This window comes from Candoia aspera, chromosome 4 (genome assembly GCF_035149785.1).
Source record: "Candoia aspera isolate rCanAsp1 chromosome 4, rCanAsp1.hap2, whole genome shotgun sequence".
NCBI lineage: Eukaryota > Metazoa > Chordata > Lepidosauria > Squamata > Boidae > Candoia > Candoia aspera.
In genome coordinates, this window is record NC_086156.1 from 28588454 (window position 1) to 28660542 (window position 72089).

Below are 72089 nucleotides of genomic sequence, written 5' to 3' on the forward strand. Positions count from 1 at the left end.
CTTGCTCTTTAATTACCCCATGGAGCCTCTCCTTTTATAAGATTATAGATATGCTGGACCTTAAATGGCTGGGAAAGCTGTCATCCTGTCAGGAGACCTGCATAAGCTGGTACCCCAGGAGTAACCCGAAAGGCAGCACAGTAATATACACTCCCCCGATTGGCTTACCTGTCTTCCACAAATACACCGAAGTTTCCAGCTCACTTTGTGCCGTAGCGACCCAGATCCCGAACCAGAGGAGCGCAAGAACCTCCAGGCGCTTGCTGGGATGAGCTGAGACCACCGGCCTGCCAGAGAAAGCTGTGCACTGCTCTCCCATCCCCATGCCTTCCGAGAGCCTGCTCACTCTCCAAACCAGCAACACAATGGAGAGCCCTTGCCCAAAGGGATTCTCCCACCCGCCCCTCCAGTCAGGATCTCTTCACAGGGCAGGCCGGCTAGAAATGGCTTTCCAGCTATTGTGCATTCCAGTTGGAAAGGAAGAGAACTGTTTAAGACTTGGGAACAATAGAGCTCTTGCTTGCTGCTGCTGTTGCTGCTGCTGCTGCTGCTGCTGTGGCCGCTGGAGCGGCAGCTGCTGGTCCTGTGGTTTTACTTCACTCTCCCCCATTCAGTGGTTACTGGCAGTTTCCATCAGCTGAGAGCAGGGAGAGACAGCTGTCCACAGGGGGCTTCAGCTGACTGAGCAGGTTCTCTTGGTCTTGGAGGCCACAGCAGTCATTTACACCAGCTGGAGAGAGAAAGGGGATGGGGAGGGGAGGAGAGGAGAGGAGAGGAAGGGAAAGGAGGAGGAGAACAAACACCAATAACCAAAAGCTGCAATCACAAGGATCCAACCCTCTCTAGTGCATCCCTCTGAAGAACAATCCATCACCAGGATGTATAATTGAGCAAGTGTGAGCGACTGATAAACCCCAGTGATTTCCCTGCTCTTTTAAAGCAAGTTGCCAGCAGGTTAACTCCCACTTAGTTCCGTTGTCAACACCAGCGCAGTCAAAATGTAGCACCGAAGAGACACATCATTTTAGAAAAAGCCAACCTGGCCTGTGAAAACTGCTTGTGGATCATTTTAATCTCTGATGCACAGTAAAGATTAATGGAGCTACTTGGGCATGCAGCTCCTCTGATGTCTCTTTATTATTTGAGCAAGTAGATAAATGCCGCTAACAACTGAAAAAACACAACCTTCTGCCTAATATTTTACAGTGACATGCCTTTTCTTCTCATGTTTGGATGCCGAGAAGGAATGGCTGAAATAATCTTGCTGCCCGGGGAAGGGGGGGAATGGGGAACAGTGGGGGGGAATTACAGGCATTTTAAGTCATCTTGTAAGTACGTATCTTTGACAGGCAGCAGATCTAACATTATCACTTGTCAAAAGTGCTTTCCTGACAATGTGTGTGAGCGCATGTTGGATTCTCATCTCTACTGCCAGCCTGAATAATTTATTTGTTCACAAAATATAAACTGCTAGTCAAGTCACACTGATTTTGAGGTGCAATCCCCATGGAAAGGGTGTTTGCAAAGCATCAAATTAAGGGGCACTGAAGATGTTCCTGATCTCAGGAGACAATACTGGGCTGACAAAGAATGCAGGAGGGGCAAAAAGACAGCAACGGTTGGACTTTATGTTAAGCAGAAGGCATTATTTTAAATTCACCCCAATGAACTGGAACAAAAGGCAGTGCCACCCGATGTTCCTACAGAACCAGAAATGAAAAGGCACAGAAGTGCTCTGAGAAAAGCTATTGTAAGACTTAAAAAAAAAAAATCTAATGGAAAGGACCCATTCTAGTAGCAGAGCAACCAAAGAGATTTTAAAAAATGAGGAAGCAATTGTTGAAAAAGAAAACCTTCAGCAAATATCTCTTGAGAAAGCTGTCAATTTTCAGAAGCTTCCGAGCCTCAACCATTTTCCCAAGTGCTGGACTTAAAAACAGCCCTGATCAAATAATTCCCAGGCCCTCATCAGTTTAAATATTCTGACATCAGAGCAAATTAGCAATGTTGAAGGCTGCAAATTTGTCTTTGTTTACTTTCTACTCTGTTCTGTCTCTAAGAGGGAATTAAAGGCTCAGGATGGCCCAGTGCAGTGAGGCTGTGATTAAGAGAGGTAAGCAAGTGTGGATTACTGCTCCTCAGCTGTGGAAAAAAGCAGCAGCAGTCAGGAGATTATCAGATCTACAGAAAACCCGAGTTCTACAAATGTATGGCATTCTGATGGAGGTCACAAAGCATCAGAGAGAGTCTAACAGAGCTACCATATATGTGCTGCAGTAATCCAGATGACCACCAGGTGGCAACAGCTACAGAAACTTCTAGCTACTGCTCTCTTGTGCTTGTCTGGATTTCAGCAGCCCCAGACATAGTAGCCCTAGGATACGATCAAAACAAGAAGATATTATTTCATATCATGCTTGATCATTTCACAGCCAGAAAATTTAGCCCTCCCCACACTCAAGGAAGCTTTTCACATCCAGGGACTGATGGGCAAATACTCATTTGTATATTTGGGGCCATCTGAAATAATAAACTCGCTAAATGAAAAGAACATTCTTTTGACCATATAAATAGTTTCCACTTAACTAAAGGTTCTTTTGAATCCACAAATCAAATTTGAACTCTGCATTTCATGAATACGAGAATCTGCGGCTTGTTCTGTGACTGTTCTGCCCTTATGCTGCTTTGAATCAGAAAGAGCTCTTGAATGTAAGAGCAAAGATGTGTCTCAGCAGGGAACTTCAAATTAGAGCCCTGCTGTCAGTGTTCAAGGACTTGTATGGGGTAGAGAAGCAGAGGTGGGAAAGATTTGAATAACCAAAGGCAATAGATAACCATTTTTAGCTCCATGCTGCCGTGGCTCTGATCCAAAGGGATCAATTCCATTGAAGTCTGAGTCTCTCTTTTCCTGAAAAAGCAATTCACTATACAAACAACAGCTTCCAAAACTGGGGTAATCTTTAGAGTACTAATAAAATGTGAGAAAGTGGGGGGAGGGATTTGTCAGGATGGGCACAGAAACATTTAAATGAGCCAAATTGGCCCAACAAGAACCAGTCCTGTGTCCCCAGTGATTTGGGCTACAACATCCAGTCAACATGGCTGGAACACTGGGGATCTGTAGTCCAACATATCTGGAGGCACCAATATATCAAGAGTAGACTAATGGAGCAACTTCGGAAAAAAAGCTAATTCCATTATTAAAATAGCACTCATATGCATAATTCTAAATTTCAAAAAAAGAAATAGGAACCATAATAATGTTTTGCTAAAAATACTAACTGGGAGCTCTTTTAATGCACAAATACTATCTGCAAATATATACATATACATACATATGCAACATGTGCATATCACTGAGTGAACAGGGCAAGCCACAAAGCTGATATAGATATTTTGGTAACCAGTCAAATAGAATGCAAATGATTTCCCTAAGTTTTACCCACAAAATGGCTAAACTAGAATAATAGTTCTAAGTACATAAAGATAAATATTGGTTATATTGCTGCTAATGTCCCAATTGGTTTTCTCACCAGACTAGAATGCATCACTTGAATGGAAAGGTTTTATGCATATTGACTAATCCAATAATAAAATGTAAGCAACAGTAACAGAACAACACCTGCCCTTATTACTGCTGAGCTGATTATATACGGTATGAAAACAATTTTGTAGGTCTTACTCTACATCAAAAGCTTTGGATCATATGGAATGAATCTATGAAATATTTTTTTTCTTCTTCCCAACATTTATCCAGTACTTAACATTCTGAAAAAGTTGGTGCTACTAAGGGAAGGAGCCCCATGTTGCCCATTGGCCCATATAACAGAAAAGTTCTAGCATTTGTAGAGTGACAGTACAAAGGATACATATTGTATTGACTACCACATTGAAAAGAAATATCAATAACTGTTCTTATTGCAATACCAGTAGTAGCAGAAGCAGCAGCAGCAGCAGCAGCAGCAGGAATAATTATACAAATTTAATCCTTTTCATCCTCTCAGTATTTATTAACTAGATCACTGTCATGATTACCTGATATGGGAATGGTATGAGGAAGCAACCTTTAATCAGTTCAGAGCTGAGCAAATAATTGATCACAAGTAGTTTGTATGACTCTTCACTGGGCCTATCATACTGATTTAAATTTTCTTTTTTCTTTTTAGCTTTTGTCATGGCTTAGAGTTTAAGTGCCACAAGATTCTGTTGGTCTTGCTGCAACCATCTAACATATTTACCCTGCTGAAAACATTCACAGTATGCTTCTCCTGGGAACTTCTACTCTTCAGCCACCATCTTAAATATGTGAGCTAAAAATATTGCTTGTTCTGCTCTCCATGACAAATCAAGCATGGGAAATCAGAGTTCCAACGTATAGAGCTTATGGAGAAGTATCTTAGGAGTATATTGATCCTTGGAAGCATGAAAAGCCTCCTTCCCTACTTTATAATCTGACTGCAACCCACCTAGTATTTGTCAAAAGTGAGAAACAAAATTAGTGCCTTCTTATGTTCTTTGTTAATTATAGCTAGAATTGCTGCTGAAATTGGTGAAAAAGTTTGTATTACATGAGAATTGTAATACAATAATTCTAACAAAATCTGCTGTACTCTCAACAATTCTGTTTACAAGTCATGCCTAGATGACCACATATTACAGTAAGTATTCTCACATTATGTGATGCAGACAAAATTGTTTATAGAGTCCTGTGGTATAAAGCCATACAGTTTAAATGTAAGATGCTTTAAAAACACAAGTTATAGGTTATGAGGAAGGATTGACATGTAATGTGAATGTCCCAATATTAAATAATCTACTGTTCAAGATCAGCAAATAGGCTGATTTCTAAAATACTGTACCCGTCCCCTTTTTACAGTATAAAATTGAATTTTAAAAGCTTACCCTTTCCATGATTCTTCAATCATTTGAATTAAGATCAACATATCTCCATATTTGCCCTATTGCTTCCAGTTGGCTAATGAGTTTCCTTTCTTTGAATTACACACACAAATTAGGACAGCTCATACTAGGAGTGGTGATGGATGCAATCTTGACCAGTTTAACATTTTATTGTGACATCACAGTGTCTTTTTGCCTCATTGGTTACTTGTCTGCCAACATTCTTCTAGTTCTATGAGCTTTATATGCTTGACTAAATCTGTTGGATTATATAAAGTTGTGACAACCTCACATTTATTATGTGAAAATCCACATCCTGATCAGCTCAGATTACCTACAGGACTATCTAGAACATATTGCTCTTTCTCTGAATTAGCCTAGTTTCTCAGTGATGTTATCATACACAATATTATTTTAAAAAATGAATCCAGAAATAACCAAAAGAATAAATACATTGAAATTAAGCCATTATGATTAATTTAATTCCTGTTTTATACTCAATATGATTAATCTGGGTTCAGTCAAGTCCCAAGATATCATTTAACTCAGTAATCTCAGTTTTCTGAGATTCACAGGACTAATGTAGAAGATGCAGTAACTTGAAAGGAGGCATTGGTGCATCAAATAGGATTTTACAAATAAATATTCTCACAGTGCAAGTTTTTTTCCAGAACAGTTTTTCTAAATAAGCACTATGTTCAGTCCCCCCAATAAAATAGCAATACAGAGTGCTGCTGCAAACTGACTCTTTTTCCCAACTGAATTTAGTCTTACTTGATCAGTGTAATGTTAATCTCTTGGTTCAGCTATAGATTTTCATCTTTCCCTGAATTACTAAAGGGAGCATCCAATGCACACTTATTTAGCTTGTTTGGAGTTAGTCCTCTCCCATCTGTAGTTGGAGACACATCTAAAGTACATGCACCAGATCAGGCTGTGAGATCAGGCTGTGAGACTCATAAAAGCATTGTATTTAAGTTTGTTCCTCAATATGTTTACATAGAAACCCCAGTGAGTTCTTTGGTTCAAAGTATATATAGGGCTGTAACTTTGCTTCCTCCAATTGGAATACCAGCTTGGGCCCCATTAAATTTTCAAGCAGTATTTCCAAGTGATGCCTTGGAATATCACCATTATTACACAGAAGTAATTTATGGCGAGGGAAAGAAAAAAATATATGATGTTCTCATTATATATTTTAAACTGGAAAATAGTCTCTTATGAAATCTTCAATCAATATGCTAAACCCACTAAATCGTCCCGTAAAATAACCAAACTGGTAAGTATTAGCCAAACCAATAATAAAAGGCATGTTTGCAGAGATGCAGAATATGTGGCCTCTAGGTGTCATACTTGACCACATTCAGGTCAGAATAGGTATCATTCGATAGGTTCTGTGGTTATTTTGTGTCCAGTAGAAGATTACTGATTGAAGATGTCAAACATTTTGTTTTAATTTTATCTCCATCTGCTAGAGGAAAAGGGTTTTTTTTCCTGCAGAGTTAGAATAATCATAATAAATTTTATCCAGTGGTTAAGGTGCTGGGCTAGAAACCAGGAATCTATGAGTTCTAGTCCCGCCTTAGGTGTGAAAGCCAGCTGGGTGACCTTGGGCCAGTCCCTCTCTCTCAGCCCAGCCCACCTCACAGGGTTGCTGTTGTGGGGAAAACAGGAGGAGGAAGGAGTATGAGGTATGTTCATCGCCTTGAGTTATTTATAAAAAAAAATAAAGGCAGGATATAAATAAATAAATAAATAAATATTAAAAGTAGATGGTGGCTTTCCCCCAACCCTTTCTTCCCTTGAGCAAAGAACAGACTAAACCAAAGATCACAAAATATTCGCAAGAAAATGCAATTATTTATATGTGGCCCACATAAACAGGATACCCTTGGAGCTCTCTTGAGATTGCATTTTGGAGAAACAGCTAAGTCCAACAAGTAAATCTTTTAAGAGGTCATGTCATTGTCCTCTTCATTGGTTCAAATGAGATTCTGGAATGCAACCTCACATTGTTTGCTATTAAATGGCATCTGATTAGACACTTGGAATTAAAAATCTCTTATCCATCTTCTTCAAGTGCCATTCTCCATATGTGCTAGTCCATATTTCTCATCATCCCCTGCAACCATCAGAATAATGGGATCTGTAGTCAAAGATAAATGAAATGCATTTGATTGGAGAAAGCAAATTTGCTACTGGAGATAATCATAATCATTTCTATCACAGCCTTGTCCCTTGACAATCCTTGACACACTGTGCCCCATTCTCAGGCATTCCAGCCTCCTTTCTGCATTCCCCACTGCCAGCACCCCCAAACTCTCTCTGCCCTTCCTGCCCTGCATTCTCATTTCCTACCTCAAAATCCTCTTTTGATTTTTCATCCTTCGCTTTAAAAAAATACATTCCCTTAATATTGCAATAACAATTTAGGAGAATGGAATACATTTCAGTTCTTTTCCACTATCTAGATCAGTGTTTCTCAACCTTGGCCACTTGAAGGTGCGTGGACTTCAACTCCCAGAATTCCCCAGCCAGCATGCTGGGAGTTGAAGTCCCCATATCTTAAAGTGGCCAAGGTTGAGAAACACTGATCTATATACTATAAATGCAATATTTATCAAACCAACTGAAACCAGGTTTATTTACATTTTTTTCTAAAAAATATGCAAGATTTTGGCATTTCTTTAGGGAAGGCAGGGGAAAGAAAGGCTATCCTGATACTGAGTTCAAGAACTGTTGGGTCTTACTGCTTCTGTATGGTAGTCTCTTTAAGTTATACAAACAAGAGTTCTGCAAATCCTTTGAAACAAGTCCTTTGGAACATAACACAAAACATCTCTTTTCAAACTGTTACAGCAGACACATCTTTTTTCATTTCCCCCCCAGCAAAGTAAAGCAGCTCTACATGCACACACATGTGGAGAAAGCCAAGAGCAGCTTACAAAATTCTCATACTTTACCAAAGACCTATTTAGAAGGATTTGTACAACTCCAAACTACATATTGCATTTTCCCTTTTTTCCCCACTTCATCAGAACAATGCCTTTCCCTTTTATTTTTCTCCCTCCTACAGGAAGGAGAAGAACACATGGCCTAACTACAGTGCGTGCGTGTGTGCGTGTGGTGTGCATTCACTATAATATACTGAATACTGATATCAGCACAGGTAGTCCTCATTGAATGACCACTCATTCAGCGACTGTTCAAAGTTATGACAGAGCTGAATAAGGAGTACGTACGACGGGTCCTCATAGTTGCAGCTGTTCCAGCATCTCTGTAGTCACATGATAGCAATTCAGGTGCTTGGCAACCAGCAAACAATTACGAGGTCACAGTATCCCATGGTCACGTGATCACCATTTGCGACCTTCACTGCTGGCTTCCAACAAGCAAAGTCAATGGGGAAGCAGGTAGGAGGTCGCAAATGGTGATTATGTGACTCCAGGATGCTGCAATTGCACAGGATTTGCCTAACAATGGCAACTGGGACTGCCGCAACTGCCATTGTAAGTTGGCATGGTCACGTGCTTTACGACCATGTTGCTTAGCAACAGAGTTGCCAGTCCCAATTACTATAGTTAAGTGAAGACTACCTGTAATCTAAAAAGAAAAGTCTGAAGCAAAGTTTTGGAACATTATATTGGCCCCAGCACAAATCGAATAAACCTTAAGAAGATCTGATACTTGAAATGATGCAAATTATCTTGGATTCCTATAACAATGGCAGACATCATTACTTTGCTTCTTTTGCTGAAAACAGAGCTTTCTCATGGATTGGTAGTGGCAGCTTTGGCACTGTAGGAAGTTCACCCTTTCAAATATGGAAGGTAACCTTGGTTGGGACATATCACCAATGCTTTTGACTGTTTTCTGGAGATCACAAGTTCATTTCCTGTGGTGCCATTTAATGATGTGAGGAAGCTTCTCCATTACAGAGGTGATATGAGTGAAAGGATGATGAATGTTCTTTTTGATCATAGCACCACTCAAATAATACTTGAATGTGCTAAGTAGCAACCACAGATGGTGCTGGCCTCAACATCACCATCTAGCCAAGGAAATGAATGGCAAATATAAATATGAGTGGTTATACTGACAACTGGTCATGGGCATTGATGTACATGTAACGTGGGAAATATCAGAGAAAATTTCATATTTATATCAAGGCACATCTATCAATCAGCATTAAAGCTAACTTATTTTGGGAACTTGGACAGGAATACTACCCCTGCCCTTTGCCCTTTTGTGAAACATTTTTTTTTTAGATTTAGTTAGGATATTAGGTCTGAATATTCTGACTAAAAAGAAGTATCACTTTTCTGCTTAATCTGTTCCATGTTACATATCCACCGCTTGGTTGCTTGATCACCTCAGAACTGTGTTCCTACTTCCCTTGTATCCTGAAATATATCCTCTTTCACACAAAATCTTTTTCTAGAAGGGAGGGACTACACAAATGACGTCCCTCAAGTGGAACAAGACAGTTCTTAAAAAACAATTGGATGAATAACTTTTCTTCTGCTTCTCTCATTTACATATCTATTCACATGTAATACAATGACATGCAATAGGTTGAGGATGGATAGTCACTTATTATAAGTAAATTTTGTATATGTGAGTATGTGTATATTACATATATTAACTGAATAACTATAAGAAGCAAACAATGCACATCAATACAAAACAAGTGTATTGTTCTTCCCCAGCACATTATAATTTATTGTAATCTTTGCTGAAGAATGCACTTGTAACCTATGGGTCCTAGAACAACATGCCAAGGGTCACAGGATCATTGGATTTATTTTTATTTATGTAAAAACAATTATGCTCTCCTTCAGGTAGTTATGCATCTCTCAGGCTTGGAGCATGAAATCCAACATTGGTTCCCAAATACCAGCCCTGTAGAATCACATATAGCTCTACTCTTCCTAACTTACTCAACGGTAAAAGGTGGGAAAGGAAAAAAATCAGGATGCAGCATAGGTGTTGGGGATCCAGCATAGGTAGACTGGGATAGAAATTGGATCCAAAAGATACCAAAATCTCCCAACTCTCTACTATGCTCTTTATCCAGCCCATCATCTAACAACAGGAATAAAACCGGGAAGACCAAAACAGGAAAAGAGGTAGAAGGAAGGCAGCAAATTACCACTTCTTCCTGCAGTCCACTCTTCCGATTTCTTCAGGCACTGCAAATGTCAAAGACTCCAAGGTCAGAACTCTCCTGCAGGATAAATAAGACTGCAGGGTCATAGATTATCACATTAAAAAGCAAACTTACATTCATGGTACATACTTCGTTGTATAGCTCATGGTAGCTGAATTCCTGACATATACAGCTATTTTTGTTTTCCTTGTTCTTGTTGTTACGTTGTAATTTGATACTGCCAGTGCAAACTAAGAATAATTAGCATTGCTAGGCGCTCATACAGACACGCACACGCAAACACCTGCTCTGCAAAAGATATTAGGCAACCTCCAGAATCTTGAATATTTATGCAATAATGATGCCCATTTTAATTATTGTTTTGTACGTTGATTTTCCTAATGATTATAACCACCTATGTACTATCTAATGAGGACGTTGCCCTTGCCCCCGTTCTCCTTGTCCTTTGCCTTACAAAGTGGTTATGCATGAGCAAAAGTGAGAAGGTGGAAGCACAGTTTCCTGCTTCTGCTAACGCATTTTCTTTCCTGCATGCCTGCTCCTACACTTGACAAAGGAAGAAAAGCCATAGGAGGAGGGTGTAGCAAAATAGAGTCTGATGCTTCCAGGCTGGGGAGCCTCTGGTCCTGTTCCTTACCAGCATCTGCTGAAGGAACAAGGTAAAAGAGAAGAGATTTCACTGTCTTTCCTCACCCAATCAACAATTGCTCCTTCAAAATAAGAGTGGCCATGTTAAGCGGGTTTTTTCAGATGCCTTCACATCTCACGATGTGTTATTTTTTATCTCTCAGACTTCAATGAGATGGATTTTTAAAACATGTAAGAAAAGAGAATACAGGAGGAACAAAAACAGCCTCCTTTTATCTTGCCTGCTTATACATTTGTAGCTTCATGACAAATCTTTCTATCAGGTCTGCTTAGAAACTAAGTGCAAGTATCTTAGCTTGGAGCCAACTAAATTTACCAAGTATTTCATGAACTTCCAACAGTAAAGGAAATGCAAACAGCATGGAGGTGTAAAGCATTTTGTGATTAGTAAAATTAAAGCAAATTTGTCTATGAATCAGTTTCAAATCTGGTTTAAAATACCAGTTCTTCATGAGAAAGATTCAATACCTAGCAATAAAGTATTAGTATAGTGAAATTCTGCCCAATCTTTCGTTATCATACACACATGCAATTTTCAATGAATTTTGAATTTTTCATGTCTATTGTACATGATTTTAATTTGACTAAGTAAGTTAGATTTTTCTCCTTGCCTTATAAAAGTTCAAGTGGGTATGACACAGTTGGAAAATCACTCTTCCAGAAAAACATAACATTCTATTCCTATTCAAGAATCAGCACCATTAACAGCTGCCATTTTTTAAAAAAATGTTCATTTAAATTGTGCTATTGCTTAAGCTACATGTGTGGGTCTTTAAAAGTGTCTAAACCAGGACATTATACTAATGACATGCCTTACTTTTTCAGGGTCCTGCACCCTTTAACAGAAACTCTGAATGTGACTAAATGGGAATCAAACTTTTTCCTACTGCCATATTGAAAATGCCATTGTGCTACCCTTCTAACAAGACAACCTTGTTTTGTTCAGAAGCACTTACCAAAGGCACTATATTAAAAAGTAACCAGTGTCAAATCACCACCTATCTCTCTGTCGCTGAGACATTTTCCACATGTCAATTATTCCAAACGTATTTCTGAGTCTCCTTGGTGTGCTAATTATCCCTGCCTTCTCACTTCCTTTGAATCTTTCTACCTTGTTCTCTGTATTCACTGAGTTTCCTTTTCTATTCAGATGTATTTTTGTAGGCCCCACCACATAAATCTCCAGTGAGTTCCTGATCTGAGGGGCTGAGGTTAGATATCTTGTCTTTGTACGGCCTGAAGCTACATAATGCTACAGTCAGAGTGAAGTTAAGCAAATCTAAATCTGGAAAGCACTTACATGAGAAATTTAGGAATGCAATACAGTTCAGTTGCATATGAGAAATTCGGGAAATTATAAAAGTAATATATAAAAGAAGAGACTGACATAGCACCTAATTAACGATCTATTTTTTTTCCCTAATTTACTCAATTTTATACCCAAATTCAAGTTTTTCCTCCCTCTCTCTTACTGCTTAGTAGATCATAATTTTTCTCAAGCTTCGGAACATGCTGAGCTACATAAATCACTGATAGCATGGGTGTACAACAACTTCACCAGCATTATTTATGTTGTCGAGAACTGCACTCCTAAAGTAGGGGGTATCAAGATCTTTTGGGGGAGGCGTCAGAATGGTTTAAAGGGTGAAGATGATACCATAAGCCCCTGTGAGTCTTTGGACACCCATTTTGCCTGTTTACAAATACTAAAATCTGTTCCCTCTCCAAAAAAACCTCTGTCCTGCCCACTCTATGGACACAAAAATGAACTTTCTGCACCCCTGAGTTATAAGAAAAGAAAAAAGGATAGAAGGGACCAAAGAAAAATAAAAGCCAGCATTTTTTGTCATTCCTAGCCTGTGAAGATAGCTAGCAGAGATGAGCAATGGTTTTGTTTAGAATTTTACTATCTATAGAACCTCTAGACACCCTAGGTAGACAAACAGATGATAACTGATGTTCAGCTCCAGCAGCACACAGAAGTCAGATATAACTCATATCACTTGTGTTTAACACCTTAGGAATGAATTCCATTAATGGTTGTTCGGGAGGTTACATGAATTTTCAAAGAAAAGAAGTAAAGGAAAACCTTGTTTTATTTATTGTATTTTCACCATCCCTTTGCTCCAAAAATAGTGCTTGTCTAATATTTTCCATAGTCAGCCATTTCATCTTCACAAGAATCTTACAACACAGGTTAGGCTATGTGTTACTGACATGTTCACAGTCACCTAATGAGTTTTATGGCTGAATGTACCATGAACTTGGATCTCTTTGGCCATAATCCATTGATCTAAATATTAATTACATCATGATTAGCATAATTCTATCCTTCTGAGATAAAGAGAGGTGAAATTTAAAAAAAAAAAATCTCTAACGTGTTTTTTAAAAACAAAGGGCTACATTAATTTAGTTGAAATTGTTTTCCCCGGAACAATTGAAAATGAGTGAAAACTATTTACATCCGCAATTCAAATTAGCTTTCAGGGTGGTGTATGTAAAAATATTTTTGTTGACGTTTACTTCATAGAATCAATATGAAGTTACTATAATTATTTCCCAGAGTAAGACTTTTGAGAATGGACTTGAAATCACTGTTTGGATCCACCTGCGGGCCTTTTCAGTCTGGCTGCAGCTGAGAAGATGAAACAGCAGGGAAACCTATTCAGGCTGATCCAATTTAGATATGTAAATTTTATCTTATGTGCTTGAAAGAAACATCATGGCACAGCATAATTTGCACCTTGAGTTCTAAGAAATAATATTTCTAATCTAATAAAAACATGCCTCTATTGTTCATTTTCACACTCACTAGCTTTAATCTAACCTACTGCTTACTTGCAAACTTCATCCCTCAGACTCTGTCGTAAAAAATTGAGAGACCTTTTCAGAACTACAGCTGACCACTAGAAAGGCAAATTATAACTAAAGTATTCACAACTGTTTAACAAATACATGATCATCTGTCAAAGATCAGAAGAACAGCTGCATCTGTAGTTCCTTGGAAAGCAACTGTATGAAATCATAATGAGGCTGGTAGAATAAACCAGGAGTGGAGTACAATGCTATTGATCTATCTCTCAGTGGCTTTTGATACCACCAAAACTGGTTTCCTACTGAGATGACTATCTGGGAATGGAGTAGAAAGCCCTGATTTTTAGTGGTTCCTCTCCTACCCCCAAAGTCAGCTCCAGACCATGGAATCTTGCTCAGCCCCAAATGTCAAGCTGTGGGGTCCCACAGTGGTGTATTCTGTCACACCTGTGATACGAACACATTGAGGGAATTCATCAGAGGAGTTTGAGTTTGGTATTATCAGTATGCAGATGACATCCAGTTTTATTATTTCCTCTCATGCAAATAAAGGATGAATGGGACTGAAGTCCTTCTGAAGGAGCAGGTACACAGCATTGGTGTTCTCCTGAATTCATGTATATTACTCAAGGCCAAAATGGTCTCTGCAACCAAGAGCACATTTAACAAGCTACTGTTGGTATATCAGCTGCAGACAGGAATGGCAATATTATATGGACAGTAGTCCATGTTCTAATAACCTTCCAGTTAAATTATTACAATGTTCTTTACCTGGGTCTGTCCTTAAAGATGAGGACAGCTAGTACAGAAGGCAACAATGAGGCTATAGTCTGGAACATCTTTTAGAGCCCATGTGACACCTAAATGAACTCTACTGTATGCTACTAGTCAGACCTCAAGATTTTTGTATTGATATTTAAGGTCCTAAATAGATGAAGATGTCAATATTTGAGAGAACATCCCTCCTAGTATGTACCTGCCTGCACATTAGGATCTGCAGGGGAGCTCTCCTCTGTACCCCACATTTGAGGGGTGTGTTTTGTGGGGATGTAGAAGAGGATCTTTTTTTGTTGCATCATCCCCTGCTTTGGAATGTTTTTCTTCTGGAGGCCAGGCTGATACCAATAGCATCTGTTTTTCAGTGCCAGGTAAAGATCTGTTGTTTTCCCATTGTATTCAGAGCTTAACCACAGCCTGGCCATACCCTATTGACCTGACTAAAAATCTGTGCCTTTCCATTATTGTATTTTGTTTATTGCTGCTTTAGATTTGTAATATACTGCTTAATTTTGTCTCATTTTTGGGAAAGTAGGTGGGCTACTTAATTAATTAACTAAAATAACTTTCTTTGCAGATTCAAGGACTTACACATGAAACATTTCAAACCATCTCTTTATTATCATATTTAATTAGTTTAATACATGTTTATTCTTTGTATCTTTAAATTCAGTTCAAAGTGCTGGTCATCACCTTTAAAGCTCTGCATTGCATGAGTCCAGGTTACCTGCAGGACCACCTCTCCCTGAGAGTATCTGCCCATTCCACCAAATTAGATAGGGTGGGTGCACTCCAGGTCCCTTCCCTTAAGGGTTCTCATCCAGAGGGACCTGGAAGTGCACCTTCTCAATAGCAGCCTCTGTCCTGTGGACACCCTCCTCCCTGAGATCCAGTAGGCCTCCACTCTTCTAGCCTTCCAGAAAGCTTTAAAAAGCTGACCGGTCCCCCAAGCACTGGGATGGAGTGAGGCTGGAGCCCTGTGCTTATTGTGTTACTGGGGAGTGTTGCTTTAGGGTGCCAGGCTGTTTTTTGGATGTTGGGGTTTTTTATTGTTCCTTTTATGTTTTTAACTGTTGTTGCTGTGAGCTGCCCAGAATTATGGAACATAAGATGGGCAGCCATATAAGTTTCCTAAATAAATAAATAAATCTTCCAAATATGGGTAGGAGTACAGCATAGGGCTAGAGCATATGTTTTGCATGATGAAAGCTGTAGATTCAACCCCTGGCATCTCTAGACTAGGATAATGCCCACCTGGAAAACTACCAGTCACTTTAAACAAAAACAAAGTAAATAGATCAATCTTCTCCATCAGTATGATAGCTAGTAGCTAGGGATTTCATTCCATCTCCTTTTATCATCATCACAACTATGAAAGAAAACCAAAACAACAGAGCTGGCTCAAGATCAATCTCTAAGCTTTACTTGTGGTCATCTGGGCACCAATCTGGAAAGTAGACCATAAATTAAATTAAACATCAATAAAAGAAGCTAGGGCTTGACTTTCCTACTTTGTTCAGCCAATATATACTATGAAAAAGTGCACTGTTTTTAATTTCTAACTGAAAATACTGCACATGAACTAAATATGTGACAAAATAAGGAAAGGTAATAATGTACAACATAATCCTATCAACATGATTTCCAAAGCCTACGTAGGTTTACTTGTACCAGGAAGTATGCCCCAAACAGGCATCTCTGTTGTACTGCACCATAATTACATCAAAGAAACACTAGATCACTAATAAAACATGTGTTCTGCCTTTCTATGTTATCAATATATCATACTTTACATTCAAGGAACTTCACAAATATTTAAGAAAAGGTTTAGCATCCAAAAGAAAAGATACCTTTAAAAAAATTACAAAGTTAAACAATTGCCATTATTAACAGAGATTACTCATTATTTCTATCAATGGAATTTTGCATCTATGTGACCTATTGCTGATGGTCTACCACATCATTCTCTTGTATCTAAGAATGTACAAGTCAATATATAGTTTCAGTGGTGGAGAATATATGAAGCTCAGGGTTGAATTGGTGTTTTCTGAGCTTGACCAAGCTAAGAGAACACCAAGAATTCAGCAGTGATTTATCGGAATAGGACTCTTACAGGTAATTATAGTCACAGGACTGAGATATCCTCTTACCATTTCAAAACCACAGAAGAAAATAATGATGCGCTCTACATGGGGCTACCCTTGAAAAATATCTGGAAGCTACAGCTGGTCCAGAATGCAGCCACGCGGACAATCTTGTGTGCTCCAAGATTTGCACACATAACACCTTTGTTGCGTGAGCTCCACTGGGTCCCAGTTTGCTTCCGGGTCCAATTCAAGGTGTTGGTTATCACCTTTAAAGCCCTACATGGCATGGGACCAGGATATCTGAGGGACTGTCTCATCCCTATTACATCGACCTGCCCCATATGGTCATGCAGGGAGGGCATGTTATGGGCCCCATCTATAAAAGAATTCCATCTAGCGGGGTCTCGGAAGCGTGCCTTCTCTGCTGTAGCTCCCGCCCTTTAGAACATCCTTCCTCCAGAAGTGAGACAAGCCCCCTCACTCCTGGACTTCCGCAAAAGATTAAAGACCTGGTTTTGTAGGCAGGCTTGGAATAGGAGGGCAAATAATTATACCTGGAGATGGCTAGCGCCATGAAGTGATCCGGAGGGACCTACCACACTGAAGGTCTGATTAAGATCTCTTTGCCATGTAGATTTTATTATATTTATATTTTTATTGTATTTTGTAATTGTAATAGTTTTATATTTTAATCTTGTTTTATTGTAAGCCACCCAGAGTCCCCCCATTGGGGAGAGATGGGTGGTGAATAAATTTATAAATAAATAAATAAATGATTCAGAATGATATTTCTAAAGAACTTGAAACACCTTTTCATTATATCATACCTTTCTCAATTTTCTCTGTAGGTGTTCTTCGTCTTGGAGAGCGCGAGTTATTAGTCAACCATCTTCCTCAGAACAAAAAGACAACCATTAGAATATGTACAGATAGGCTTCCTTGATATTTCCATCAAAGTGGGTCTGGGAATACTCAGAATTAGAGTAAGAACACATCACAACAGTTGCCACAAAATTGTGGATCCTGACTCCACATATGAACCATGCATACAGAAGCTTCGATTGTAATAAAATTGTTTAAATAACTGGGTGTGCTTTTACACATGGCCTGAAAACAATTTAAACTGGTCACACTTCTGAAGACCCAGCCAACATATACTTCTAACACTGAAACTATGGTAAATAAAGAAAACCTTGTGGGGGGATATATTTCCATGTCTACCTATGCTCTACATGGGATAGGAATCCTCAGATGAGGCTATACATTTAGAACCTCTAAAAAAAATGCACATCAACATTAATTTTCAATACTGAGGAGAAAAATCAAATCATCAAGTTAATGGAAGTACGACTCCCAATAATACTCAGTAAAGAGAAGGGCTGTGCAAATCCTTTGAGAAATGTGCTTCAAAATGTGTGGAAGCACCTCAAACTGTTAAAGAAGCTGCATCTTTTTCCAGGCGTATACTGCTATTTTGCAGCTACTCCCAGTTGTCTATGTATTTACTCCAGTTCCCTTTTTCCCCCTTGCTTCCAAAGGCTCTATGTGAACTAAAAAGAAAGCAGAATGTAGGCATAGTCTATCTATGCAGTCTTTAAAAAGCAAGCGAAAATATCAGTCTCAGGGACTAGATCTGATTTGGAATTCTCATTTTCTTATTTTTCACTTATTTGAAAGAAAGCCAGTTTGGTGAAATAGTTAAGGCACCAGCCTAGAAACCAGGAGACTGTGAGTTCTAATCCTGCCTTAGGCACAAAGCCATCTTGGGCCAGTCATTCTCTTTCAGCCCTAGGAAGGAGGCAATGGCAAACCACTTCTGAAATCTTGCCAAGAAAACTGCAGGGATAGTCCAGGAAGTCACCAAGAGTCAACATTGACTCAAAGGAACCACCCCCCACAAAAATCCTTATTTGAAGATACAAGAAACCTCATAGATTTTGTACCATTCTAGTGAAAGTTTTTAAAAGATAGTAAGATGCTTTAAGGTCCATTAGGAAGAACTATGTGTTAGCCTAAAATAGGGATATGCAACCTTTAAATCATATTGGGAGCAGCAGTGCAAGAAATGGAGCCAGGGTAAATGGTGGGTGAGGCAAAGAGGTAAGTTCAAAATCAGTGAAATGCTAACAATATTTCATTATTACTATCATCATTATCATTACATGCTATCACTATTATTAGCACTGCCACTCATTAATATCACTACTATTGTTAGCATATTATAAACATGGTATAAAGGGTTTGCACTTTTATTACTAAAGAAGGAAAGGCATCCATGGATTTCTAGTCACTCAAATCTAAAAGCTAACTACAAATTTCATGCATCATATTGAAAACAGATTGTCCTGGAGAAGCTCTGTTTGGTTGCTAAGAGTCATCATCACTGACCTGATGGCACATAATCACAGAAAGTAGATCCATTTCTGTACTCTCATAAGGAGTTCCTTCTTTGAGATCCTACAAAAATTTATATTCTATGTAGGTAAAGGTAAAGGTTTCCCTTGACATTAAGTCCAGTCGTGTCCGACTCTAGGGGGCGGTGCTCATCTCCGTTTCAAAGCCGAAGAGCCGGCGTTTGTCCGTAGACACTTCCATGGTCATGTGGCCGGCATGACTACACAGAACGCCGTTACCTGCCTGCCGAAGCGGTACCTATTAATCTACTCACATTCACATGTTTTCAAACTGCTAGGTTGGCAGGAGCTGGGACTAGCAACAGGAGCTCACCCCGTCACACAGATTCAAACGGCCGACCTTCCGATCGGCAAGCCCAGCAGCTCAGCGGTTTAACCCGTAGCGCCACTGCGTCCCTACATATTCTAAGTAGACATATTTTAATTATTACACTGACTCCATAACATCTGTAATGGGTATCTTGATTTTGTATCGTTGTCCTTACAGAATTTCCCTTGAGAAAAGAAACTTAAACTTCCACAAGGAGAGATGAAGTTTTGGTAAATTAAAATTAAATTATTGATGTCTTGAATTATATTGACCTAAGCTTCTAAGATTTATTATAATTCTTTAAAAAAACCACAATGCTTATTCTTTCCAAGAATAATATGGAGATAGCCAAATAAGTCTGTAGAGCAATACCAGGCAAGGTCAAGGTGGATGTACAGGCAGCTAGGCTTATACTAACACAAATCAAATTAAAATGTGTGCATATATTTGTGTATAAAGGGAGACAGAGAAAGGGAGGGAGGCACAGATGTATTTAAATGTATTCAGTACATTAATAAAAGAACAATATTGTCAATGACAATGTGACACATCCAGATGAAGATTTCATTAATTGCATTAAAAACTGTCACATTAATGTTTCCCCCAGGAACCCCTGAGTGAACACCTATACAGGGACAAATAATACTGTTTCACGTTGTTTCCAGAAATAAGTATTTTTAATTTTTGAAATACAGAAGTAGCTATCCAAACAAGTTGCACATTTAGGAATGTATTAAATAATGCTAAGTAAAATACTGTGATATGATTCTTTGAAATCTTGTTCTAATGCAGCAAAGCCTCTGCTCAAGAAATTGCCATTCAGATCTTGATCAGATTATCCACTCACAGCTGTACAAAAGGAACCTCTTGCCTTGTACATATTTGCAGTATATTATAATCCATGGCTTTGGTGAGTAACAGTCCATAAAGAGATTTTAAGCAAAGCCATTAGTTTAATCTAGCAAGGCTTTCTATCCAGAATCTCAGATAGAATCAGATGGTTCTAGCAGTCAGGCAATGATGCAGCCACATTTTCTGAACCACAATGGTGAATTTTAAAAACCCCAGAGAGTTACAGCCTCATTTACTCCATATGTGATGCATCGTAGGGAAAAAAGAGAAAAGTGGTTTCATGTGGAATCATATATGAAATAACATGCTATTTGCAAGCTCCAATAATTCATCCGCAGAGCACAGTAGCAAGGACACATTCTGGGATCTACATTGTCTTCATAATGAATCATTGTGAAAATTTGTTTCCCAATAGCTACAGAAAAGAAACTGTTTTAAATTTAAGCAACATCTCTCTGCTGCTTTAAATGCATCAACATTTGCTATCGTGTTCTGTATGAGAAATATGGAATACCAGCTGGGCCTTGATATCACCTCTTAAGTATATTAAGGCTTCAGTTAGGAGGAAAGAAAACACATACTGTGAACAGCTTGGGATCACAGTGCACATTTTCTTTACTCCCAACTAAAGCTATAATGTACTTAAGAGGTGACAAGAAGGTCTAGTTCAGAGTTTTTCTTTCATGGATGCACATTTAAGCAAGCAGTGTAGCCAAAAGAACCAGAAGAACACAGGGACGGACAAGTTGTATAAATCACTACCTAGTGAATCTGTGATTGCTCACTCCATTTCTAGCACAACTTTTCAGGATGGACTGAATACTTCCTCAACCTGATACCCTGATGAAAGCTGATATAGAGCAAGAAAGTCAGGATGGAAATTGTGGTTCCTAATGTATGCATGTTTGCATACTCTTTTCCATGTAGTCATATTTTTGTAAACACTTTTTCTTAAAGTGACATGTTTTTGTATGTGACTTTCAGTAATACATACACACACACATAGGCACTTATCTCTAATGTAATTGTAATTGGTTTTTTTGTCCTCAAAACAGCATTACAAGTGTAAATATTAACTGGTAAATTTCTTCTGGTTGGATTATAGCTTTGGAAGTACAGGTAGTCCTCCCTTACTGACCACTCGTTCAGTAACCATTCAAACTTGCAGCCATCCCAGCAACCCCACAGTCAGGTGATCACAATTTGGCAACCAGCACGCATTTACAATGGTTGCAGGGTCTCACAGCCACACCATGTGCAACCTTCACATCACCATGTGCAACCTTCACAGCTGGCTTCCAACAAGCAAAGTCAATGGGGAAGCCGGCAGGAAGTCACAAGTCATGGTCATGTGACACTGCACTTAACCACCGTGAGTGACTTGCTTAACAACTGCAGCCAGAACTGATGAACTGACATCATAAGTTAGGAGCAGTCACGTGATGTTTCACTTTACGACCATGTCGCTCAGTGATGGAGTTACCAGTCCCAATTGTGGTCAGTAAGTAAGGACAACCTGTATGAATTCTCTCCCATCCCTGGAAAGGACTAAAATTCAACTGACTTTAAAAAAACATTCACAATAAATCTGAGAATGAAAAAAGAGAAACCGAGTAAAATCAGATTTGTCTAATTCTCCTAAGATGTGTTGCTATAGAATGTGTCCAAATTACAACAAATAGAAATATGTAGAATTGCATCTGAAGATTTGATTTAGTCAATACAATCTCGAATCATAGAGCTTTTCTCAGTCACCTTACAAAGGTCAAAATATTAACTTTGTAAGGGAGCAATGTGTGTACAGGTAGTCCTCACTTAGCAACTGCAATTGGGACCAGCAACTCCATCACTAAGCAACATGATCATTAAGTGAAACATCACATGACCATGTCCAACTTATAACATCACTTGCGCTATGTTAAGCAAATCTCCAGCGATCATTAAGCGTGATGTCACGTGACCACAACTCACAACTTACAGCCCCTTCCCCATTGAGTTTGCTTCTCAGAAGCTAGCTGTGAAGGTCACAAATGGCGATCACGTGACCACAGGATACTGCGACCATCATAAAAGTACACCGGTTGCTAAGTGCCTGAATCATGTTCATGTGATTGTGGGGATGCTTCAACCATCATAATTTTGAGAACCTGTTGTAAACCTGTTGTCATTAATTTCAAATGTAGTCATTAACTGAGGACTACCTGTATTTGGAGATACTGAGGTATGAAGTGTCTCCAGTAGAACTCTTCTGACCTGATTTCCATGCTGCTTCTCTAATACAGGAACAATTACAAATTCATACAAATTAGTGCTGTAAAATTGGCTCAGGCAGTTTGGCTGCTTTGTGAATTATGCAGAGGTGAACTCGACATGCCCTGATTCTTTTAGTGCTGGTTATACAATGTAATGGGGCAGATACTCCTATCAATAATAGGAATTGTCCAGTGATTATGACCTGCAAACTAAAGGAAGCTGGGGAAAGTTATTAAGTATGGGGTGCAGGAACAAGGCAGATATTGTTATTCAGTTTGCTAGTACTGTATGTATGTTAGTGTAATAACTTGCAAGCCAGGGAAGAAGCTGAGTTCATTCATTATTACAGAACCTGTTTGATTCACCTGAATATCTCAATGGAATGCCAAGGAGGAGAGAAAGTATGTTTTCTGTGGTAGAAGAGGCTCCTTGGGAGATACAAACTAAGGAGAGTTTGGGGATAGGACATCACTCATATCACTGATAATTGTGCTGACTTGAAAAGAATGAGATGTGCTGCCCCTTCTAATGAATCAGGCTTTTTAAATGCCAATAGGATTGTAATTAAAACAGGACTGCTGAGACCCAAGAAGCAAGATTCCACTCAGTCAGGGAACCACAAAGTATTTTTAATGGAGGGAAAAACAATCCACCAAACAGCCCAATGAGGACAATACATTCTTGGTCACTGTGAACACAGAATGAAAATTGTCAGGGAGGGAGGGAGGCAGGGCGGGCCCACCTTTGTTTCATATATTACTTGAAGTCCTAACAGGAATCCTTCTTGAAGGGAAGATATATTAAACACAATTGTGGTAGAAATCATGTGTTTTAATTCAACATGAAGTGTGAAAAGCAGAGAGATGATACATTTATCATTCCTTTTGGAAAAGCCATTTGATTCTTATTCACAGAAAAGGCTGTCAGAGAAAAAAAAGCATTTTGCATGCCAGGACCTGTCTGAAATCCTGTCAAAGATCTCTTAATTAATTAGTAGTATTCTGTCATGGTTAGTAACTGTCAGCTGAATTCATAAAATCAATAGTGAATCTTGCAATACAGTTTCAGTCAGAGTTTTGAGATTTTTATATATACTCTCCATAACCAAGGGAAGCTTTCAAAAGAACAATAAATTCAGAGGTTTTTTAAATTGTATTTTGTTTGGTGTTTTTTACTTCTTAGTTTAAACCTTCTGCAGTGGTAAATTTTATAATCATTGATGCTGTCTTCTCTAATTTAGAGTGCTCCTTATCATGTTTGCTAACTGAAACACAGTAATGCCTTTTGTGTGAAAAGCGTATCATACATGTAAAGGAGCTTAGCCTTCCTAGCTGCCATAGTCAGAACAGAATTTGTAAAAACTGATTTGATTATTGTACTGGCATGCTTAGTCAGTAATATTTTATTTTACCTGTGCTGTTTCATAGCTGTCTGGTCTTTTGTTATGGCCTATGGCTACGACACAGGGACGCGGTGGTGCTGCGGGTTAAACCGCTGAGCTGTCGATCGGAAGGTCGGCGGTTCGAAACCGCGTGGCGGGGTGAGCTCCCGTTGTTAATCCCAGCTCCTGCTCACCTAGCAGTTCGAAAACATGCAAATGTGAGTAGATCAATAGGTACCGCTTCGGCGGGAAGGTAACGGCGTTCCGAGTCGTCATGCTGGCCACATGACCCGGAAGTGTCTATGACAACGCCGGCTCCAAGGCTTAGAAACGGAGATGAGCACCGCCCCCTAGAGTCAGATTCGACTGGACTTTACGTCAAGGGAAACCTTTACCTTTACTATGGCTACGACACATGAAAAGCAGTATTCATGGAACCCTCACGGATTTTAGCATGTAAGATACCTCAGTCCATAGTTCTGTACTCTGTATTGATTATGCGGTAGATCCAGAGATCTTGAGATTACTTTGATCATAAGCAGTAGAAGCCTACCATACCACACAGGAAGTACATAGGTATTCAGAAGTATGGAGGCAACTCTGCCCCATTGTTGTCTGTGGCAAAGAACAAAATAGGGGGAGATGGGCGGTGATAGAAATGTGAATAATAAACAAACAAACAAACAAACAAATAAATAAATAAAATGACACTCCTCATATTCAATCTTCCAAAGTTCTCTGGTCTGGAAGGTGAACTGCTCCTCAGAACTGGTGATGGAACAGCAGATACCACTGCCACTGAAAGCAACTGATTACCTTTAGAAGAGTATAGTAAGTGCCATGGCAAGCTACTCTGTCTTCCAACAATTTGCTATCCCTTCTATCATCGATGGCCTGCAGCAGCTGTCACACTCTCCTTAAGGGAAACGAGTCGTTCAAATGACAAAAAGTGGAAGTTTCATTGTGCTAATACAAGATTCCTGAGGAACTGGAAGCAGTGCTTCCAATCCTAGCCACAGAGCAGCTGTGTTGACAAGAGGCAAACTGAACACTCATCTCTTCTCTTAGCTCACACAACTGAATGTATTTCTGGTGAAAAGAATCGTATGTCCAAGATCTCTGGATTCCAATCTGTGCAGGCCTGTTCCAAAACAAGTTCCTTTCCATTTTTTTAGGGGCTTCTAAACAAGCAGAGCAAGAAAGCCAACACTGAGAACAAAATATGGGTTATAATAAAGCTGTAGATTTAAAATTAGTTATTGTAATAAACAGCAATTGCTATTAGCAAGATACAGCCTTGAGATAACACACACAATTCCTGTGTTCCAGTATAATATGAACCCAATTTATTTCAAGCATAAATTAAGCTAATCAAAGAGAGCTTGTCCCAAGTTTTAAAACAAAGCTCTTTGTTGAATTGGGGGACGGCTTAGATAATATTCATAGCACAACAGGGTGCTATAAACATACCTACCTCTACCCAATATAAAGCTGATTTCCAGCCTCAGCCAGATTACTACAATTTGCAAGACAACAAAATTGTTTCAATTTTTAAGAACATCACAAGTAAATTAACATAATTAATATCAAATAACATGAATGTATAATTATTTTATTCTGTTTTGAAACTGAGAAGGGGGAAAAATTTAAGCAGTAGATTTTCACTTATTTTTATGCAGCACTCCCAAAAGCTTGCCTTAAAGACAATTGGTTTATATGGCATAAACCTGTAGAAAAAAAAATATTTAACGACAGGAATCAGGGAAACAGAATGTAATTGATTAAAAATGAATGAAATGGAGGTAATAAATCAGGAAAGATTTACTTGATTGAGAGAGGCATTGATTTCGCAGGTAAAGTCTTATGTGGTGTTTTTAGTTACTTTATGTGTCTGCTTTTATTCTACTAATGCTTTTCTCTTTGTTTGCAATTGTTTCTGTATGGTATTTGCACAAATCAATGTTAACGGGTGTCAACCACTAGCAGTGTGTAAATTTTAGAATGGAGGAATATAAATATCCATATAATGAAAGCAACACAAACCAAAAAGAAAAAAAGAAGCAGAAAATTAAATCAAAGTGAGAGAAAGATGAAAAGAGGCCCACATGGATCAGAATTAAGAGAAATATTATTTGCATAAAGTTGCATCAATAAATAAATGAAAAGAGGAAATCTGAGAAAACAAATCAACAGAAAGATTGCCAGCAGTGTGCCTGGAAAGAAGTCAGAGAGGTGGAAAGCCAGTTTGCTGAAATGAACGTTGGCATTATAGAACAGTGAGCAGCCTGCCAGTGGCCTGCCTTTTTATGTAATGAATAAACTGTCACATTCTGTCAATTTTTCCTGCTCAGCCTTTCTTGTTTTTTGGAAAAGAATTTGGCTTTCCACTTTAACATGTCTATTATTCCACAGCTAATCACATTTTGCTTAGTTGTAACATTAAAGTCTCAACAATTGCACTGCTGAAGCCACCATCGTGACCTTTTGGATTCTCTCCTGCAGACCCCCATTTGCCATAAACTGTGCTATCAGAACCTTACACCTTACTTTCATCAAATCACACAGTGTTCCTCTTTGTGGACTGGCAATTGATGAATTTGATCAAGAAGAGCTGGCTGGAAGATATTAGGATGCAAGAAGAAGGGAGCAAGATGGGTCTGGGAGAAATTCCATAGGCATCAAGCTGCATCCTGGAGCTGAAAGAGGTCCTGTCAATTGTTCCTTTCACTTACTGCAGGAGGCCAATTTTTTTTCCCTGTTACTTTTTGATGACCTGGCATGGCAGAAGGGAGGCCACGTCATAGTATTTTTGCACAACTAAATAGAACCAAGTTTTTTTTCCTAGAGAATATTGATCTTTTAGATATGCTAAGTGTTTTTGAATGCACAATATACAGTATCTTGCATCCTTTATTTCCTACCAGACATTGTCAATATTTGGCAATTTTCCACTGACTTTTGGCAGCTCAGTCCTGGAAAGCTCTAAGAGTCAAACACCAAGATTTATCAGCTACTCGTTGCATATCAACTGGCCTCTTTCATCTTATTTCATCCATACTTGATGAAATCCAGAGGAAGATCTCTCATGAACACAGTAGGATAAAAACCAGGATGTTGAGCAAAAAATGGAGGGGGAGCACTCAGTATAATGAGGAAGTGAAATATTTGAATAGAACAATTCATTTCATCCAACTACACCAAGGGGTAGAAGGAATTTAGGGCCACTCAGGAGGCAGCTCTGAGAAGCCAGCTCCTTCTCCATCAACAATCATGCAGGAATAGATTTTCCATCAGGCTGCAGCTGAAGGAGAGATAGCAAGCTCTATCCAGAGGTCTTGTGAAGACTGATATTTAGACAATTAACTCCTCCTTTCCTTGGCGTGCGTCCAGCCCAGCTGACATTTTAAGTAACTATGAACTACAGCTAGAATTTGCTTTTTGCCTCCTCTCTTCTAATCCCTTTCCCATAGTCTGTTCGATGGAATACCCAAGGACCATGGGATGGTCACACCACTGATCTTTCAGGTTGCTCTGGCAGCTTTCTCTGCTGTAGGACAGATTTTTTTTTAAAAATCAAATAAATAAGCATGCCAACTCTAAGCCAAATTTATAAAATACGAAAGATTTTACAAAATTCAATCTCAGGTATATTATTCATAAATAAGGTTTTAAAACTAACTAGACAACCCAGGGCCCATTGGGTCATTGTTTCAGATATATTTCCTTACCTAAACAGAGAAACAGAATGACCACGGGCAGGCAAAAAAACAGGGTGAGCAGGAGCGACTTCAAACTTCCTGCCAGCTTCCTCATTGAGTTTCCTTGTGGGAAGCTGGCAGAGAACGTCAGAAATCTTCCTTCCTTCCCTCCCTCCCTCCCTCCAGGTGAGCAGGGGTGCGGAAGAGGTGCCACGCAGGTCAGGGAGGGTGCGCAGTGGTACAATGAGGGTTGGGAAGGGTGCTCAGGGGTGCATGGGTGTGTGTAAGGTACCACATGGATCAGGGAGGGTGCACGGGGGTGTGCAGAAGTGCACAAGAGGTGCCACATGGGTCAGGGAGGATGCACCAGGGTGCAGTATGGGTCAGGAGGGGTGTCCATGGGTTCTCCAGTGTGCATGAGAAGTGCCGCATAGGTCAGGGAGGGAGTACAGGGGTGCGGCGTGGGTCAGGAAATGTATGTAGGGGTGTGCAAGTGGCCAGTGCAATGTGAGCACAGAGGGTCTGGGGAGGTTTCATGGGTGGGGGAGACTTACCTGAGCAACTTGCGACCTTCCCTGCCAGCTTCCCCATTGACTTGTGAGAAGCTGTCAGGGAGTGTTGGGAATGATGATCACGTGACCGCAGCTGACCATGGCAGTGCTGAAGCAGCAGCAGCACAGCGGTGCTGAAACAGCCACAATTTTGCCAAATTTCATTCTCTCAGGAGTAATGGGTCCCGGCATTCTGTAAGTTAGCCCATTTGAGGTACCTTGCTTCAAAAACTGTTGCCCTATGATGCACCATTTTGCCCAACTGAAGGTGACAAACACAGAGACATGAGAGTTTTAGTACTATATAGAAACATATCATTTAAAGAGTCATCTTCTGAGCTAATTACAAAATTAGTAAGGGGATGCCATGAAGAAAGCCATTACTTGATATATGCTGTTTTATGCCAATTTAAATGTTGTTATTGGTTGACCTGCAATGAACTATGTGCCTCATAAGCAACATTGATCTGTTTACTCAGTTTCCTAGCCAATTTTCTTAATTACCTTACATAATTACAAAGTTCAGACACATGCTTATAACTTCCATGCATTCCAAACAAGAGCAATTTTTGCATTGTCAGCTCCATCCAAAATAAACGAGGAAGAGCTTGGTTAGAAATGTCCTTCTCCTGGCTTGACTAAAGCAATTTTCTTCATTGCACCAGGAATCCAATGGAATAAAACTGTTGATCCAAAATACAATAGGCTCAAGAGTTACTGGACTTTAGACAAGCTACAAAGAATGAACACAGATCAACGGAGAAACATCTTACAGTTCTTTAACCAATATATAAAAAATTGTAAGTCTAATCTCTGTAGGATTCACAAAAGTCTGGTTTGTTAGCAGGCAGATTAACAGTCTTACTCATCATTGCTTGACACAACACAGCCTACTGGAAATATATCACTAAACAAAAAGATTGAAAGAGGTTGGGGGATTCATTGTATGGACACTATGCAGGTTGCTTTCTAATTAGCTGTTTTTCTGCTTCTCTTTGTGAATATTAGAAAATCACTATGTCATATGAGAAATGGTAAGTCTCAGGGTCTCGGAAACGTGCCTTCTCTGCGGTAGCTCCTGCCCTTTGGAACATCCTTCCCCCAGAGGTGAGACAGGCCCCCTCGCTCCTGGACTTTTGAAAAAGATTAAAGACCTGGTTTTGTAGGCAGGCTTGGAATGGGAGGGGGAATAGCCACACCTGGGGATGGCTAATGCCCTAGAATTATTCTCGATGGACCTATTACACTCATGGGCTGATAAAGAACTCTCAGCCATCTAGATTCCATTCCATTTTTATTTTTATTGTATTTATCGTATTTATAAATGTTTCTGATTTTAATTTTGTTTTTTATTGTAAACCGCCCAGAGTCCCTCCTTGGGAGGGAGATGGGTGGTGATAAAGTTTGATAAAATAAAATAAATAAATAAGTGGATTCAACAGCAAAAACCCAGCAACTTACTAATAGAAGGAATTTTCCTTCCCTGTCCTAATTTTAGAGCCAGCAAAGATGCCCTTAACAGTTCCCCAATTGTAAGGTTGGGAAACAAAATGCAATTCTGTATTTTGGTAATGGAATACTTTATTGTTAAGGAGCTTTTTCTCAGCAAAAGAAAAAAAGATAAGCAGCTTCGGGTAACTGAATCTTATTAATGCAGGGCTGGTCAAATGTTCATTTGATCTCAATGGAGGCATGCCAAAAAGTAATTTTGCAGTGGTTATATCCATTTAGGAAGACTATGTAAAAAGTCTTAGCCCACCTCATATGGTTGTGGTGATGTGTATCTCTACATATACACATACATCTTTTCCCATCTCTTAGCAGTGCTTTCCCACTCTTCGACTGAAGCAGGAAACAATAGTTTGTACCTGAACTGTGAAGCAGGATAAAAAGTTACCACATGATTAGATTGCAAGAAATGTTGAATACAAATGAAAGAATGAAAGAGAAAGAGCATATAAACCCATAATATGAAAGCTATAGCCACTTGCTTGCCACTTACTTGGACACACATTTTGAGAAGGTAATGTGAAAAAATATACAAGAGTATTTTTAGAGGGATAATCATTCCTGGCAGGTAATTCTACAGATTGAGAGAGCTTTCTGGCAGATAATCAAGTTATTCTACAGTTGACAGCATCATTCATATAGTTTTAGTCTGTCTCCCACTTTTTTGAGTTGGGCTATTAAGTGGGTTGGGATTTTACCTTTATGGTAAAATGAATTATGAGAGGGGGGGAAATATTAATAAAGCACAACTGTGCCTATACAACTAGCTGCTTTTCATTTTAATTGAAACATTATTCAAGTTTATTATTTCAGTATCTGCTTATAATGAAGAGCATAAAATCCTAGATAAGATCCAGTCTACACATTATAACTGACTGTGCAAGCCAAATCCATCCAACGTAACATCTTGCGCAGTAATCCAGAGGTAATCTCCAGATGTTTGGGACTTGGATCCCATTGAACCGCAGTCAATATGGCCAATGCAAAGGAACTGTGGGACCTGTCCAAAACATCTGGGGAGTCATCAAGTTGACTCCATTTCTCATGTATTGGCTTTTTGTAGTTAATCACTATATAACCAGGGCATGTTTCTCCACAATAGCCAATACAACTTGAAACACATGTAATTAGTTCTATACTATTATTTTTTATCTATTAAACATGTATCATGTACACATATTTTGGTTTCTGTGTCACAGAATTCAATACAAGTTCTCTGAAGAATTCCTCTTCTTTTCTTTGCTATATTTTGTTCACTAGACTTCTTTACCCAATCACAGTTTTGCCCAACCAGCTGCCCCACTTAGTGTGTTTGGACTGCAACCTCCAAAATTTCCAGCTGGTTCACAAATCACTCAGAAGGATAAAGCCGCATTATAAAAATGTTAAAAGATTGTAACACTTGTATCACTTGCCTTGGTGTGGATGGTCCTATTGAAGGTTTTGATTGGTGTACTTAGAAGAAAAGTGATATGGTCTGTGAGTTAATGGAAAGTGGGCAAGCTCACCATCCATTTCCACAACACCAGATGCATTTTTCTAAAGCAATCTGTCACCTGAAACACTTTCTGATTGCTGAATGAGATGACATTAATTAGCATAAGCTATATCTCTTCTATTAATAGCACTTCACTAGTGTGAGAAATACCCTCTGCAGAAAATATAGCTGTCACCTAATTTGCTAGTACTGAAACTCAATATAAAAAAAATGGTATCTTATATTGGTCTGCTTATCATGACTGACTTTCATTTTCAAAAGCAAAACTTTATTTTGTGGAGCCAGTTTTTCTTACCAATGAGGCTAACTAGACTTTGCAAATATTTAATTCCATTTGAGGTTGCAGTGTGAGACATAGGAACAACCTATTTGCATCAAGTTTCAGGATTCACTTCTGATTATGTCCTGCCACTTAGCTATCTTTTTGGATTCCCATCCCAATACTGAAGAGAACAGTATACTAAATGAGAATTTTATGCAACTTTCTGCCAGCTCCCTGCCTGGATCTATGATTCAAAGGTTGGATTTATACACCCTTATATAAACTGGAGAATTGCACCTATTTAGTTTCATCCAGGCAAATGTACAAATTAACATCCAGAAAGCTTTTATTTAAGCAGTGATATTTGCAGCCTTGTGATAAGCTAACCAAAATGAAAAGCTGATGTTTCTGTTTGCACAAAGCACATATTGAGGGTTCTGTGCCCAGAGAGACCAATGGTAGAAACAGATCAATATCACCAGATCAATTGAGTCAAACAACAATTCATAAACAGGTGCTTATATATGCTAGCTATTCACGGTATCTAGAATCATCTACCTTTCTACTTGCTAGTGATAATAAAGGAATGTTCTTGAGTTATTTTATTGTTGAAAAGTGACATATAATCATCAATCTGTCAAATCACTATTTCGATCCTAGACCAACATTGTTGTTGTTTATTCGTTTAGTCGCTTCCGACTCTTCGTGACTTCATGGACCAGCCCACGCCAGAGCTTCCTGTCGGTCGTCAACATCCCCAGCTCCCCCAGGGACGAGTCCGTCACCTCTAGAATATCATCCATCCATCTTGCCCTTGGTCGGCCCCTCTTCCTTTTGCCTTCCACTCTCCCTAGCATCAGCATCTTCTCCAGGGTGTCCTGTCTTCTCATTATGTGGCCAAAGTATTTCAGTTTTGCCTTTAATATCATTCCCTCCAGTGAGCAGTCTGGCTTGATTTCCTGGAGGATGGACTGGTTGGATCTTCTTGCAGTCCAAGGCACTCTCAGAATTTTCCTCCAACACCACAGTTCAAAAGCATCGATCTTCCTTCGCTCAGCCTTCCTTATGGTCCAGCTCTCGCAGCCATATGTTACTACAGGGAACACCATTGCTTTAACTATGCGGGCCTTTGTTGTCAGTGTGATGTCTCTGCTCTTAACTATTTTATCGAGATTTGTCATTGCTTTTCTTCCAAGTATTAAGCGTCTTCTGATTTCCTGACTGCAGTCAGCATCTGCAGTAATCTTTGCACCTAGGAATACAAAGTCTTTCACTGCTTCTACATTTTCTCCCTCTATTTGCCAGTTATCAATCAAGCTGGTTGCCATAATCTTGGTTTTTTTGAGGTTTAGCTGCAAACCAGCTTTTGCACTTTCTTCTTTCACCTTCATCATAAGGCTCCTCAGTTCCTCTTCACTTTCAGCCATCAAAGTGGTATCATCTGCATATCTGAGATTGTTAATGTTTCTTCCAGAGATTTTAACTCCAGCCTTGGATTCCTCAAGGCCAGCTTGTCGCATGATGTGTTCTGCATACAAGTTGAATAGGTAGGGTGAGAGTATACAGCCCTGCCGTACTCCTTTCCCAATCTTAAACCAGTCCGTTGTTCCGTGGTCTGTTCTTACTGTTGCTACTTGGTCGTTATACAGATTCTTCAGGAGGCATACAAGATGACTTGGTATCCCCATACCACTAAGAACTTGCCACAATTTGTTATGGTCCACACAGTCAAAGGCTTTAGAATAGTCAATAAAACAGAAATAGATGTTTTTCTGAAACTCCCTGGCTTTTTCCATTATCCAGCGGATATTGGCAATTTGGTCTCTAGTTCCTCTGCCTTTTCTAAACCCAGCTTGTACATCTGGCAATTCTCGCTCCATGAACTGTTGAAGTCTACCTTGCAGGATCTTGAGCATTACCTTACTGGCATGTGAAATGAGTGCCACTGTTCGATAGTTTGAACATTCTTTAGTGTTTCCCTTTTTTGGTATGGGGATATAAGTTGATTTTTTCCAGTCTGATGGCCATTCTTGTGTTTTCCAAATTTGCTGGCATACAGCATGCATTACCTTGACAGCATCATCTTGCAAGATTTTGAACAGTTCAGCTGGGATGCCGTCGTCTCCTGTTGCCTTGTTATTAGCAATGCTTCTTAAGGCCCACTCAACCTCACTCTTCAGGATGTCTGGCTCTAGCTCACCGACCACACCGTCAAAGCTATCCCCGATATTGTTATCCTTCCTATACAGGTCTTCTGTATATTCTTGCCACCTTTTCTTGATCTCTTCTTCTTCTGTTAGGTCCTTGCCATCTTTGTTTTTGATCATACCCATTTTTGCCTGGAATTTACCTCCAATGTTTCTAATTTTCTGGAAGAGGTCTCTTGTCCTTCCTATTCTATTGTCTTCTTCCACTTCCGCGCATTGCTTGTTTAAAAATAATTCCTTATCTCTTCTGGCTAACCTCTGGAATTTTGCATTTAATTGGGCATATCTCCCCCTATCACTGTTGCCTTTTGCTTTCCTTCTTTCTTGGGCTACTTCTAGTGTCTCAGCAGACAGCCATTTTGCCTTCTTGGTTTTCTCTTTCTTTGGGATGTATTTTGTTGCCGCCTCCTGAACAATGCTGCCAACTTCTGTCCAGAGTTCTTCCGGGACCCTATCTACTAAGTCCAGTCCCTTAAATCTATTCTTCACCTCCACTGCATACTCCTTAGGAATATTAGTGAGCTCATATCTAGCTGATCTGTGGGTCTTCCCTAATCTCTTGAGTCTGATCCTAAATTGTGCAAGAAGAAGTTCGTGATCTGAACTACAGTCAGCTCCAGGCCTTGTTTTTACCGACTGTACAGATGTCCGCCACCTTTGGCTGCAAAGGATGTAATCAATCTGATTTCGGTGTTGTCCATCTGGTGAAGTCCATGTATAAAGCCGTCTCTTAGGTTGTTGGAAGAGAGTGTTTGTTATGCAGAGTGAATTGTCCTGGCAAAATTCTATCAGCCTGTGTCCTGCTTCGTTTTGTTCTCCCAGGCCATACTTACCTGTAATTCGAGGTGTCATTTGACTGCCCACCTTAGCATTCCAGTCTCCTGTGATGAAAATAACATCTCTTTTAGGCGTGTTGTCCAGTAGGTGCTGCAGATCCTCATAGAACTGCTCTACTTCAGCTTCTTCAGCATTTGTGGTTGGGGCGTATATTTGGATCACTGTGATGTTAGATGGCTTGCCCTGAATTCGAATTGAGATCATTCTGTCGTTTTTTGGGTTGTATCCAAGCACTGCTTTAGCCACTTTACTATTAATTATGAAGGCTACTCCATTTCTTCTGTGGTCCTCTTGTCCGCAGTAGTAGATCTGGTGGTCATTTGATGTGAAGTGGCCCATTCCAGTCCATTTCAGTTCACTGACGCCCAGAATGTCTATCTTTAATCTTGACATCTCACCAATAACCACATCCAATTTGCCCTGGCTCATAGATCTTACATTCCAGGTTCCGATGGTGTGTTGATCCTTAGAACATCGGATTCGCCGTTCACCACCAGCACCATCAGCCGCTAGCCGTCCTTTCGGCTTTGAGCTAGCTGCGTCATCACGTCTGGGGCTAGTTGAGCTCATCCTCTGTTCCTCCCCAGTAGCATTTTGACCATCTTCCGACCTGGGGGTCTCATCTTCCGATGGTATACCGACATATCTCTGGTTGTACTGATCCATTTAGTTTTCACGGCAAGAATACTGAGGTGGGTTGCCATTACCTTCCCCAGGGATCGCATTTAGTCTGACCTCTCTGTCATGACCTTCCCGTCTTGGGTGGCCCTTCACGGTTTAGCTCATGGCATCATTGAGGTGCTCAAGCTCCAGCACCACGACAAGGTAACGATCCTTTGCTGAAGTAGACCAACATACCTCTCTTTTTTTAGAGTTTTTAACTCTCACCTTTATTATTTTTATAAATAATTCAAGGCAGGGAACGTACCTTATACTCCCTCCTCCTCCTATTTTCTCCACAACAACCACCTGTGAGGTGAGTTGGGCTGAGAGAGAGTGACTGGCCCAAGGTCACCCAGCCGGCTTTCATGGCTAAGGTGGGACTAGAACTCACAGTCTCCCGGTTTCTAGCCCGTTGCCTTAACCACTAGACCAAAATGGCTCTCTATTATTACATTATTACAGTTATGTAATTTGTATTGTTTTATATTGTTTGAATTCATAGTTTGTATTGTTTGAATTCTGTATAATTCATTTAAATGTCTTCGACTATATAGCAGCAAATGTTGAAAATTATAAACAGCATTTAGTTTTATATTTTTATTTATGTTTTATTGTAAACCGCCCAGAGTCCCTTTTGGGAGATGGGTGGTGATAAATTTGATTAATTAATTAATTAATTAATTAATAGCATGTATTTTATTAAATAAAAATAAATAAATTCCTGCAAAAGGGTATACATGAATGTGCACAAAGTTATTCTACTAATAATACTGGAGATTCATGCAGCTTGTGCTGTAAAATCTTTTAGGCGAACAAAATTTTTTGTCATATTTCAGGCCTTTTAGCCTTGATAAATACGTTTTATACCACTGTTATCCTGTAGTTAACTATACATCAATATATTGTAATAGCAGTATATTGTCACCAGCAAGGAATTTCATTACATTTCAGTATAGTTATTACTATATAATGCTGGGTTATATCTATCTTTTTGTTCAGGCTTTTTATTAATATGTAGTTTTATACTATATATTTGTCAAAAATATGAATGAACATGTATGAATGATGGAGCATCTCAGGTCCATTGAAACTAAGTCTTACAGGCAGAATTCTTATAGGTGTTAGATTTTGCAGCATGTGGAAAAATGCCAGAATGAATTTCTATGAGATAATAAGAGATTGTTCTCACAGCAAAAGATGTTTCTCGAAACAACAGTTGGCTCTCAAAGAAATCGAATGAGGCACTAGCCGTGAAAGAGAAAACTATCAAGAGGCATGAGAAGAGCATCCAGCTTTGTTGAATGTTATCAAACAGATAGAAACTTAGTACTTTGGAGCCCTCACAGAACCGTACATGATTGTCATCCTCTCTTGATTTTTCTGGAATTCAAACCTAACCCAGTTGGCTGGGCTATGAATTTTGGAGATACACATGACTCATGTATACAGGAAAGAGTTAAGTTTCTACTTAAAAAAGCATACAAGTTTTTAAGCTGTGTTTGTTTCTACATGTTCTAGCGTCTGAATAAAAAAGAATATAATTAACACTAGGGATTTAATAAAAGCTCCTATTTATGACATCCTGGGTGACACATTTCTACTTTTTTTTAAATACAAAGTTGTTTTACTTCTATTATATTCATTTACAGGTTCCATTGTTGTTTCTGTATTTTGTGGCTTTAAATTATAAACCACTTTTAAAGCCTTTGGGCAGAAAAGTAGACTAGTAATACTAAGGTAAGAAATATCCATGTAAATATAATACATAATTGAAGGAGACATTACAATGTCCCTAATATCCCACAATTAATAAATGCTGATATTAATTTTTTTTTAAATAGTACTTTTTCAGTAGTATGCCAGGACTGGCAATAAAATGGTACACCTTGCTGTTTCTTTTCCTTCAATTAAGAAACTGTTGATCACATTCTGACCCCTAAACAAAACAGCAGCTTGATATAAATCACATAACCCTTTTTTAAAAAAAAAATGGCAGTTCTTCAAATACTAGATCATAAATCCCATCGTTTTTTGTGGTTGAAGCGCAAACAGTCTAATCTAGCCTCGGGTACTATGCTTCAAGAAAACGTATATTCTTCAATAGTATAAGCCATGCTGGTTAATACTGTTTAGAGTCAGAATCCAACATCCAGATGGCACAGGTACCTTATCCCCATCCTAAAGTAGTAGTAGTAATAGTAGTAGTAATTATTATTTATTTATTTGTTTGTTTGTTTATTTAACTTGTATGCCGCCCAACACTCAATGACTCTGGGCAGCTGTCAGCCTTCCCAGGCAGATCAGACAGGAAATATGACCAGATGAGCTAATTCTACTTTATTGTAAGGCTACATTAATAGAATCTTGCAAATCTGATAGTACATATCTCCCACCATCGTTTTTATAACCTGATAAGTTAGGGAGGTTCCTTTCTGAGTTTCTTTCTCTTCGTGTTATACAGCTGCAGGCTATACCCTCTCTTATCTGATTGTTCCCTAGGCAGCATCTCTTCCCTCTGTCTCCCAAGATCATTCCCACATACCATTACAGCAGCTCCAACAATCAGATAAAGAAATTACAATAAAATCAATAAAAGATAAAAGATAAAGATAAAAGTTGGGAAGTGCAGTGAAGTGAGAGGTCTCACTCTTCCTCACCAAAGGCTTGGGCAAAAAGCCAGGGCTCCATGGCTCTTCTATACAACAGCAGAGTGGGGGCCATCTGGATCTCGGGGGAAAACTTGTTCCAGAGGGCAGGCACCACTACAGAGAAGGCGCCCTTCCAGGGCCCCAATAGATGACATTGTTTAATTGAAGGAACCCAGAGCGGGCCAACCCTGCAGGATCGAATTGGCCAGGCAGATGTTAGGCCACGTAGATGTTAGGTCCCTCAAGTAACCAGGCCCTATACCATGTAGGGCTTTATAGGTAACAACTAATACCTTGAATCATACCCCGAAGCAAACCGGCAACCAGCGCAGCTCATGAAACTAGAAGTGTTACATGGGCATACCAAACCATGCCCATTACTGTGCTGCCACATTCTGGCCCAGCTGAAGCTTCTGGGTGTGGAAAATTGTAATGAAATAATGCCATGTTCAGGCAATTTAAGGACTAGATTACTAACTGATTCATCAAATCACCAAACAGATTATGACAAAATTAAGGAGATCAAGGAACTCTTGGACAACAAATATAGTTCAGATGTTCCTACATTCCTATGTGCCAGTTACTCCAAGTAAACACAATGGTAGCTGGTTCTTTCTCAAATCTGACGGTGCTGCCCTTCTATTGCTGTTCACTTTCCTGGGACCCAATCCAGGTTGTATCTATTATTGAAAAACATTGGTCTCCTTTAAGGCACACATTACCAGGATACATTAGATTGTGCAGACTTCAACCACCAGCCAAAATTTTCAAGGTGCAAATACCTATAGCTTTATCTCTGTATTTTTTTTTCCAACAGCACCTATCTTTCCAAAGTTGGCCATTTTATATCAAACCCAATTTCCATTTTTTCAAAGCAGCTACATTAATCGTCAGTGCTCCAGAACCTATATTTGCCCTGCAATCTAACTACTAATTATATTGAACACTTATAATGTTATCCATCCATCCATCCATCCAATTTGTATGGCTTCCCATCTAGCCGAAAAACTCCACAGTAACATAAAAGGTCTAGCCAAAACCAAGCACAGACTTAAGGATAAAAAATACTCAGCTCTCATACTTACCCAAGGATATACACCATACACAGAACTACTATGAGTCTTTGTAATAATTCAGCAAAAAAAAAAATCTTTAGTTAAACCAGAGTTCCTAATCTGTCACAAGTAACACACTGACAAATAAATCTTTCCACTTTTGCTGATGTTTATTTTTCATGTGACAGATTTATTACATCACATATTTTTTTATATACTTAGTAGTCATGTTTTTTTCAGGCTTTGGAAATCAATACTGAGTTTTTGATCAGGGTTTTTTGCAGACATTTCACCCTGCAACTCAGCGAGGTTTCCTCAGCACAACAGTTCAGAAATGGGGATTGCCTTGAAACTTGGAGAATTTCACTACTAAGTGTATTTGGCAACTCTGGGCTATGTCTATTCTAAGAAATGCTTTTTTTTTTTTACGTGCAACTCAGTATGTTCATGGTAATCTTCCATGACTATAAGATTCAGTTTATCGATCTGCAGGAAACAATATTCCCAATTGTTATCCTCTACTACTGATTTTTTCATAATATACATTGTTGACAAGTCCATAATCCAAAGATGAGAAAAGTCTACAAACTTTATGGAATCTGCAGTTCATAAACCACTTACAGACATTTAAGGATTTATGCATTTTAAAGGAAGAGAATACAAATCCACCGTTTCTTTTGTTTTACAGCTATCCTAAAGTTAAATTGCAAACATTTTAATAGAATTGCCACCAACATCAATGCAACTGACTCCTTGATCCATGTGGGATTGCTTGCAGTCTTAAAGATAAGGAACTGATGTCTCTTTGTGTAATAGGTGATATTCGCTATTCTCTGGAACTTCTTTACCTGAAAAGGAGATCAATTTAAATCAGTGGCACTGCTTTATGGCCAGGAGGTAGAAATTAAGAAACCTAATCTGGGGATGTGTTTGATAACAAGAAAACAATGTTAGTCCAGCTGCATAATGTAGTAACATATTTGTAATGAACTTAAAACACCTAAGTGTTAATGGGATTAATCTGAATCCCAAGGAGAAAAATCAAAAGAATGCAATAATCTCATAATTCCTATATTTAACCCTAATTTGTAACAGACTTAAATTACTCTGCTTGGTTGAATTCTTTAGTCAATTTTACACTACTACTAAATAAGAACTTGAAAGCCAACTTGGGTGTGGTGGTTAAGGGCACTGGACAAGGAGTAAGGAAACCTGAGTTCTAGACCTCCCTTAGGCAGAAAATCCAGCTGGGTGACACTTTCTCTCAGCCCTAGGAAGATGGTTATCGGTAAACCACTTCTAAAATGTTGCTAAGAAAACTACAGGACAAGATTGAAACCCAATAACAAAGTTGTTCTGTTCCACACTGAGGGTCAGCAATTGTTAAAGAGAAATATTCTTGGATTTATTAACTGAAAGAAGGCAGAGTTCTTAAGGCTTTCAAAACTGATAGCTTTCAATGAAATTGGCAGGCCTATATGAAGTTCTCAACATACTGACTCTGAATCTTCAAGAGAAAGCCACTTGTTTGTCTTATTATGATGTAATTTATTGCTTATTATGACATAATTTAAGAATTTACAGCCAAACTCCCACTGTCACTAGCTAGTTAGTTAGGTAAAGGTAAAGGTTTCCCTTGATGTAAAGTCCAGTCGTGTCCGACTCTAGGGGGCGGTGCTCATCTCCGTTTCAAAGCCTTGGAGCCGGCGTTGTCATAGACACTTCCGGGTCATGTGGCCAGCACGACTCACGGAACGCCGTTACCTTCCCGCCGAAGCGGTACCAATTAATCTACTCACATTTGCATGTTTTCGAACTGCTTGGTGTGCAGGAGCTGGGACGAGCAACGGGCGCTCACCCCGCCGCGCGGTTTCGAACCGCCGACCTTCCGATCGACAGCTCAGCGGTTTAACCCGCAGCGCCACCGCGTCCCTAGTTAGTTAGCTATGTATTTATTTAGCAAATTCATATAGCTGCCCATCTCACAAAAAGTGACTCTGGGCAGCTTATAAGCAAAATAACAATTAAAACCATATCACAATATTAAAAAAATATCAGACATAAATAAGAAACATAAACCATAAAAACATAAAAACATAAACCATAAAAACATAAAGGAATAAAACATAAAGGAATAAAACATAAAAGAACTCCAAGGTAGCAGGAGGACAACCATAATTTAGCCTCATTCAACCACCCTGCAGGCTCTCCACGGGATCCCGGCGGGTTGATGGAAGAACCACGTTTTCAAGAAACATGTCTCCAATAGCAAGAAGTACCACCAGTACTAAAAATATTGCTTCATTTTCTTGACTTAAGATCTCAAGCACAATGTTCTTGTATATATAGTATCACAAGGGGAAAAAAAAGGAAATCTCTTCTAGTTTATGTGCAGGAAGAACTGAGGCATATTTCCAGACTGTTGTGGCTCAAAATCCTATCTGGAAATTTATGAGGAACCCTTTTATCACTAATACTCGACTTTTGCCAGAGAATCTCTAGGAGCCTGTTATATTCAAATTTGATTCAACTGAGAAAGATAACTTCTGGCAAATCACTTTGGAAAAAGTTTTATTAAAATATCCTGAAAGAGAGAAGCCTCTGTTATGGCAGCCTCTTTTTTCCACAGAGATACCTTTGTAAAGACGGTTTTGCTGTGCTTTTGGCTATAAAAACACTCCAGGTTTGACAACAGAAGTGACCTGTGTCATGTTCAGCCTTCCACCAGGGTAAGGTCAAAAAAATCAAGATAGCAGCTGTGTGCAACACATAAAAAACAGATGGAATTTTGATTGCACCATTGAGGCTGCTCTGTTGACTGTTTTGACCTGGTGGGCAACCCTTTTCAACCCTGTTCCAGAACTCAAAAGCTTGTGGTAAGCAATCAGAACTAAATGCTCACACCATTATCAACAGCATTTGGTGGGCTGAGAGCTTCATTTAGCCTTTGAGTTGTGCACGGGGGTGTTAAACTACATATCTGAAACAGTGGGAATTGCTAGGAGAAAATCTAAATTTGATTTTTCATTTTAATTATAATTAAGTATAGCTAGTATGATTATTCCCAAGGTGCTTAATAGTTTTTCCCTCCTGTCAATTATAAAAATTATAGTTTGATGGCAACTTTTTGAGAGACTCTAGGGCTGGATCCAGAACTTGGAGGGAACATGCACCTCTGGAACCATATATTATGCATCACTGCATTATATCCAGACAGGAGACACACTGAAAACAAGGCAAGAGAAATATTACATAATCAGAAATCAGCATTCAGGGGTTACTGTTTGAAGCAAATTATAGCCTCTGTAAAACAAATTATTAAATGTGGAGTCCTTGGTCTCCAGTTCAACCCTGAGCTACAAATATTTGCTTCAATTAGTAAATTATTAAATCTCAAAAGTGAGTGCTTGTGAATGAATTTTCCTTTCTTTCTATTCATGGGACGTTCACTCAATCCTTTGGAGCAGATTTGGGGGTGGGGTGGGGAATGCTGTACATATTTGATACAGTTCCAAAATATTTTTGCTATCCACTTTTTGCATGCAAACAATATAAGTTTCATTGGTGCTGATATTTGTACCCATTTACAATCCGAAGTGATGAGTATCATTCTATGGTTTGTTCTATTTCCCATGGAATCTGTCTGTCTATTTGTTTTTCCTTAATTCTGACCATATTTGCTCATCCTCAAAAAATAAAATATTTAACTTGGATACCTTTTCATTCCCTAAGACCTACAGATTGTCACCAAGCCTATTTAGTGTCTCATTTTGACAACATGTAATGAATAGCTCCAGGAAAGCACAATAAAAAGTCCTGGGGGGATTCAGTTATTAGCTCTTTATTCCACTCAGTCCTGCAGGGAATCTGAACAGATCAGGAGGTAAAGTTATCCCTGACAAAATGGCAGTCATTACCCTCCTATTTGAAATCCACTGAGGACCCAGACTACAATGTATATTTTACCAAATATATGATAATTAATTCTGATGACATTTGAAATTCTTTTCCCCTTTAACATTTAGAACCACCATTCAACACAAATAAGCTAATAAAGCCTGCTTGGAAGGTTATGACGTATTTCATAACATTATCAAAAGACAATAAGAGATTTAAAACTTTCTAATCACATTCTATCACAAAAGGTCAAGATAAGTTCTTTCCAATAGCACTAAAGACAACAGAGATGATATACTCTCAGTCAAATTAATCTAAAAGGAAATTGTCACAGAATATTATAATACTGCCAGACTACTGAAGGCATCCATAGTGACAATCAAATACTAATTTATTTATTTTTTATTTATTTATTTTCTATCCCACCTTTATTATTTTTATAAATAACTCATGGCAGCGAATATACCTAATACTCCTTCTTCCTCCTATTTTCCACACAACAACAACCCCGTGAGGTGAGTTGGGCTGAGTGTGTGTGACTGGCCCAAGGTCACCCAGCCAGCTTTCATGCCTAAGGTGGGACTAGAACTCTCAGTCTCCTGGTTTCTAGCCCAGCACCTTAACCACTAGACCAAACTGGCTCTCTGATAATACTGAGGAATTATAAGTCTAACATCTTTACAAACAAGAAAGAATGATGAAATGTGGTCCAAGAGATCCTAGAAACAGCTGTGTTTCTAATAATATTGAAGAAACATAGATGAATAATCTTTATTTATTTGCCAGATTTACTGATGACGACTTTGAACAGCATACATATCCAGCAAATCTGGTAAAAAAATAGAAAATTACAATATGAACATCAAAGTATATCTCTATGGGAACATCAATTACATTGGACAAATATTCCAAAGCCAGAAGAAAAACATTTAAACTTTCTAAGCCAACCTCAAGGTCTGATAGAAACAGCCAAATGTTAATGGCCTCCCTAAAACCCAATATAATAGGAGTCATTTGAATTTCAAAGGAATGTTGCTCTGAAGAAAGGATGATCCCTGTTGATGACATTCTCTGAGAAAAAAGATATGGAGAAAGCCTATACTACCAGTTCTTATTAGGCAAGCACATTCAATTGTGAGTAAGTGGTCTGAAAGGTACCTAGATCCTAAGCCATGTAAGGCTGTAAAGGTGACAACCAATACATTGAATTGCATCTTTAAGCCAAACAGCCACTGCAGCTTTCAAAGTAGTGGTATTTTATTGGCAAACTGAGATGTGCTCATGACTACTCAAGCCACTGCATTCCAGGTATAGCTTCTGAATGGTCTTCAAGGGGAAGCCTATGTAAAGCATGTTGCAATAGCCCAAGTGAGAGATGACTAAGGCTTCCTACTCCAGGAGGAGTCATAGTTGGTGCACAAGATAGAGCTACATGAAGGCCCTTCCAGCCATAGCTGCCACTTGCTCATTAAGGAAGAACTACCTCAAGGAGGACTACCAAATTATGAACTAGTCCTTACAGGGGAGCTCAAGCCCATCCAGGAAACAGAATCTCCCTGGAATTGGATGGTCTTCAACCCCAGACCTATACCGTCTTGCTGGGATTGAAACTAAGTCTCTTCCTCCCCATCCAGGCCTAACATCAGCTTCCAGGCACTGGGACAGCACCTCAACAACATCACCTGTTCAGCCCAAGGTCAAGTTGTAAAGCCACATACAATCTGCATACTGATCATACATTACCCTGTGTTGAAAGATGACCTCACCCAATGTATTTATTGAGATATTACAGAGGACCAAGAAGGGCATCAAACCCTATAACAACCAGCAGTAGAGGCCCCAAGGGCACAATCTCTCCCCTCCACCACCACCGACTGAAGCCAGCCCTTTAGGAAGAAAGAGTCCACTGCAAATGGTGCCTCATTACCAACTCTTGGAGGCAGTTCATGGGGTACCATGATCTATGGTATTAAAAGCCACTGAGAGATCAACACCAGGAGGTTGTACTTTCTCAGTTCCAGTGTCACTAGAAATCATCCACAAGCATGATCAATGGAGTTTTGGGGCATACCTAGCCCTGACCGTAGACTAGAATGAATCCAGATAATTAGTTTCCTCCAAGGCTCTGTGCAGCTGCAGCACACTAGCTTCTCCACAACCTTTCCTGGAAAGGAAAAGTTGGAGACCACTCAAAAATTATCCAGAATTTCTGGTTTCTTCATGGGACAATAAAGAATTGCACACCAATATAGATCAAGCCAAGCCACATATAAGAGAGTGCCTGAGTTCCCACATTGCATTAAGCTATGAGTGAATTTGTAAATCATAGTCTTTGGCTTAGCATAATGTTAGTACAACCAAATGTGTTTTAGTCAATAAAACATAATTAAATAATTGACGATGTAGTACAATACACAGACCAATTCTGAATCGTGGGCTGTAGATGCTCTGCTCCCCTTCCACATTTAAATCAGCACTGAATTTGAGGTACAATGTGTACTTTCTGCTAAGAGAGGGATTTAAATATGAAAACAATGTATGCCAAGCTTGCAGTAGCATAGAAAAATGATAGAATCCTTCATTCAGAAAAGGGTATTATTGAAACATCAACCTAAACAAGCCTCCCCCAACTTTGGTGGGCCCCAAGGTTAGCTTCTGGAATACCCAGGAATAAACACACTGGCTGTGGAATCTTTGGAGCTGATGCCTACACATCTGGAGGGACTGAGACTGAAGAACACTGAGCTACACTATGCTTTAATTACCAAGGTGACTGTGAGAGTTAGTTCTCATACTCAGAGAAAAACAAACAAAATCAGGCTAACGATTATCAAAACAAGAGAGCTACATCCCCCCCACGGAGCTCTGTCCAGTGAGTGGGCAAGAGAAAAGGGTGTGAAAACTGAATGCTGAAATACACACACACGACACACACATACACAGGGGGGAGAGAGATAATGAGTTCTGGAGCTACTGCTAATTTTATAAAGCCTTCAACGACATGCAAATATGCCTTGTACACTCAGACGATAGACCCACCAGTATGGACAGAAATTCAGTGATGATTCTTGGGGTCTGGCCCAATTTTTCACCAACAGAAAACTGCATTTGTATTTAAACTTTTCTTTCATATCCTGGAAGAAGGCAATGAAAATTTCTTTCCACATTGTTGTCCAGAAAAATGTATAGTTATGGATTATCTATCCATTCCAATCTGCTTTCCAGCTCAATTCTGACAGTGAAACATTTGCTATATTAGTACATTTCTTATGCAGAGAGAAGAATGGGGCATATGACCCTGTTTACTCTTCTCAGTTTCTTGGTGGCTTTCAGCACTATCGATCATAACATCCTTCCCAAATTCACTTTAAGAAAATAATTGGTATTTTTTCAACAATAAATATGTTTGTACTTTTAGGTGTCACTGGTTGGATGGTTCTGAACACCTCCTCAGGTGACAGCTTGTTCACTTTCCTCTGATCTTCTATGCGTTCTCTGAAATCAGCCAAGGTCAGTTAGATGCTGCCACCTGCTTATGTTCACACATATCACAGAGGGAAGGACAAGAACTGGATTGCTATGGTATGGCTTGATTATCTCTATATTTACTTAATCTTATGCAAAAAAACCCATCTGCTCCCTGGGACCATTTCCTTTTCTAACAAACTGAACATTCCTCAATACTGCTGTGTACAAAATAAATTTGAGTGGGCTGTTAATGAAGCTCAAGCATGTTATTTTCATATTATTTACCCTACCCCGCCTCCATATTCTAATTCTCTCTCTCACACACACACACATGCACTGAGGAAATAAAATTCAAAACAAAATTTATGGTAAGTGCCAACATGTTCAAAGGTTAATAAACCACTATTGAGTATCTACAGGCACATAGAACACAATCCTTTCCAGTTGGAGCAATATAATATCAATTCCACTGCTGTATGAAAGCTTAATATTGGAACTGTCTATGCAATATCACACATCCATATTTAATGTTTGCTCACATTAGTGGCATGAACCTTAGACTAATTACTGTTTTAAATGCATTTTAATGCTATTTCATGTCCTGACTTTACTCTATAATTCCTCTAAAACCATTATGTTCTTTGAAGATCCTATTTTATTTAATGCTTTTGGTCATATGTTCATTTGTTTACCATTCATCATCCCGGTAGGTGAAGGTAATATTTAGTAAACAAACACATGAATAAATAGATTAAAGAGCACAGCATTCATTCTGTAGCACATACTGTTTGGCTCCAAAGCCTCATTGCTCTGGGCCAGGTTGGGAGATAGAGCCAGAATCCAAACTGACATGCGATCCTCTGTAATATCTGTTGCACCACACATACCATGCAATTCATCCAAGACAGGTAAGGACACATTGCCAATCTATGGGCTAGAAGTCCCTCATCTTTGCGCTAAGGCAATCTGACAAAACTTGTAACTTACCAAACACAGGAAGCCCAGACATGACATACCGACTAAAATCATATATAATGTTATTCTATAATGTGGCTTGCTTGGTTTTGACTTAATATGTTGTATGAATTCAACCACTGTGATTTATGTAGGGTTTACAGCATCCAACCAGCAGAAGATTGCTGATTCCACAAGCCATGGTTAACAAACTGTAACTGCATGAATCAAGTTGCTATAATCAGCAATTACACATTGCTAAAAAGGCATTAGCCAGAGGAGTGAACAAAAGAAGTGAAAGAAAGAAGAAATAAAAGAGAAGATTTGCATATGCTAATTAGAACACAGAAAAGGAAAAGTTAAAAAAAGAGAGATAATTCAATATAATTATAATATAGCATGCCTAAGTAGGAAAGGTCCAGTCTAGGTGATTGGTGGGCCTGTTCACTTTGCTGATGGGCAGTTCCAAGGCCCCAGCTTTCCTACCTTACTGTAAGTTGATTATCTTTAAATTGGAATTGGATGGGCAATCTTTAAAATAGTGCGGTTATCCTCTGCAAAGAAAGAACATAGCTACCGTACAGGGAACTTGAGAACCTCACCACTTGGCACACAGGATAAAACAGCAGAAAGCAGCAGCTTGTCTTCTATATCCAGTGGATAGGTCATCAGTGGAGCCAATCTCTATAGGGAATGCAACATCATTCTAAAGCAATTATTCTCAAAGTGTGAGAGTTCACTAGAGTGATTTTAAGTTTTTGGGAAAAAGACCCATGCAGCATCCCAGCATTTAGTGCCTGTCAGCTGGCCAGCACATCTTCACTGCTTCTGTGATGACCAGGTTTGTGGCTGCTTGCCTGCAAAGGTCCTCCTTTGAGGTCATGCATCTCTTCCAAGATAATATCACGCAGCTCCCTTATGGATTTGATGATTGAAAAAGGATTAAATAAGGGGCTGAAGGGATCATTGTAATGTTAAATAGGGTGGAGGGACAATGAGTCTGTTTATAACTGTTAAAAAGAAGGTCAGAAGTTGCTTTCTTTTTCTGATTCTTGATTCTTTATCTTTTTTCTTTTTCTGCTTACTTTCCACAATATTTTTCTCCTTTCACTTTTTCTTGTTTCTTTTATCTTTTCTTTATATTCTTTTTTACATTTATCTTTTATGTATGTAAAAACTTTCAATAAAATTAATTTTAACAAGGACAATATCATGCAACTTCCTTCTCTGTCTCTTTCTATGGAGCTTGCAGCCTGGCGGGATTCAATCAAACATTTTGCTTGTCCCTATCAGGAGCTTTGTGAGACTGTATCAGTAACAAGGAGGATAGGATATGACAGTATCTTCCCCACTCCTAACCCACCTGCTTTCAAAGAAGCGGCAGTTTAGTTGCTGTTTATACTGTTTCTCTTTTTTTTAAATCATCATTGAGTTTATTTTTGCTTTCACTTATCATGTTGGCTTGTCATTATTAGTTCCCAAAAGTGGACTGGCAACAGTAAACTGGTCTTATGTGCAGTTACTAACTATGAATCCACAAGTGCTGTGTTAAATGGAATTCTGGTCTCATGCAAGCAACCCAAAGAAAAGCCGAGTAAGAAATCCAATGATGGATATTTAAAAATGGAATTTCATTGGGCTAGACAGCCACTCACCTCAGCTCACTGTATATTTTATGTTATGACTTTTTAAAAAAAAAAAATTATACCATGAAGCCTTCCAAGATTTTGCATTCCTAAAGAGATGCAATGAACTCACTGGCAAACCCATAGAGTTTTTCCCCAAACAAGTACACAGCAATGCCTTCCAGTCAGAAAGCAATGATTTGTTGTCTGGTTGGAGAAGAAACTAAAACAACAGAAGCATCATTCAAAATTCTGCTTATAGCAAAATCATATTAAAAGTCACTTCAGAACTGAAAAGCTTGTAAAGCCAGCTGCCAAGCTGATGACAATATCATGTGCAAAGAGAAAGCAGGATGAGCTATTGACAAAATTCCCCTGTCAAACAGCAGTAGTCAGTGTTGCATACAATCCACGGTGGACAATGCAGAGGAGCAATTACTAGCCCGTGTGCACAGTAGCAAATATTTTGCATTACATTTGGACAAAACAACTGGCATGCAGAACATAAATAAGCTCTTGGCTTATGTGTGATACATGAATGAGGGAAGAAGCTGTCTGCTTATCACTAAACATTAAAGCTGAAAGAGAAAAGATTTTTGCTTTGATTAACTACCCTTTTGAGAGCCATGATTTGAGCTGAAATATTATTTGAAAACCTTTAATTTTAAAATGTTATAAAGAAAATACAAGGACTACTGAGCCACAGATTAAACTAAAATTCATGTTGCTAATGTGAATGCACATTAAAATTAGCTATTAATATTTTACACATAAAGATATAGATGCCCACAGACTCAGCTCTTGATGATTACATCCAAGTTGGAAGTAGTTTGCCCTTCCCTTCTTCAGGAACGTTTTTCAAACTGGGAGTCTGGTCTACAGCCCTGGTACTATCCATCCCCAATCTTTTATCCAAATATGAAAAAGAACCCCTCCTGCTTGGCTTCCAGGCCCAGATGAGATTATTCCAAGTGTTGCCATCTTTCAATTTATTTATTTACTTTTATTCCAAGATCTGGGGCTTGGGGGACTTTTTAGATTTAAAGAATAAGATCACACTGATATTTAATAATATTTGATTCTCTAGCCAGCCAAAATTACCCTGATGATTGAAACAGCCTGCAAATGCAATAAATAAATCAGTTATCTCATACCTAAGAAAAGCACAAAAGCCTGATATCTTACCCATGAACATGTCACCAGAATCCTATTTAAAAAGTAATAATACATTTAAATAAAAAGAAAGTTCTGTTTATCAACCTGCATGAGGATTCAAACAATGCTAAAGCAATTATCAGTTCAACTGAGTCCTTTGATTAAGCACCCAATACAAACTTTAAGCCTCAACAACAAAAAGTCATCCCATAATATAGGATTAGGCGAGCATTCCCTGGTAACCTCCATAATGGGGCACTAGTGGAAAATGTTCTCTATTCTCAACTGATGTCAAATTATTATGGATTTTAAAGTTCTCCTTCCATAATTATAACCCATGCTATATGTTAAGGACCTCAAATAACTTTCAGCCATTTTACTTGAAGGATGAACTTCATCCCTAACTATTTTAAGACTGACAGTTTCTCAAAACTTAATTTTCTGTTGAACCAGCTGTATCATGAAATTTTTAAAAACCTTGTTGCATTCTTTTACACATTAATTCAGCTTTCACCAATGAGACATCTTCCATATGTGTTGGACTACAATCCCTATTAATCTCCACATCTGGTTGCCGCTGCCCAAAAAGACCCTCAAAAAAACCATCCTGCCAAAGCTTTAGATTACAAACTTCAGTCAGTTAGAACTAAGGTTTACCACTCAAATCTGTGTATATGTAGAAAACATTACATTGCATTGCTTCTATACAACTTGTCTCAGTGGGATTTTAGGCTTAATTTCTTCATATCATTTCCCAAACTGACACACAAGCATAACACAAAACTCTCTTTGGAAAGACAGCCCAAGCAATTATTAGCAAGTCCTGACTGTTGTTCAAAGGCCAACAGCTGGAATCTGAAAATATAGCATTTACAAAATAATTCTTATTCATGTATAATTTGTACTAGATTTTGGAATGAAATATATATCTACCTGAACATTAACAATGTTAGTTTGCAATCCTATACATACTGAAGAGTAAACCCCACTGAAGATAATGGGATTTATTTCAAATGAACAAGCACAGGAATGTCCTGTTAATATCACTATCTCTGTCTCTTGATATCAAGAGACAATAGAAGGAATTTTTAATTAAATAAATCATAAAAATAATCCAAGAACCAAACTCTCACCATTTTAAATATTATGAAAACATGCAAAATCCCTGCAGTGGATACACGTGTTTTGGACATAAATGCATACATTTCTGTTATGCCTCTGTCTTGTTACATTGGTTATTTATAACAATTAAAGCAGTAGATTTTATGAATGCGTACAGAAACCCAAAAAAAGTATTCTCCAAATGATTCAGAAGGGAATTTCTTAAGATTAAGAGTGGAGAGGCTGGGGATTCATTTTAATAGAGCTTTATTTTTTTTTAAAGGAATTATGGTTAAGAATATGTCTACGTGTGTTTGTGTGTGTGTTAGCTTAAGCTACAATTTATCTAGTACAGTACTTCTTAAAGTAGCAGAAAAAATGAATAAAATAGTTAATCCACAGCTAAATTATAAGATTTTCAGTCATAAAATATTATCTGATGGTATCTTGTTAATTACCTAACTAACGATGTCATATTTCACTGGAATATTTGTGAAAGGAAAGTAAGCAGGATTTAAGCCTGAGGGCAGACTTTAATAGACTCATAACAAAGATAGCAATAAAAAAAAGACTTATTGCAAGAATTGATTGAGTACCATAGCATATATAGCATGTTTCAGCAGGGCAACATTCACATTTTAATAATTTATAGTACAGATAACTTACTAGTCTAGATAATGGGAACAGCCGTAAAAGAGCAGGGCTGAAGCCAGCAGGCTGCATAGCAAAAGAACATAATTATCCAATAAATTGCACTTGTTCTATTTTTTCATATGCCCTTGACGAATGTGTCCGTAAAACTTAAGCATGAGCTAATTTCAATGTCCATATATTTTTCCTTTCTTACGGAAAGAGTTTTGAATATGCTTCAAGACCACTTTTGAAAGCAGGGAACATCAGGCTAACCTTAACATTTTGCGCTTTTCTGGTTTGCCTTTTCTAATTGCCAGTGGTAACCTTAAAGGAGTACTAATTCCTTTCCTAACGGGAACATTTGCACTGCAGCTATGTTTCTTGGCAACGCAGCCATGTAATAACATGGGTGTCTGCAGCACAGGGTCTGCTTCATCCATCAACTTAAAATGAGTTCTTAGAGCAGTTTCTATATCAATTCACAGTACAATGATGTCTCAAACTCCCACCTCTACTCCAAACATAATTTACCAGCAGAATGGCTTTCTGAATAAATGAAAATTAAATTACAGGTCTGTTCACAATACCAAAACCTATTAGAGGTAAGGCTGAATTGAACAAGAAGTACGGAATTAAAAATAACCCCATCTGAATTCCCTTTGTCCTGGTTACTTCTTTTATCCTGTTGCTGTTTGAGATTTGCATCTGCATATTTATGTATATGGACTTCAGTGCAACGTTTCACAATAAACAAACACAGGATCAAGACACATGGCTTCTAACAGAAATCAATACAAGAGCAAATCCCATTTAAAACACTGCAAATATATACTAATTATAGAAAAAAATTATTTACAGAATGAACAATATATACACATGTACAGGTAGTCCCTGACTTACGACTATTCATTCAGTGACCATTCAAAGTTACGACGGTGCTGAAAAAATTGACTTATGACTGGTCCCTAAAGTTATAGCCATTGCAGTGTCCCCGCAGTCACATGATCAAAATTCAGGTGCTTGGCAGCCCGCCCGCATTTATAACCACAGGGGTGCTTCAACTCCTCCCATCCACCCTCCTCTCATGCCACCCTGCACCCTGCCTTGTGGGGCAGCAAGCAGCCCCAGAACCACACGGTTCTGGGGCTGCTTGCCACACTACAACTCAGGGGCATCTTGGCACGCTGTGGCTCTGGGGCTGCAAGTATCCTATGAGCCGCAGCGCAGAGCGAAGCTGCCTCTGGAAGCCAGCCGCAGTCACCCTGCTGCCCTGCGCACTGCTGCCCTGCGCACTGCTGCCCCAGCTTACCGTTGCCATCTCCTTGCTCCCACTGCCAACAAGATGTGTCTCTAGTTTGTGAGGTTTTGCAGGAGGAAGGAGAAAGCCTTGTGAACAGCCAGCGGCTTCCAGGGTGAACTGCAGAGCATGCATCAGAAGTGCCCGCAGACTCTCTTGGGGTGCAGCTCACATTGGAAGCCTTCTTCCTGAAAAAGCCTCACAAACAGAAGAGTCTGCAGGTGCTTCCTGGATGTGCTCTGCAGCTCACTTTGGAAGCTGCTGGCTGTTCACAAGGCTTTCTCCCTCCTCCTGCAAAGCCCCAGAGCCACAGCGCAACACAAAGCCCAGCCCCAGCCCAGCCCAACAGTGTGGCGCAAAGGGGCTTCTCAGTGTGAAGGGGCAGGCCAGGCAAACCTTGTCAGCAGTGGGAACAAGACAGTGAAGATCAGTTTGAGTGGGAGAGCGCAGGGCGGCAGAAGTCTCGGAGTGCAGGGTGGCGAGGGTGACTGTGGCTGGGACTGGGCTGGGGCAGCTGAGGCTCCCAGGGATGGCTTCACACTGCACTGCAGCTCAGGGGCTTCTTGCAGCCCCAGAGCCGTGGCGTGCCAAGAAGCCCAAGCTGAAGTGTGGCAAGCAGCCCCAGAGTCATGCAGTTCTGGGGCTGCCTGTCACCCCGCAAGGCGGGGTGCAGGGTGGCAAAAAGGGCAGAGATGGGGGAGAGATAGGTGGGTGTGGGGAGTTGGAGGCAGTCCCTCACCTCACTGAGGTTCGGGGCTGGGATGAACGAAGCCTGGAATGGCTTGGATTGGACAGATGCTCTGGGATCAGTGGAATTCGCTTAACGACAGCAACAGGGAGTGCTGGGATTGCCGTTGCTAAGCAATGCAGTCACGTGACATTGCGCTTTATGACATCGCTTAGCAATAGAAATTCTGGTCCCAATTGTTGTTGTAAGTTGAGGACTACCTGTATGATGTTCTAAAGCTAAATGTTAAAACAGAATGGCAGTGTGTGTGTGTGTGTGTGTGTGTGTGTGTGTATCCTCCTCCCCCCCAAAAAAATCTTTATTCAAAAATGCTTGCAAACTTTTTACTTGAATCTATACCCTTTGCGTTAACACAGGACCAAGTGTATTGGAAGACTTAAGTATATATTTCGTAAAGGTCCCGGTGTTTATGTGGGATTCTGTCCATATCCAATCAGCTACTCACACCATCTTCTTCTTCTGAGGGTTAAATCTTTATTTCCAGCTCAGAGATTTCCTCTTTGCTTGCACTGCTTTCTTTTCCCAGGGAACAGGTCCACCCAATCTAACCTTTTATTACCTTTAGAGACCCTCTATTTCAGCAGGGCTGCCCAGCCAGGCTGAGGTCTCAACAACCAGACTAACAAACTCCTGGGCTTCTCCTTTGTGGGGCATTCCATTTTTCTCATACACGCTTCACGTCCATCATATACTATCCATAGTATTCAGCAACCAACTTTCAACTCTGTATTTGTGCAAAGGATTCCGAAAAGCAGACCCCACGATAGCGGGAAAATGCTAGGGAGAAGATTCCTTCACTCAAACCTGCTCACTTTATTATATTCTTTCTCTATGTAGGGGACAAGTAATATACTGATCCTTACAAGCTTGATTGCATTGCTGTGAGGGATTTTGAATTGCGCAGCAGAAGGAGCAGGCCAGCTGAAACTGCCTGATGACCCTGGAGGAGAGGGAGATGGATAACAGAAACTAGGTTGTTCTCTTTTCCTTGGTGTAAAAGGACATCGTTTATGTTTGACGGTGCTAGTATCAGTAGAAAGGCTGGGCTTGATGCCTCCTTAGAAACTTAAGAATTTAGAGACAGTGGCCAGCTCAATGCTACATTCCAGCTGTAAAGATCATGTTATAATCTACATTGCCTTCATAAGTATCATCTCAGAGGGTCTATAACTTGTAACCTTGTCGGCTTTGGAGCTCTTCTGTGTTCCTTTGGTGAGGAGCCCAGTGACCACTGTAGTTGTGCATGCCCATAAAAGGTACTGTGTTGCATCTATCTTAAGCACTTTGGTTCCTAATTTAAGTGGGCATTTTTCCCACCACACCTAAATCAACAAAGATGCAATAAACTTTCTCACATTTTTCAATTACCTGCTGAAGAGTAAAACTCCGACCTGTACATCTTCTGCCCAGTTAAAAAAAAAATTGCACTTTCCAAATTCTGCTCATTTTCACTCTTGGCAGTCAGAATTCTGCCAAATGTACTCCCAGGCAAACTTGACAAACTCATCTCCCTGTAGTTCTTGTATGCACTCTTGCTACTATCATCTTTATATAGTGGAACAACAGCAGCATTTTTCCAATTGTCACACACAGTTGTAGGCTTCTGTCATGTTCGCCGTTTCAATGTCTTTGATACATCGTAATGTTTCGCATGTCATTAGCTGGATGCGTGTTTCATCTTTGACGGGAGGATGAGAGGGGTTTATCTCTTGGCTGTGATTTTGGAATGTATTTGGGTTATCTCTTGTGTTCAAGGTTACTTTCCCAGGCTAGCAGTTCTGACGGTTGCCAGCACCTGGGACGGGCGGTTCTGCTGGTAGGGAGGCGGGGTATGTTTGCAACGAGGGTTTTAAGTTTGTATTTGGCGCGCTTTTGCTCATTCTCAGCTTTCTCTGTATTTGTCCTAAGTTCCCTAATAAATCAGATTTCATTTAGCAACCTCTTGTGAGTCTGAATATTTGGGTTGGGCAACCATTACATAAAGCTGGGAATCTTAAAATCCAAATTCCGCTGGCCCCTTTCCAGGAGAAGGCAAGTTTGTCCAACCCTGTGAGGGAGAGTGCCAGCGATGACAGAACCTGATATCATGCTACTGGAAAGTGGGGAGTCGAGTGAAGGGGAACCAGACTCAACCGTGATGCGCCCCGACAGACCTCCCCAACTGGGGGAGCTCTCAGCGATCCTGGAAGAGGCGAGTTCTGGGTCGGAGGGCGAAGCCGGAGGCATGAAAACCGCGCCGGAAACTACCGTAACCACCCCAGGTGAGCTGGTCACCTGGGATGAAACTCGGGGGGATGTCTCGGTCGTGGGGGGCCCATCCTGGAGACAGAGGTACCCGCTGTCCCCTACAGTGATCCAGGTGCAGCCGAAAGAGGGTTCTCCCACTCCGGACCGTATCCGGGTCTTAGAGTGGAAAATGGACTCGTTAGAAACGATCCTGAAACAGATGAGTCTGGACCTGAGTTAGTTGAAAGAAACATGGGAAGGGTCAAGCCAACGGAGTGGAGAAGGGCGGCACGTCCGCGGGAGGGGGAACAGGCTGTCCGAGTGGAATTAGCGTCGCTGCCCGTACGGTCGCCACCAGCTCCCGAGCGGCAGCCGGCCAGGGAAGTGGAACCCACCGAGCCCTCGGTGGGAGGGCGCAGCCCGTCGGCGGGCGGGCTGAGAGACTTCCCTGTCAAGTTCGATGGGGATCCGACAAAACTCTCATTTTTCCTGACCAATGCTAAGGCATACATGGAGGAATGGGGGTCGCTTTTTCGATCGGAAAAAGCTAAGATCATCACCATTGCTACCAAACTGAATGGGAGGGCGGCAGACTGGTATGTCCAGATGTGCCAGTCGGAAGCGCCCGAACTGGAAAAATTCAACGAGTTCCTTTGGGCTCTAAGGCAGCACTTTGAGGATCATTCTCAGCTTTCTCTGTATTTGTCCTAAGTTCCTGAATAAATCAGACTTCATTTAGCAACCTCTTGTGAGTCTGAGTATTTGGGTTGGGCAACCATTACAGCTTCACATACAAAACTCATCACTGATTCATCCATCACTATCAATTACTGAGCACAGCATGCAGCTACAACCACCATACTGATTCCTACTTCCATTCACACCCACAACAACCCAAATGGCATGAGTTCATACTTTGTGTGCATTTTAGTCCTTTCATTACTTGCATATATTCATCAACACTACTCCATAAGATCTGACCACCTTTAATCAGATCTATGATGTCCTTCCTCTTTCTCTTAGATTCAAGTTGCACAAAATACCTATTTGACTTTCTTTTGTTTCATTTCAGAGGTTAATTCATATTTTGTACCATTTACTCTTTTTACATTCCATATCACAATTTTCCACATGCCATGGTTGCTACCAGATGGTCCACAGATATTAATCTGTACTGCCAATCATGGCTTTGGTCAATTAAGGCTTTCTCATTGCACTTTTTAGCAAGACAGAGAAGGTGTGGACTAGGTTACCAGACCCAGGTACAGCAATGCCACTTGAACCTTTTTCTGTTATGAATACAGGCAGTTTGAGTGCCGTATCCAGTCCGGAGCTACAGGTTGTAGACCTATAAGCTAGAATAAAAATTGTTTGGAATGAATTGCCAGTTGACTGTGAACAACCCTTTTCCTGCTTTGCATTCCTGCTGTGACTTTTCTTCTAACTTGACTTTTCCTCCAACTAGTAAGCTGCCAATTTCCTAGCACTTTCCATGTCCTTGCTCTATTTTTACAACAGGAAATTGCAGCTAAATTGTGTGCTAATCTAACACTACAGATAGTATACTGAGTCTTTATTTATTTTGGAGTAAAAGAGAAATATTTATACAGTGGCATTTCCCCAACCCACTATCATACAGATGTGTTATGCTACAATCATCATGTCAGCAGGGTCAGTGGGAATTCCAGTATAATGACCTTGTGGAGCACCAGGTTGCAGGAGAGTACAGCGTTTAGTACATATACTAGGGTACATGGATGGCTGGGGAATTCTGGGAGTTGAAGTCCACACATCTTAAAGTTGCCAAGTATGAAAAACACTGGTCTAGTAAGTTATTCATGGATCCCATTCTACTCAGTGAAATAGAATGGAGTACACATAAGACCTTAACATTTAGCTCTGATATTTTTGCGCTGTAGTAATTGCTAGCAAAGCAGCATCAGCAATAAACAATATATAAAAATCAGATCTTCTGAATCTTTTTTTAAAAATTCCTTCAGTTATTTCCTAAAATTTATGACCTACTGTAAATTTCTACAATCTGAATGTCTGAATAGTCTTTTTAAAGGTAATTTGGGAAATGGAAATTTCTCTTTCTATAGGAGAATACTCCAAAAACAAGAACACTGAACACACGTACACCAAAATACCAAGGTGCTTATCTCAGAAATTACCATATCATCTAATACTGCAACAGTGATTTGTCAAGGCCAGGATGGGCAGTGTTTCCAGCTCCAAAGGCAACACTGGAAACAAATTACATGCTGAAGGACTGTATCTATTTCCATATTTAATAACCATAAACAATTTTAAAAGGTTTGCATGGGCATGGATAGCAGCAAAACACAACTGATGTACAATGATGCATGTATGATACACTAGTTTTATTCTGCTGCTTTTCCAGATAAATATGGAAAATCTTAAATCAGTCCATCTTAAAAATAGACAGTGGATTTAAAACCCTTAGCCAGGATGCAAAGAACTATGAAACTAGTAATCTTAGTTCATGTGAATACACTAATGAAATAAAGCACATTATTTTCTTGGTGAGAAAATAGTAGCCATAAGAAAGGCTAAGCATCCTTGAGACAATGAGGGGGAGAAGGGGTTTAATTTCCTAACTTCTTGACAAAATCCCAGCTAAGATAACTAAGTTCAAGAAACTAAGGAGGGTCCCTTCTGAGACATTCGCCACGTCCCCATTCCTTCCGCAGATTCAGCTGCCTCTTATCTGACCGCTGTCTAGTCTGCAGCCTTCCTCCTGTCTCCCAAGGTCATTCCCACATACCATTACGCAAAGATAGCTAACATCTGGCTAGAATTTCTGGGACCTGTAGTCCTAGCTTTTCTGCCAGGCACACGGTTGGGCAGGGTTGAACCAGCAGCAGCCTCAACTATTTTCCAGCTTTAGCATCCTTCCTTGAGAAAATAAGAAAATCTGGCTCTTAAGAAACCTTCTCTACTGACTCCAAAAAGCTCCAAGCAACACTTCATCTTAACCAAGGGATGGGTAACCTTTTGCCATCTAAGGGCACACTTAACATTTTGGAGGAGCTTGAGACTCCACTGGTGGGTTAATAACGCAAATGGAGAGGACCAGAAGTATTATCCTCTTAGTTCGAAGGAGAGTTTTTTTGATCTTCATTTTTTTTTAAAAAATCCATTTTAAGCCTCTTTTAGGAACTTAACTAAGTCAACTTTTTCATATGTCTCAAAATGGCAGAACAGTGCACTACAGTACTAATTTTCAGTCATCAGAGTTAGGAAGTTTGGGGGTTGGAAAAAAGCAGCAGCTCAGGGTTGTATGCAACCAAGGGACCAGATGTTGCCCACCTGATTTTGAGTTTCTGCTCTGTGATCTTTACAAGATACTACAAGAATTGACTAACAGCAGCACATGCACATGGCAGAAATAGTGTTACAATGGTCCCGATTTGACACTTCTGCAATCTGGCTGATACATTTTCTTTTTTGTTTTGTTTCTAGGGCACTTCCAATATTAATGGCCGTCAGGCAAAATTTAATTTGTATACATGCTTCATTTAAATGCAAATAAAATGTGACCCTTTTTCTTCCCTAAGGAACTGTGGCAGCCTGAAGCAGCAATCCTGGCATACCATTAAACGTGATTCTGATTTTTCCAAACAATGGTTTGTTCACAATTCAGATTAATGTAGCCAAATACTAATCATCTTTATTCAGTATCTACTTCTTCCAAGCATGCGTGCACAAGATTGCAGCTTTAGAGCAGTATCTATTAAGAAGTCCCATTCCACTCTTTTCAGATAAGTGCACATAGTACTGAAATTAATAACAGCAATCCTCGGTGAAGAATGGGGAAGGGAGCAGGAAGTGAAGTAGTAAGTCATCTGCCACTTTATAAAACCTGTGGTTTACCCCAGCAAGAGGAAAAAATAGAAGTGGCAGCTCAATGGTAAAGCATCTATTTTTATATGAGGTTTGATCTCTGGCATCTCCAAGAGAGCAAGACTTATCCTGTACAAAAGAGCTCCTACTGGTTAGAGCCAGCAGTGCTGAACTGGATGGACCAATAATCTGACTTGGGATGAGGCAGCTCCTTATGTTCCTATAGGATGTACAGACTTAGCTTTTTTTGTTATTCACTTTAACCGATTTCCTTCTTTCCACTGGTTTTAACAAAAGGGAAAATACCAGCTCCAGACTACAAAGATGAGGACCACAATCCCGGGACCACTTAGGGAAAGGAAGAACCCTTGGATCCAAGGTTGTCATTTTCCTGCTCCTGATCCATTCTGAGCCTCTCACCAGCAAAAACACTGCAGTAGTAGGCCTTTGCTCAAACAGCTTTCCACAGACATACAGCTAGTATGAGTGGCATGCCACTTTATCCTTTCCAATGATCACATTGCTTATTTCCACTCCTTTTATCTTAACTAACCCTCCAAACAATGATGAGGACTTGCAAAAAGTAATGTTTTTAATATACATGCCTCTCTCCCTGTCACCAGCTTTGGACAATCTGCCCTATGTTGTGCTTTACAAAATTGGGAAGGAACATTGTAGTGACATGCTCTTCTCACAGGCCTGATTTCCTCTGATGTTTAGGGCAAGAACTGCATTCTACTATAGCCTCTCCCAACCTGGGTAGGAATCTTGGAGGTTGCAGTCCCAACATATCTGGAGTGCTCCAGTCAGGAATGCTACACTAGAAACACTCTCAGGGACACTAGATTTGTTTTCCTTCTCTTCCGGCTGACAGGGGTGGTGGTGGTGGTGGTGGTGGTGGTGGTGGTGGTGATGATGGTAACAGTTTTTCCTTTGAGAATTCACAGGGATTTCATCCCAACAACCCTGTTGGCTAAGAAAGTGACTGGCCCACGCTTACCCAGTAAGTTCGGTATTTTAACAGAGACCTGAACCCGAGTCTCCCTATTCCAACTCTTTAATCACTATACCAGTGCTTCTCAACCATGGCCACATGAAGATGTGTGGACTTCAACTCCCAGAATTCCCCAGACAGCCCTGCTGTCTGGGGAATTCTGGGAGTTGAAGTCCACACATCTTCAAGTGGCCAAGGTTGAGAAACACTGCACTATACTATTCTAGCTAGATCCATATACGGTGAAAATACTGTAAATAATTGTTAGAAAAAGTAATAATTGCAGCTTTTCTTTTTAGGCTAGACAACTTTTTCTAAAATCAGCTTTCAGTTCTGAATAAAGCACCAACTATTTTTCAAACATGACTTGTATTTAATCAGGCAGTCTCTAATAATAGAAAATGTTCTGATTTTTATATGAAGCCATTGTAGAAGGAACCATACAATAACTTTATTTGAATGTTGCCACTTTAATATGGTCTTTTATTCAATATATCTTACACAACTGCAAGCAACTGCAGAATCCTGGTTGCTATGGGATACTGGCACCTTGTTGCATTGGACCCTCATTCCTAAACAAGTGCACAAACATTCACTTTCAAATCTAGCTACATAATTCAAATGGAAACTGATACATGGAGCAGTGCGCACCCTGTCCAGAAAACGTGTGGCTTAGTTTATACAGAGCTCTAAAACATAACATGGTTTGTTTCTGCTTAGTTTAAGAGACACACCCACCCATCTTAACTTAATCAGATGAATAAATCAGGCCTGTTCAACAAACTATACTTTAGCTTTATGTGTGGATGCAGAATTCTCTCACACAGCCCAGAAGTTACTTTAGCCACCCTTTTCAAGTATTCCAGCAAAGTAGTGTAGCAAATTCATTGAACCATTTAAATGTTTAGCTATTTATGTAATAGCATGACATCTTTAATTAGGAGCATCACATCTTTAATTAGTTAAATGTTTTCTTCCTCACACATACAATTGCTGTTCTTGTTGTTTTTTAAAAAATTGTATCTGATAGATACATTGCCTTCCATATTTCATCCTATTTACAAATTTACTGACCCTCAAAATCCAATATTGATCTTAGGTTTACTTTGATCAATACTAATCTGTGTGATAAATTAGTCTTTGCATTGACCTCAGCAAAAGTCACTGCATACATATGAGTAAAGCAGAACAAAATATATTTAATTAGAGACAACTAAATGTTTGTGTTCTCCCTCCCAACAACTTGATATGAAATGACCATTTATTATTTTAAAAGCTAAAATGTAATCTAATTCTCATAATAGCACTATACACACACACACTTTTAACAAACCAAAGTCCCTCATCTCTATTCTTCTGATATAAATAAACTTTTGCCACATTAGTTCCAGCTAGCTTAAGAAAAAGAACATCTAATTTTGATCAAGCTATTAGTATATCCTGGTTCTCCCTTAAAGAGAACAATTTGTTTCCTTTTTCTATAAAGAAGGCAGAGCTTACTGGTTAGAAATTAATTCAGAAAAAATTGAATTAATGCTGACGTATTTCCAAATAGAGAAACTGTATGATGGCTATTACCACTATGCTAAAGATGCATACGTGACGTGAAGTATAATAGTTCAAGTCCAGAGTCTTGTGACACCTTAACAAATGTATTACCAGATAAACTTTCTGTAATCCCAATCTGCTTCATCAGATGCATGGAGTACAGTGTAGAGGGAAGCAAAGAGAAAGGAAAGTATGGTGAAAAGAGAAGCAAGAATTACTTAATGGCCATTAACAAGCAGTACTCAGGTGTGACACAAATACTTTGCACTGAGCAGCTGGCTATCAGGTGTACTCTGAGGGAAAACATGGTCTCTATTTAATCCATAGGAAATTATATTAAATCTCTTGAGGAAATGTAGCTCAGCTGTTTTGGTATGGAATCAGTTATTTTGTCATTGACTGCGATGGCCTCTGTCACTGAGCCTAAAGTCAATGACAGAGTATCCCAGAGAGCTGAAATTGTTTTTTTGCTATTGCCATTGTTTGGATGTTGACAGCTAGGTCTTGAAACTGAGTCAAAAGAGGGCTAGAGGCATCAGTACCATTAGCATGATTCTTCCAACCCAGAATAGTACTATTCTTCCAATATGGCTACCAACCACAAATAAATACTAGAGCATAGTACTCCATCAGCTCCAATCAACGTATCACCAGGATTTATCTTCTCAGGTTGCCAACAATCCAATGGAAATAGTTCTGTATCAATCCCCATGTAGATACATCCTTAGCAAACAGCCAGCATATCTTGGCCTAATGTGACTCTTGGCCTAATTTCAACAATTCTGCACAAAGGATCGGTTCAGACTGTTGGTGAAGTCTACATTTTCTTTCCTTGCAGCCTGTAACTCAGGAGCAGAAAAGAAGGTATTTGAAAGAGTAAAACAGTAATCTTAGAAAAGAAAGCAGGGCTTCAATCATTTGGGGACCCAACCATTGTTTGCTAATCTCCAGTCTGTTGTTTTCTACTATATTGTTTTTCAGATACTTGTGCTATGTAATTTATATTATATCAGTTTTGTACTGTTAAAGGAAACTAGAATTCCTATTAAATACCCTGAGTATAGGATATTTATAAGATCTGACAGCATGAACATGATTTGGATTCTACATAATTATAGCAATAGTTCTTATAGCCTGAATCTATGTGTTGACACAGAAATAAATCATTTAATAAATAATTTCAACAGGGGTGTAAGTGTGGCAAGGAGAGTTTTCCCAGGCTACATGTATATATTTCCATTTTATATGATATAACCTTATCTCACAGTCACTCACGTCCTAGTCACCTCCTGTTTGGACTATTGTAATGCACTCTACATGGGGCTGCCCTTGAAGTATCTGGAAGCTCCAGTTGGTTCAAAATGCAGTGGCCCGCATAGTTTTGCACAAGCCTAGACTTGCCCATGTGTCACCTTCTTTGAGGGAGCTGCATTGGTTGCCAATTTGCTTCTGGGTCCAATTCAAGGTGCTGGTTATCACCTTTAAAGCCCTACATGGCTTGGGGCCGGGTTATATGCAGGACCACCTTTCCCCAGTTAGGCTTGGGGCCAGGTTCCCCAGACCGGGCAGGCAGGGTATGTTGCAGGTCCCTTCAGTTAGGGAGGTACATCTAGTGGGGCCAAGGAAAAGGACTTTCTCTGTAATGGCTCCCTCCCTTTAGAACATCATTCTCCCAGATATAAGATTGGCGTCCTCCTTGCTCCTTTTCCAGAAGGCCCTGAAGACGTGATTCTGTCAATGGGCCTGGGGACCCCAATCTGCTTTGGAGCCAATCAAGTGGCTAATATGGATGTGTTTGCTGTTCCTGGGGGGTGTCTATTGTTTTTATAGTTTTTAATTCTGTAAGCCACCCAGAATAACTGTGTGTGAGTTGGGCAGCCTTATAAATCTGTTTAATAAATAAATAAACAAAATTGTAAGCGTACACAAAATTGAATAACTGCTATCTCAATGCACAGTTCCCTGTGAAAAAGCACCCTGAATTCAACAGAACTTTTACTGTACTGTCAGAGACCTTTAACAACCTCTCTTTTTTTTAAATAGTATAGCCTATTTTACTACTTTTCTAGACTTGAAAATATTATACCAATGGCTATTTGATTAAGCAGTTACAGCCAAAGATGAAAAATGATTTGAACATTGCAAAATATGGAGCAATTTTATCATACCTTCATGAACTATGAAATCTCATTCCACAGATGCAGTAGAGAAGCTAAAACAATGAGATAATAGTCCATACTGAATTATCACTTGCAGCACAATCCATAAGAACCAATTATTTAGTTCAAAGCAATAAAGTTCTTCTCATTTAGCAGTACCAATAAAAGCCATTCCATTAGCCAAATATATAAGCAAACAATATCAGATGTTATGTCTATTACTCAGCCTTTTCACTTAGACCAGTGTGGTTGTTAGAAGCCACCCAATTTACTAATTTGCAGAGCGCATAAAAATAGTAAGAAAGGAAAATATTTTCAGGACAGTGACTGCTTTCTTATACAACAATAAGCCAGAATTCCAAAAAATAGTAGCTTACTATGAACAAGCTGCAGGCCAGTTCATACATTTGCTCCTTTTTTTGCCCCTCCCATCAATGGGAATGGCTAAACTGAAAACCTAGAATGTTGTCTGAACTGCAAGTATAAATTCTTGTCTAGGACATTAAACATCATCAGAAGGGCTGGCTTGAAAGTCTAGGTCATATAATAAAATGTAACTTAGGATCACCTGTAACAGCTTGAATGATTCAGCATTGACTTGTAGCATTTGTCTTTTGCTGATAAATGAGTCTGAAACAAAGAGGAGGGAGAGTGACAAGAGATGCTTACACAGCAGTAGCTGAAAAATGATTCATGTAAATAAAGCCAGCAGGAATTTATTTCAACTGGAAGACATTTGGAAATTTGTTTAAAAGAGAATCCATGGCAGAACCGTATTTCTGGCATACTTGTTTTTTTATGGCTTTGGAAACAAGTCAAAAAAAGTGTTCTGGATGTTGCATGAGTATAATTAAAGCAGCCCATTTTTTAAGACTTCTGTGCAGCCTTGTTTAAAGCTGCCACTGCTTTAAAAGTCATACTAACATTAATTAGTGGATTCCTTAAAACAGCAGAATATTTTTTCCAGGTCTATGGGGAAGCCAAGAAAAAAAAAAGTCTGGCTATTGATGAACATCAGAAGAGTGTATCGTGCTGGCTCAAAAAAGCACTTTTTCTAGAACATTTTCTAGAAGTTCCACAGAATCCCAAGCAAATTTGCAGCTGCTTTGAGATGTTACAGACAGGGCCACACCAGGTTCCAGCACACTCCAAAGCATCTTTTGGAGATCATATCCAAAACCCTGAACAGCCTTCTAGAATATGAATAAAGCAACACTGTTCATTATTTGAAAATAAGTTCCAGTGGTCTGAGGATCCTTTTCTGCTGGAGCTAGAGTTGAGCTCCTTCTCCTGCTGTTTTTTCCCTCACCTACACACACACGCACACCAGTGGCAAGACTACTACACCAAAAATTACACTACCCTGCCTCCAAAAGAGCCAGCTTTCAGCAGGGAAGAAAAACTTGGTGCCAATCACAGATCTCTTACTACAGCTCCCAGAATCTTTTTTCAAAATAATTTAATTAAAGATTACAATTAGAAAAAATACAAACTACAAAAATATAAAAATGAAAAAAAAGATAGTGGAAAAAAGAAGAAGAAAAAAAGAGAAAACTATAACGAAGTAATTCCCCTTCATCATGACAAGTACAATTTTGACAACTTATCACCATCTCTTAAAATACAACAAATGATCTCTTTTTCCCATAACTCATCTCTTGACTATAAACAAAATCTTAAAGCCTTGTTATTCATTCCTAGTCTGAGAAAGTCCATTAAGTGCTACCAGAGATAACTACATATCTATTTTAACCTTGATCAAATAAGCCAACTCTGTATTCCTTCCCTGTACTTTTAACAATTTTGGCTTTTAATCCTTTCAAATAATGTCCTCAAACTTGATTTCTTTTCATCTTCTCTTTGTCTCCTCTCAGCAAATCCTTCAAAACTTTAACAGATCTCTTTTGTAAATCCAGTAAAAAAATTATCCAAATCTCTCTTCTGATTTGATACTTGTATATCCTTTTCAAATATCAAGACATCAATCGGTTTCATTTGTATATCCAGTATATCATCTTTTTCCATAACATTCTTGTAACTTGTCATATTTAAATCCACATTCAAATCAATTCCAGTCTTATCCAGTATAGCTTGTTGTTCTTCTGTAACAACATTTGCACACCATCCATGATGTTAAACATACTTAAAATTAATTTCTGAGTCCATAGTTCACAAATCTCCATAATATCCAGTGTTAAAGTGTTTTGCTCCATTCTATACTAGCGTATCAAATCTGAATATTCTTCTCCTTTAATTGTAATCTTTAATTTCTTCTGGTTCCCTCTAGTGTCTGAAATTCAAAGTCCGCTCTTATTATGGGGTTTTTTTTTTGCCCCCAAAACCAAAGCAACCAGTTTCCCATGGGAAGGATTCTTATAATTAATTTCAAATTCTTATTTCAGGTCCATCTGGACCCTTAGTCCATTTTTAAGTTTCCAAAATCAAGATGCTAAACACCCTTTTGCTGTTTATTCCAAAAAATAATATTTGTCTAAATCCTTAAAATCTTATTTAAAGCTTCTTTCACGAAGGAGACTCACTCAGTGAATGCAATAAAAACTTGCCATTCTGAAGGGTCTTAATTTCAAAAGCAGTAAAAAATAATTCCAAAGGTGATTAAGAAATGAGAATCAGTCAAGCTTTTTGTCCATAAAGGCTGTGTTACGACTATGAGCTTAGATGGTATCCCTCAACTTCCAGCCGCTTGATTCATAAGCCAACTGCAAAAACCTTGATTCCTGTGGTCTACTCATGAGGAGCAGCTGTCTGGAGTGCATGTAGGCAATCTCTCCTTCTTCCGGAGAGATTTCACTGGACACAATCCAGCATTCAGCCACAATCTCCACCATAAACGCCATCCCTCTCAGGCAAGGACATCTAGCTTTCCATGGCCTCACCAGAAGTCCTCTCTACAGTTCCTAGAATCTTTGACCAGTGGTTGCCTGACAGTTATAGCCAAAACATCTGGAGGACATCAGGCAAACTGAACCTGGAATTCACTGTATTTTAGCTTTGGTGCAATTTTATTTCATCAGGTTAAGAAAAGGCTAGAAAGTAGAATGACTGAAAGTGACAGTATGGAACTACTATAAGGGTGGGAGGGTTTAAAATGTTAAAAAATAACATTTTAGAAATACATATTTTAAAAAATGTAAATTGAGACTCAGAACAGGTTCTGCTGCACTCATCTGCCTAAGCCTTCCTGTATCTATATAAAGTACTGTAGTCCTCCATTCCCCAACTAGTGCCTCCAAAGGGGTTCAACATGCAGCTCCCAATACCTGTTATCAAGAAACCTGAAAGGGATTGTGGGAATTGTGGTCTTTGGGGGGCATCAGGTTGGAGAAAACTTAATTAGCCTCCATAATCTTAAACAGAGAGCAAGAGGAGCTAACAAGTATTACATCCAGGGTAATACCTGGGGTAGCCTAGCTCAGTGTTTCTCAACCTTCACAACTTTAAAATGTGTGGACCAGCTCCCAGAATGCTGGCAGGGAAATTCTGGGGTAGAATTCTACGGAATTCTTCAACTCCCAGCATGATGGCTGGAGAATTCTGGGAGTTGAAGTCCACACATCTTAGAGTTGCCAAAGTTGAAAAAACCTGGCCTAGCTTACACTACCCAATACACTCACCTGGAAAAACATATCAATGAATTCCGTGGGAATTGAAAGTGAGTGCACTGCTCAGAATACCTCTGTAAGGTTGCAATCTGATGCACAACATAATTCAGAATGAACCCAACTGAATAAGAAGATGCCCAGACACACCTGAGTCTTCTCTTCAGAGACCAGTTCTATGTTACCTACCAGACCTGGCTGCATTGAGAAAGCGCCCAAACCTGGCCTGGAGGACCACAGGCAGGCAATCCCCTTCCACTGTCACTAGGAAAGGTACTCTCTGTAGTACTACGAAGGAACTTGCCCCGGAGACCGTGGTAGAACCGAAGCCACTCCCACCCGCTCCCCGTCATTGCGACAGCTGGAAAAAAAATCACCGCCTACTCGGACCTTGCCGCCGCCTTTTCTCCTTCAGCAGAGATTGCGCGCGCGCAGTGTGGCAGGCAGTACTTACCTCGCCGCTGGGGGGCGCTGGGGCAGTTGCTGTCTCGCCTGCCTTCGGGAGCGCGTTGCTCGCTCGCCCTCAGATCTTCTCACGCCCCGCCCGGGCGCGGCCTTTCCTCCGTGCAGTTTTCCCTCTGAAGATGCGGCACCCTCCTGCTTCGCCCTCTCCGATCGCTTGGCGCGCGCGCTCTCTCTCTCCCTCCCCAGCCGCAATGCAGCTTCCCCGTAGGACCAGGGCCCGACTTGCTTGCGGGGCGACGGCTCGCGAGGCCACTTCCCCGGTGCCTCCGCCTGCTTCAGGCGCCGCACCATTCGAGGGCCACTGGAAGTAGCGATCGCGTGCGAACGCCGAGCCCCGTCGCTGGCAAAGCTGCCTGTTGGATTCTCTTAGCTTGGGGGCATGATTTCGCAGCGCCAGAGTTAACCAGGAAGCGGGGCGTGTAATAGTGGGGCATCTGGTGGAATGCCAGGAGAAGCCTGAGTAATTGCTGGAAGTTCTGCGGAACTTCCGATAACGAGCTACATTCTCTGGTCATCTGGCTACTGCCTGGCTCCAACAGTTAATCTCACACACACACGCACATACACCCACGCTCACATCCGCAAAGACCCCTGGGGGCGGGTTTGAAGGGTGCATTTCTTTTGTGGACCTTGTAACAGGTGTATCCCCCATTAAGCCTAGTCTTCTTGCCTGGCTCTAAGGCAACCCCCTTTTGGTATCAAAGCAGAATTCAAATGGAGTCTCTTAACCTGGGCTTCCAGATACTTGGCTGACAGGGAGAATAGAAAATGTTTTTCCTACACCACCTTCATCCCTTCAGTCAAACTGTCATCTGTGCAAAAACAGTTCCACAGCTTTATCCCTCCATTGTAGTAAAAGTGCAGTGGGAATAAAGACCATGAGATACGTTCTTTTTTATGGCAAACCAGTTCTAGCAAACAGCAGCACTCCGCTGGCTGGGGTTTTTAAACAGGAGCATTTCACGCTGCAACCTTTTCTGCAGATCTGACATAGATACAAATTGCATATCCAGGCAGGGCAGCATGCTTGATCGGACCCCAATAAATCAAAAATCAGACAAAGACGCAAGGGACTCTAACCTCAATCTTGACTTTGTGATTCTTTGGTCACATCATGTAGGGTTTTTGTTTTACCTGTTGTTTTACCACCCTCTAAGATGTTTCTTCAACTTCCCATTTTATCCTATGGTCCTAGGACTTGGTAGTGATCCCCCATCCAAGTGCAGATCAAATATATCCCTGGTTATCTTTTCAAGAATAGCCAAGATCTGCTACATAAGGCTTGTATAATTTAAAAAGGACCCCTCCCCCACAAAAAGGGTGTGAGCATGTTCACTAGGTTTGCACACGAAAGGTCAGTTTATTCTAACAAAGCTTTTATTGAAGCACTCATTCAAAGCAGCATTCTAGGTCAAAAGTGCTTCAAGAGGAAGATCAGAACAGATTCACTGCTTTGATCCAGGCACTACAAGGGATTTTTGCAGAGGCCCATTTCTGGCAGTGCAAAGCAGCTGACTGGATAGAACTGTCCCATTTATGTGGTTTTGCTCAAAGTGGAAAGGATCCAAATTAAATCCAAATTAAGGTAACATCTTGGATAGCAACATGGCCACTCCAAATAGCCACACTACTCAGTTGCCACACAAAGCTGAGTGGCAAGGAACAGAAAACTTTGGGAATGAAGGATGAAATATTTGGGGGAAAAAAACCTGATCAACACATTACAGGAAAGTAGTGCAATGTTTTGTTTCAGATACACATAATATATGCAGATTAGTGCACACATACAAAGTCTATATTCATTATCATTATGCCTATTACTGCTTTATTTGTTATTCATTTTTCTAACCCAACCCAGCCTTGTGAAATCTTTTGACAGGCTATTAGCATTTAAAATTCAGTTTTTAGGTTTTGTACTATACTTTAGAACACTGACTTTTAGTTTTATTTATGGTACTATTTTAATGTGTATATTCTTAAATTTATATTGCTTATTTTGTAACACCATTCCCTTGATGTGTGCAAAGCTTGAGAGTTTTTTGATTGATTATGTGCCATCAGGTTATTTTCAACTCCTAGAGACCACATAGATAGATTTTCTCCATGACGATCTGTCCCTAACCTGTTCTTTCAAGTCTCCCAATGGTGCACTCACCGCCTCTGTAACTGAGCCCATCGACCTTGCTGCTGGTCATCCTCTTCTTCTCTTTCCTTTTATCTTTCCCAGCATTAGAGCCTTTTCCAGAGAGCTGGGTCTTCACATTATGTGTCCAAAGTAGGATAATTTGAGCCTGGTCATTTGTTTCTCAAGTGAGAATTCTGGGTTGATTTGTTCAATGATCCATCAGATTCTTTTCTTGGCTGTCTTCTCAGGAGTCTTCTCCAGCACCAAAGTTCAAAGGCATCACTACTCTTCCTATCCTGCTTCTTTAAAGTCCAACGTCCACTTCCATAGAGTGTCACAGGGAATACCATGGCTTGCACAATTCGGATCTTTGTAGTATAGACACATCAGAGCATCTGAATATCTTTTCCAAGGCCTCCATGACTGCTTTACGAAGTGCTAGTCTGCGGCATATTTCTTGACTGCTTGTTCCTTTACTGTTGATGGTTGATCCTAAAAGGCAGAAGCTATCTACCACTTCAATATCTTCATTGTCAGGATTGTTCTATCTATTGTCATTAGTTTGGTCTTCTTTATATTTAAACTTTGAGAGCAGAAATTGCTTTATTGACTAATGCCGTTATTATTTGCTGTTTAAGTCTGCCATCAGGTTATAAACATATTGTGAAAGGTCCCCTGTGCAAGCACCAAGTCATGTCTGACCCTTTGGGGGGATGCCGCTTTCACGACGTTTTCTTGGCAGACTATAGTGGGGTGATTTGCCATTGCCTTCCCCGGTCGGCACCTTCCCCAGCAAGCCGGGTACTCATTTTACCAACCTTGGAAGGATGGAAAGCTGAGTCGACCTGAGCTGGCTACCTGAGAATCCAGCTTCCGCTGGGACTGAACTCAGGTCGTGGGGAGAGTTTTCGGTTGCAATACTGCCACCTACCACTGCACCACACGAGACTGTTATAAACATGCTACTTGATTTCTCTTTTGATTATGTTGATTCCTAAAAAAGATTAAGAAAATATCCCAAGCTGCTTTGTAAAAGGAAACACATTTTTACTCAGTAACTTGGGCAGTCTCCAGAGCAACGGAAAAACAATAGGTCATTGATATAAACATTATTTTATTTATTTGGGAGGTCTGCCAGCACTTTGTCCTAAACTTGCTTTTATAGAGATCTGTTTTTCTGATCCTAAGGCTTAGAACAGGGTTTCTCAACCAGGGTTCCATGAGAGGCCACTAGGGGTTCCCCAGGAGGTTATGATTTATTTAAGAAATTATTTCAAATTCGGGCAACTTCACATTAAAGAGGTAAGTTTCATTCTTTATTTTTAGTTTAAGAACACTGTCAATGCCTATATACAGGCCTACACATGAAATGAATATAATAATTTTGTAACTCCTGGCCTAAATTTGAGCCTGAATGTGCAGGGGTTCAGCGAGGCCTGAAAAATATTCCAAGGGTTCCTCAAGGGTCAAAAGGCTGAGAATGGCTGGCTTAGAGACAAGACTGAGAAGGGTGTTTTCCATGGTTTCCTGCAAATTATGTAAACAAATCAAAGAAAGCTTGGGAAAAATAGGATCAAGATCTAAAAAGGCCAACTGTTCAGCATGTCCAAAGAACTAAGCATTTATATTTCTTGATCACCATTCCCTTTCTCAAACATCGTTCAACAAACTTAT

General features: G+C 39.7%; 1 protein-coding gene across 1 annotated transcript in view; it reads right to left on the minus strand.

Moving 5' to 3' along the window:
• The window catches only part of THSD7A (thrombospondin type 1 domain containing 7A), a 225482-nt gene extending 224944 nt beyond the window's left edge, over positions 1 to 538 (minus strand). Inside the window, exon 1 of the mRNA XM_063303716.1 lies at positions 169 to 538. Within this exon, the coding sequence (XP_063159786.1) occupies positions 169 to 325 (157 nt within the window). The 5' untranslated portion in view covers positions 326 to 538. The remainder of the gene's footprint in view (positions 1 to 168) is intronic.
• Positions 539 to 72089: the final 71551 nt, after the last annotated feature.